We start from the raw sequence: 72,089 nt of genomic DNA, 5'->3' as shown, positions 1-72,089 counted from the left end.
CCTCTTAAGGAAATTATTTCCCTCTAGTACTTGAGGTTTAAAGAAATAGATTCTCTTAGGATGGAACAATTTTATTCACTAGTGTTATTTATACAAAAAACAATAGTGCCAGTGAGCCACTCAACTGGAGCAAAGTACACAAATATTTAATTTGTATAGAAGAAGAAAAAAACTTTAGAATTTTTGTTGTTTTAAAATGAGAGGGAGCCCCTCTATATATAGAGAACAAAGGGTAGTTTGAACAAATGTTTATTGTGCCTTATTGGAAAAGTCACAACTCTTCGAAAAGGGCACAACCTTTCATAAAAGATGAAATTCTTCGATGTCACGACCCAGACCGTCGTGATTGGCACCCACACTAACCCTCCGGTGGGAGAACCATTACTACAACCCAACTAAGCAACTTAACGAAAAACTAAGAATTTAAAGATACAAAAAGAAGGATTAAATGATGGATAGAAACGGAGTTCCCATAAACTCCAAGGGTTTTAAATAAACAATTAAACAAACTATTGCGGAAGTCAACCCCTAGAACCTGAAAGTCATTGTACCAAAAATGTACAAATCAACCCCAAAACTAAACATATGAATAATTCTAACTATAGAGTCTGAGTCCGAAAAGAATGGACTAAACAATAGAGGACCCATGGCAGCCTAGAAGAACTGGCTCACCCTTGAATCCGGTCTCGATCAGTGATCTCCTAACTGAGGTTTGTCAGTAGCCTCCTGAAGATGCCCTGTACTCAACAAAGAATGAGCAAGTGCAGTATCAAGGCACAACCAGGAGCAACATAAAATTTCAGTAAGCGAAATACAAGCAGGTAATTTTAACATAGTAAACACAAATATATAGAATACATAGTTCACTTAGCATTTCAGGAGCAACATAAAATTTCCCAATATCAATGACATGTAGACATGAACATAATAATCACAAGTGGTTCTCTCATGGAAACCCATACCCAAATTGTTAGTGTGTCGGAACGTGACACCTAATCCAATGTATGTGTCGAAACGTGACACCCGGTCCAATATGTGTGTCAGAATGTGAACTTGATACAATGTATATGACAATCTTGCTCGAGTAGTTGTGATTGTGGAATTCCAGTGATTGTATGCCTTAATCTGGATTAAAATTTGAAATGGGTTGCGTTTAGGTACTATGGGTCATAATACCTTGATTGTACTAGTGCGTACTTTGATTTTGTCTTTAGGGGTTACAAGGTTGAATTAGAGAAGATGGGTTTGGAAATAGGTACGTTGAGCTATTTGGAGAGTTGGGTCGAGCTCGCTGAACCACTCGGCGGTTCGCCTAAGTCCCCATCTTGCCTTTAATTTAATGATAAATGTGCTATTAATTTTGTAACTTTTGGCAAGAAGTTGAAGGTCGCCAAAGACTTTCGGCGACTCGCCGAAAGTCTTGTTTTACCCTTGTTAACTCCCCTGGATCTCTGTGCACTATAGCTTTCAGCGGACTAACTCTAGATCACTGAATGATATCGGCGACTCACCGAAAGAGTCGGTGAAGCTTATTGTAACGTCCCGTACGAAGCTAGTAAGACCTAGCTAAGGCTTGACTGAATCTATTAGGTTGACCTAGAGCATCACATGTTAGTTTATGGTTGGAAACATGTTTAAATGATGAAAAATGGCTAGTGAAGTTAGTTTGGTGACTTTAGAGGTCAAACGTCAAGAAACGACCATGACGTCCGGAAACTAGTCTTTGGTGGTAGTGTCTTGTCGGGGTGTTTGGTGTGTTGTTTGAGGTCTAAAACCCATAGGAGTGACTCTTATTCACAGATGGACATGTTTAGGGTCCAAACGACCGGGTACGACCCCCCAAGGACCACCCAAGGGGTCCTTAAGGAGGACCCAACCTTTGGCCAAAAGCTGTCAAAAAACAGCTTGACCTACGCCCCGTAGGTAGGTCTCGTGGGTTGAGACTTAGTCTCCCCACCAAGAACTCCCCAATCCCCCTCTCTGAACCAAATGACGAGAGCACAGCACGGGCCGTAACTCCACTTACGGTCCGTAGGTGGGTGACCGTAGATGCTGCCAATTTCCAGCCTTCTAGTCTTAAGTTGGTGATTAGGGATTAAGTTAGTTAATTGACTAAGGTCTTAATGGGTTGTTTAGCTAGTTGATTACTCACCTTTATAAGCTAGCAAGACCTTAAGCTAAGTCATGAAATCATTTAGAACCAAGACCATCAAAAACAGTCCCCTAAAAAGAGTTTTAGTTTTAAGTTAGGAGTGAGGGTCAACTTTAGATGGTCATATCTCATAGCTCAAAACGAATTAGGTGGACCATTACCTATCCAATGAAAGGTCTATGAGTTTCCTTTCCAACGCCACCGAGTTTGCCCTATTACGATCTTGGAGTAAAAGGTTATTCTCGAAATAGTGAAGCACTGTCAGAACTACGAAGGCCAAACGACGGTCCGTGACTCCACCTACGGACCGTAGGTGGAGGGCGTAGATGCTGCCAGTTTTATGAAGTTTTAAGTTAAGTTGGGGGTTAATGTTTTAATTAGTTATTAAGTAGGGGTTAAGGGAGGTCGGTTAGGTGGTTAATTAATGGACTATATAAGCTTATAGGACCCTAAACTAATCCATTAATTCACCACATGTCAAGACCCAAAACATAACCCAATTATTTTCCCTCCCAAAATTCTCTCTCAAAACTCTCACAACTCAAGACTCCATTGAAGAACTTGGAAGGAGCTTAGCAAGGGCTTGTAGATGGGAGGTTTCACACGAAATTCATAGGGTTTAACTAAGGTATGGTTGCTCTTCACTCTTGGGATCCCTTTCCCCAAGATGTCCCTGCAAAGATGGTTTTCAAAGTCCCCAAATTGTAGATTTCAATCCAAATTCGTGGGTCTCTTTCTAAAGTCGATTCCATTGATCTATAATGGTTATTATGATTATATATGAATGTTTGTGGATGAATTCATGGTAACACTTCTGGTTTTGAACAATTCCCACAAGACCCATGATTTCCCTTTTTCTCAATTTAAACCCTAGCTTGTGTTGAATGATGATTGAAGGATGAAAATCTAGTATGTTATTATGAAATGTCACGACCCAAGCCTAGGGCCTAGACGTGACATGGCGAATGAGGAACCGAAGGAACCCCAAACAAGCTCTCAAACTTGTCATCACACTTCATCGGTCGCGGAAGTACATTCAACATTTATTTAACGGGAAATAGGGACTAAGGGCAAACCATTTCAAAATGAACATCATAGAACAAGAGTCAAGCTCATTTACAAAATACTTGTCCAACGCACACTCTGCATACACAGATAGACGGGGCCATGACATACTACCGGCTCCCTCATAGTCAAAATACAATTGCAAGCTAAAGTCTCAAAACATAAGAGTAAGAAACATAACATAGCCCTCGAATCATTGAGGACTCACCAACAACTCGGATAAGCACCGTACTAGCCACGTGAATGGAGAGAAGGATCAAAAGTAGCTCCGGTCCCTACATGTGACATCATGTAGGCAAAATATGCGTTAGTACTTGGAATGTACTAAGTATGCGGGGTGCAACACAACAATAGACAAGGACACAATCGAAATATAAGAAAAGTTTCATAGGCATTATGAATAACATATGAGGATGCATGATCCAAGTGAAGTCAAAACATGTTTAAGTAAATTATACTAATTAGTAGATATCATATGTGTATGCATGATCCAACCAATCATAACCCCAATTTAGGATGGGGGATGCCGTTCACACCCGGACACCCTGGTGGCAAGGTATAAACCCTCACATGGTTGATGTTGGTCACACCCAAGCATCCTAGGTGGTGAGATTAAACCTTCACATGGTTGATGTTGGTCACACCCAAGCATCTAGGTGGTGAGATATAAACCTCTCACATGGTTGATGTTGGTCACACCCCAAGCATCCTAGGTGGTGAGATATAAACCTTCACATGGTTGACGTTGGTCACACCCCAAGCATCCTAGGTGGTGAGATATAAACCTCTCACATGGTTGACGTTGGTCACAACCCAAGCATCCTAGGTGGGTGAGATATAAACTCTCACATGGTTGTCCGATTCTTTCCCCCGAACCGGGCATGGTCATGCAACACTTTATATAGAAAATTCTCATTAGACTCTAATGCAATCTCACGTATGGAATGAACATATACACAAGCTTAGTTTGTCATCAACACATCTCTGGATTCCATACATCTCATAACTCAAGCTTTAAAGCATCGATTCATCAATTCTCCATAGTTGGACATTTGTCAAACACCTTTAAGCATGTAATGGAATCAAAGAGCATGGAAAATAGGGTAGTAATTATGCAGCCAAACCAGTGAACAACCTACAACAACACCTTTATAACACCCACAATACCACATGAAAATCTCCACATCCATTCAAATTAGGTTCAAGTTCTAGAGTCACAACATGCTCAAAACAATCACTTTTCATGTTTAAAATTCAATGTGCAGGAAATTATTACAAAGAACAAGACTAATTATGAATCTTAACTTAAACATGAATTAGTGAGTAGAATAGAGTCTAGGCACTATGGGTGGAAGGACCCATGAGTTCAACACCACATACCTTGAGTTTTATGAAGGTCTTGAGAGTGTCTTCAATGGAATCTTGGAACTTGGAGCAAGAGTCTCTCAATCTTGAGGAAGGTTTTGGATTAGGGTTCTTGAGAGACTTGAGAGAAAATGTGTCTAAGTATGGGAGAGGTGTTTTGAGAAATGTTTAGAGATGGGAATTGAACTAATGGTATATAGGAAATAACATATGCCCTTTGGAAAAATGGTCCAACACTTAGAAAAAAAATGAGGCGGGTGAACAGTAAAAATGCTCACTGGAATTGTCTTTTCTGCCGGACAGATTTTACGAAAATTGGCATAACTTCTTCGTCCGAACTCCGAATGAGGTGAAACGAAGTGCGTTTGGTAGCTAACTCAAAGGGCTTTCCATGGATATGTTATTGGCCCCCAATAATTGTGTGCTAGGAGATATGACCCTCCAAAGTAGACCCTCGAAAAAGGCTTCACTTGGAAATTTCGGATTTTGATACGGTTGCTCTAAAATTTGGGTTAGACCCATTCCCACTCAATTTGACCCCCTAAACAAGAATATGAAGTCGGATTTTCGAAAAACGAAATGGATTTTTTTTTTTTTTTATATATAGCTAAACAAGTTTCCGGTAACTTCCGAAGCACATTTTTAAAACTTTTTGGGTCATTTCAATATCTCCCCTTGTGAACATTCGTCCCCGAATGTGGAAGAGACGTACAAGGCAAGACTTAGTAAGAACATATCAGCCCAACATGAATGCAAAATTTTATTTAAACATCATTCAAGATTTTAAAACTTAGTGTAAAGCATCCATAACTCATCAATTTAAACATATATGCACATTAATGATTCAGGGGCTGAAATGTAAGACTCAATGGAGTACAAAGGACTTGATTTAATACCTTAGGCTTGAGTGGAGTTGAATAGATAAGGATAACGTCTTTGCATGTCCGCTTCAGCCTCCCAAGTAGCACTCTCCACTTGTTGATTTCTCCAAAGCACCTTAACGGACGTCACTTCTTTGTTCCTCAACCTTTTAACTTGTCTATCTAAGATCTGAACCGGGACTTCTTCATACGTCAAATTATCTTCTACACACCCAAACCTCAAGAGGTACAATAGCGTTAGGATCACCAACACATTTCCTCAACATCGATAAATGGAATACCGGATGAACTAATTCCATCTCCTTGGGTAACCCCAACTCATAGGCTACTTTACCAACCCTTCTTATTATCTCATAAGGACCGACATACCTAGGACTTAATTTTCCCCTTCTTACCAAAACGAACCACACCTTTCATTGGAGAAACTTTCAAATAAACCCAATCACCCACTTTGAATTCAAGATCCCGTCTCCTCACATCGGCATAAGACTTTTGACGACTTTGGGTTGTTTTCAACTCTCCCTAATCATCCTTACCTTCTCAAGAGCATCCATGACCAAATCGGACCCAACAAGGCCACCTCTCCAACTTCAAACCACCCAACGGTGACCTACACCGTCTACCATAAAGTGCTCAAAAGGAGCCATACCGATACTAGAATGATAACTATTGTTGTATGCAAATTCAATCAAAGAGATGATTATCCCAACTACTTTCAACTCCAATACACAAGCTCTAAGCATATCCTCCATGGTTTGAATTGTTCTTTCGGCTTGGCCATCCGTTTGAGGATGGAAGCCGTGCTAAGCTTTACCTTTGTACCAAACCCCTTTGGAATGACTTCCAAAAGTGAGAAGTGAATTGGGCACCACGATCTGAGATGATAGACAAAGGAATCCCATGCACCTTACCAATTCATGGAATGTACAACTTGGCATACTCTTCAGCCCCGTAAGTAGTTTTAACCGGTAGGAAATGAGCCGACTTTGTCATCCGATCAACCACCACCCAAACCGAATCAAAGCCTCTTCTAGCCTTGGGTAAGCCCACTACAAAATCCATGTTGATTTCTTCCCACTTCCAAGTAGGTATCTCAATGTCTTGAGTTAGGCCACCCGGCCTTTGATGTTCGGCCTTGACTTGTTGACAACTATGGCAACCCGAAACAAATTTTGCAATGTCCTTCTTCATACCGCCCCACCAATACACATCCCTCAAGTCTCTATACATCTTTGTTGACCCCGGATGAATAGAATAAAAAGAATTATGAGCCTCATCAAGGATTCTTTCCCTCACACCACCATCCACACAAGGAACACATAATCTACCTTGGTACCTAAGGGCACCATCTCCCCCTTGGGAGAAAACCTCCACCTTACCACTACTCACCGAAGCCTTTAATTCTACCAAAGAAGGATCAAGATCTTGCTTGACTATCACCTCATCAACCAAGGAATTGAACCATCAACAACAACTACTCCTCCACTATCCACCCCTTCTAACCTAACTCCCAATTTGGCCAACCGATGGACCTCCTTAGCCAACTCTTTACTACCTTCCTCCACATGAGCCAAGCTACCCATGGACACTCTACTCAATGCATCCGCCACCACATTAGCTTTCCCCGGATGATAGTGAACACTCATATCATAATCCTTAAGGAATTCTAACCACCTCCTTTGTCTCAAGTTAAGATCTTTTTGCGTGAACACATATTGGAGATTCTTATGGTCGGTGAAGATATCAACATGCACCCCATACAAATAATGACGCCAAATCTTTAAAGCAAAAACCACGGCGGCCAATTCAAGATCATGGGTTGGGTAATTTTTTTCATGAACCTTAAGTTGCCTAGAAGCATAGGCTATAACCTTACCACTTTGCATCAACACACAACCCAAACCAATACGGGAAGCATCACAATAAACAACAAAACCTTCTAACCCATCCGGAAGTGACAAAATAGGAGCGGACACAAGCCTTTCTTTCAAAGTTTGGAAGCTTTCCTCACACTCATCCGACCACACAAATTTAGCCTTCTTTTGAGTCAACTTAGTCATAGGAGAAGCAAGAGAAGAAAACCCTTCCACAAATCTCCTATAATAACCCGCTAAACCCAAGAAACTCCTTATATCCGACGGGGTCAAAGGTCTAGGCCAATTCCTAATAACATCGGTCTTCTTAGGATCCACCTTAATACCATCCCCCGACACCACATGGCCTAGGAAAGCAACTTCCTTCAACCAAAACTCACACTTTTCATATTTAGCGTACAACTTCTCTTCCCTCAATCTTTGGAGTACAACCCTCAAGTGACCCTTGTGCTCTTCCTCACCCCGAGAATAGATCAAGATGTCATCTATAAACACCACCACAAAAGAATCAAGGTAGGGTTTGAAAACCCTATTCATCAAATCCATAAAGAGAGCCGGAGCATTAGTCAACCCGAAAGACATCACCACAAACTCATAGTGCCCATACCTAGTACGAAAGGCCGTCTTGAAAATATCACACTCCCTCACCTTCACTTGATGATACCCTGACCGAAGATCAATCTTAGAGAAGTGACTAGCCCCATGCAATTGGTCAAATAAATCGTCAATCCTTGGAAGAGGATACCTATTCTTGACGGTGACCCTATTAAGTTGTCGATAATCAATACACATTCTAAGAGACCCATCTTTCTTCTTCACAAACAAAACCGGAGCACCCCAGGGAGAATGACTAGGTCTAATAAACCCCTTCTCTAACAAATCTTTTAATTGCTCTTTCAACTCCGCCGGGGCCATACGGTAAGGGGGGATAGAAATAGGTTGAGTATCGGGAAGGAGGTCTATACCAAGATCTATCTCCCTTTCGGGAGGGACACCGGGAAGGTCTTCTGGGAAGACATCTAGAAACTCATTAACAACCGGAATAGACTCAATAGGAGGGACTTTAGACTCCACATCATTGACTCTCACAATATGGTACAAGCACCCTTTGGAAATCAACCTATGGGCTTTAATGCAAGAAATGAATTTCCCCTTCACCACAACATCCCGGCTCTCCCACTCAAGGACGGGTTCATTAGGAAATCGGAACTTGACTTTACGAGTCCTACAATCAATAGAAGCATAATATGCATGCAACCAATCCATCCCAAGAATAACATCAAAATCCACCATGTTCAACTCAACAAGATCGCAAGGCAACAACTTATTCAATATGCAAACCGGACAATTTCTATACACTTTTCTAGCAACAATAGAGACACCAATGGGAGTAGATACTTCATATGACTCATGCAACAATTCCGACTCGACATGAAATTTTCTAGCAACTAAGGGGGTAACAAAGGAAAGGGTGGCACCCGGATCAATCAAAGTATAAACATCAAGATCAAAGATTTGCAACATACCGGTCACCACATCCGGGGTCTCATTAACACCTTGTCTACCATGCAAAGCATAAAATCGATTGTCCCTTGGGGCACCACTTTGAGAAGCACCTCTACCCAAAGGAGTAGTGTTAGCACTTCGGACCTTGTTGCGGATCTTGGGACACTCAAACCTCTTATGACCCACTTCTCCACATTCAAAGCAAGCACCCGAACCCTTCATGCAAGGACCACCATGCTTCCTCCCACACTTAGGGCATACATCCATAGAACCCACTTCACCTCCCCCTTGAGGTCTAGGAACATTGATAGCAAATCCCCGGTTGACATGAGGGTTTCCTCGGCCTTGATGAAATCTAGCACCCTTAGGGAACCTATTCTCCAATCGGGCCCTCTTGGCCTCGTGCCCCCTTTCTTCCTCAATTTCTCCTCCTCCATTTGCTCGGCATAAGTCATCAACCGAGACAAATCCATATCTCCAATGAGCATAGCGGACCGACACTCCTCACTAACCAAGTCGGATACACCCATCACAAATTTGTTCATCCTCGACCTAGAGTCGGCCACCAAGTGAGGTGCATACTTGGAGAGTTGGACAAATTTGAGGGCATACTCCCTCACACTCATAGCTCCTTGCTTCAAGTTCATGAACTCCACCAACTTTGCCTCCCTAAGCTCAAGAGGGAAGAACCTATTAAGGAAAGCAAGTTTAAACTCCTCCCACAACACCACATAGCCATTACCTTTCTCACCCTTCCATTGATCAAACCAAATTTGAGCAACCCCCTTGAGTTGGTAGGCCGCCAATTCCGCCTTCTCACAAGCACCAACATCCATAATGGTCAAGATTTTGCATACCTCATCGATGAACTCTTGCGGGTCCTCATCCACCTTTGAACCATGGAAGACCGGAGGGTTCATCCTCATGAAATCTCTCACCCTTTCCCCCGGGGTGGTAGTTCGAGGAGCTTGGGCTCCTTGTTGCACTTGGTTAGCTACCACTTGTGCAAGCATGGTGAGTGCATCACGGAGCTCACCATTGGTGGGTGGCTCTTCCGGTGATCGGGCCCGTCTTCCCCTCATGTTTGGCATGATGATCTAGCAATCCAAAGAACAAGCGTTAGGGAGGAATCACCTTATCGCACTCTAAGCACGACATAGAACATGAAGAAGGGAAACCTTTCCTAAAACGTTTTGTAGCCTCCCATTCATAGTCGTGGCGCGCTTCACAACCATGATTAGGACTCTACTCAACGCGGTGTGTTGGACTCCGAGGATTTAACAACCTAGTGCTCTGATACCAAGCTTGTCACGACCCAAGCCTAGGGCCTAGACGTGACATGGCGAATGAGGAACCCGAAGGAACCCCAAACAAGCCTCTCAAACTTGTCATCACACTTCATCGGTCGCGGAAGTACATTCAACATTAATTAACGGGAAATAGGGACTAAGGGCAAACCATTTCAAAATGACATCATAGAACAAGAGTCAAGCTCATTTACAAAATACTTGTCCAACGCACACCTCTACATACATAGATAGGACGGGGCCATGACATACTACCGGCTCCCCTCATAGTCAAAATACAATTGCAAGCTAAAGTCTCAAAACATAGGAGTAGGAAACATAACATAGCCCTCGAATCATTGAGGACTCACCAACAACTCGGATAAGCACCGTACTAGCCACGTGAATGGAGAGAAGGATCAAGAGTAGCTCCGGTCCCTACATGGTGACATCATGTAGGCAAAATATGCGTTAGTACTTGGAATGTACTAAGTATGCGGGGTGCAACACAACAATAGACAAGGACACAATCGAAATACAAGAAATAGTTTCATAGGCATTATGAATAACAATATGAGGATGCATGATCAAAGTGAAGTCAAAACATGTTTAAGTAAATCTATACTAATAGTAGATATCATATGTGTATGCATGATCCAACCAATCTATAACCCCAACTTAGGATGGGGGATGCCGTTCACACCCGGACACCCTGGTGGCAAGGTATAAACCCCTCACATGGTTGATGTTGGTCACACCCCAAGCATCCTAGGTGGTGAGATATAAACCTCTCACATGGTTGATGTTGGTCACACCCCAAGCATCCTAGGTGGTGAGATATAAACCTCTCACATGGTTGATGTTGGTCACACCCCAAGCATCCTAGGTGGTGAGATATAAACCTCTCACATGGTTGATGTTGGTCACACCCCAAGCATCCTAGGTGGTGAGATATAAACCTCTCACATGGTTGTCCGGTTCTTTTCCCCCGGACCGGGCATGGTCATGCAACACTTTATATAGGAAATTCTCATTAGGCTCTAATGCAATCTCACGTATGGAATGAACATATACACAAGCTTAGTTTGTCATCAACACATCTCTGGATTCCATACATCTCATAACTCAAGCTTTAAAGCATCGATTCATCAATTCTCCATAGTTGGACATTTTGTCAAACACCTTGAAGGCATGTAATGGAATCAAAGAGCATGGAAAATAGGGTAGTAATTATGCAGCCAAACCAGTGAACAACCTACAACAACACCTTTAACACCCACAATACCACATGAAAATCTCCACATCCATTCCAAATTTAGGTTCAAGTTCTAGAGTCACAACATGCTCAAAACAATCACTTTTCATGTTTAAAATTCAATGTGCAGGAAATTATTACAAAGAACAAGACTAATTTATGAATCTTAACTTAAACCATGAATTAGTGAGTAGAATAGAGTCTAGGCACTATGGGTGGAAGGACCCATGAGTTCAACACCACATACCTTGAGTTTTATGAAGGTCTTGAGAGTGTCTTCAATGGAAGCTTGGAACTTGGAGCAAGAGTCTCTTCAATCTTGAGGAAGGTTTTGGATTAGGGTTCTTGAGAGAACTTGAGAGAAAATGTGTCTAAGTATGGGAGAGGTGTTTTGGAAATGTTTTAGAGATGGGAATTGAACTAATGGTATATAGGAAATAACATATGCCCTTTGGAAAAATGGTCCAACACTTAGAAAAAAAAATGAGGCGGGTGAACAGTAAAAATCACTGGAAATTGTCTTTTCTGCCGGACAGATTTTACAAAAATTGGCATAACTTCTTCGTCCGAACTCCGAATGAGGTGAAACGAAGTGCGTTAGGTAGCTAACTCAAAGGGCTTTCCATGGATATATTATTGGCCCCCAATAATTTGTGTGCTAGGAGATATGACCCTCCAAAGTAGACCCTCGAAAAAGGCTTCACTTGGAAATTTCGGATTTTGATACGGTTGCTCTAAAATTTGGGTTAGACCCATTTCCCACTCAATTTGACCCCCTAAACAAGAATATGAAGTCGGATTTTCGAAAAACGAAATGGATTTTTTTTTTTTTTATATATAGCTAAACAAGTTTCCGGTAACTTCCGAAGCACATTTTTAAGAACTTTTGGGTCATTTCATTAAACTCATTATTGTGTTATGAGGTTATCCTATATGATGTATGAATATCAAGAAAATAGGGTTGAATCTTGAAGAAAGCCTTGATGGCTATGAATGAAGGTTTTCAATTGGTAAGTAGCCTTCTATTGAATTGTTGATCCACTTGTGGGGGAGATGTTTACTTGTTATATATCCTTTGAATGAATGGTTTGATCCACTTATGGTGGAGGTGCTTACTTGTTAGTATGAATTGTAGTGTTGAGACAAGGTCCCTCTTCCCTACAACCCTAGATATGAATGAGATGTTATGTATATGGTATGGTCTATATGTTGAATTTTATGAGGTTCTCTTATGGAAGAACCCTACCCACATAATCCCCAAATGATACATGTCATGAATGATGTACTTGAATGATGAATATTAGATATATGACTTACATGATTTAAGATCCTTAAATGCAATATATGGGAATTGTGCACGAGTTGGGATATTATGTATATGTTATGATATGATTGCTATATGAATGAAAGGCAGTTCTCATGATTATAGTATAATGTAAAATGAAAGGTTTACTCACTTTCTAAATGTGTCTAATGTGAAATGATTGTTACTCACTTATGAACACATATAAGCTATTATGGTAAGATGTCTACATAAGAGTCTAGTAAAGGCTAATGTGAACTTATGTGATGACTAAGGATGATTACAAAAGGGAATTAGATGCTTAGCATCGAAAGGGCATGTAAATGAGATGGGGGTCTCACGTTTAGGAAGTCCGGCTCCCCACATGGGTTCCTCACATTTAGCAAGTCTGGATTACCCACGGTATGTGTTGTCTCGTGAGATGGAAACCCCCACGTTTAGTAAGTTAGGGTTTCTAGAAGCAATCTCCTTGACCCTTAACTATGTGCCCAGATAGGACTCTAGCTTAGTGGATCCACCTAGATAGCTATGTACGAATGGTTACACCTTAGGCAAGTGTTAACCCTCTCTTTTCGGTGTGGGAGTAGAACACCGGATTCCATGTAGCTCTCATGGTCTATGTCGGTTATTGCAATATTTCCCTAATGTAAAAGTAAAAGTGAAAGTAAAAGTAAATGAAGGTGTGAACTCTTACTAGGGCTTTCTTACAGTTTCTACATAGTGTAAGAGAGGTATGGGACTTCTCTTGCACATTGCACTTGTGGGATCCTAAGGGATGGTTGTAGTAGTGTTCTTTATGATTATGATGATTATGACTTATGTATGTGAAGCTATGTTATGTATGATCATTATTAATATGGTTTACCTATGATATGGACTATTTGAATTATGACTAAGATGCATGATATGAACTAATGTTTGTGAATGTCACTTTACTATGTATATGACCAATGGATAAGACTAATGTATGATAGGTATGAGTATGTGATCCAAAGGCAATACTTAGTGTAGGTAGGACTATGGACCCTACATATGCATTGCACAAGTAGAACCTAGGGTTACTTATGTTGTTATTATATATGATGTAATGATCTTAATGATTCAATATGCATGAGTAGTATGTCTTGTAATGAGTAATATTGTATTAGGATTATGTTTAGAGACTATGCTTATGGTGATGTTATTATCCATTGTGCTTTGATGAACTATATGTGAATTGCTTGGACTTGTGATTCTCCAACTCTTTCAAGATGATGTTCAAAATGTGCATAAAGCATGGTTTCAACTAAATGTCCCTTTTAAGCATGTTTTAATGGTTTTTATGCATGGCTTTCCATACATAGTACGTGTGTTGTACTAACCCATATTTCATCTACATTTTTACAAAGTGTAGGGTTTGGTGATGTGATGTCTTATGCTTGGAAGTTAGGTTTCTAAGGAGCTTGGGAATGAAGACTTGGGGAGTCCTCATAGTTTCGAGGATGAACCTACCTCGTACTCTTATGTCATTATGTCTCTATGTTTTATGTCTTTAGACTTGTGTAAGGGCCGTGTCCCTAGTAATTATTATGTTAGGGCGTGTCCCTAAGTGTTATGAAAGAGTTGTTATTCTAAATGTTATAGATGATTTGAGACATAGTGTCATAGACTCTCTCTTATTTTATGAAGACTTCGATTGTAAAGAAAAGTTTTAAATTTTCTGCTATTTTCATGTGCTTTAATTGTTCATGATATGCTAAGGGCTTGTATAAGACCTCCGAGAGGTCGAGTACGCCGTGTTACGACTAGGGGGTGGTCTCGGGTCGTTACAAACTTGGTATCAAAGCATAAGATTATGGAATGGTCTTAGGATGTCTCAAACCGCGTCTAGTAGAGTCTTGTTCATCGGTGTGAGTCGCGACACATCTATGAGCGAGAGGCTATAGGACGTTAGGAAACTTCACTTCTTCATTCTCTAAGTCGTGCCATAGATCTATAAGCTCTCTCTCTTATTCCTTGTCTTATGGTGTTTAGAGTAGGACCACTTGAAGGGTTCTTTCTAGGAGCGAGTGGTTGTGATGCCAATTATGGCTATGTGACTTGTGAACTTTGATGTAATAGATTGTGAAGTTGTATTTAGTATGATTAATGCTTCATAATTGCCTTTGTGTTGGTTAGAAGAACTTGTGTAGGCTTACTTCCAAGGGGGGATATAGTGTGCCTACCTAGCAAGGTAATTGTGAGGTCATGTTTGGTTTATGTTGTGTTTTAAAAGTTGACTTTGAGGTTGCATGTACCACCTAGTTGAGGTAAGGAAGAAGAGTGTAGGTGTTGACCAACTTCAAAGGGTTAGTTGTCTTCTAAGATTGATCTTAAGTATGGTCATTTGAGTAAGGTACTTAGATAATACCTAGGCATAGTTGGTTGGTAGATCCCACCAAAAGTGATGATGAGGGTTGAAATAGTCTAGTGTTGTCTTGATCCAACTTTAGTGAAAGAGAAAGGTTTCTTGGTCAAAACTCTTCTAAGTTCCTCTAAGGTTTAACCATGGAAGGATGTCTACCCCTAAGTCTCAAAGAGTGAGTGGTAGTAGATCTTAAGGGTTCCGGTATGTGAACAACTTAGAACCGGAGTGGTAGACTTATATGAGACCTTGAGTGATATCCTAGTGAAGGCCTTAGAAAGGGAATGCTACTAGGGGTTGACTTTGGAATACTTTTTGGATGAAGGTATCGGTATGATTGGTAATTTCATGTGAGAGTAACTGCTATGTTGAGTTTCGGTATTACCGTATCTTGTATGATGCCTTATGAGGCTTTGAGGCTTAGAGTTCTCCGGATGAATTAATAGAGTCTTTTACAGATTTTACCTCGGTTAATGGTTTAAAGGTTAGTAAGAAGGGTATATGGAAGATGTCCCTTTTACCTTGTTCCCTAGAAATACTCTTGTTGACTTGGTGGAACTTGGCAAGTTAGACCTTGATGTAACTCTTAGTATTGATGGGTTGCATACTTGGTGTGTTTTATTGATGATAGGGCTCGGATAGTTAGAAGAACATGGGACTCTTAAGTATGTATTAAGTTTTCACCTTTTGAGTAAGATGACATTTGAGTGCAATTTCTTCCTATTTTAGATTTGGTACTTATTGTGTCATATGAGGGTGGTATTTCTAGATGATGAGGACCATAGACTTTTTGCAAAGAGGGCAAAATGTGAGTTTTGTTATGTCTTTAGGAGTGCTTTGAAAGAAGTTTTTCATGAGGGTGGTAGTGAGGGCTTCCTCCTAAGGAGGGGATGGTGTGCTTAGAAATCATGACTTGTTGAAATCCCAACATCCTCATCTCTTTCTTCCATTCTCATTCTAGCTTGAGACCAAGAGTTCCTAGATGGGCTTATGTTATGTTTTAGGAGTCATGTGTGACTTAGGTGTTCTCATGATTTCCTCATGATAAATATGTTCTTGTGGACGTCATGTTTTAAGGTAAAATGAGTTTTCATGTCTCATATTCCTTATGTTGATAGGCAATTAGAGTAAGAAACCTATGTGATTCATGAGGTGAATGGTTTAAATGTGCTTTTGAGAAGTAATGGCATAGTTGGCCCTAAGATGATATGATAAGCATGATTTGAGTTGGAGAAGGAAATTCCTCCAATGAAATGGAATGTGTCTAAGTTGCATGCATATTGAGTTCGTAGAGGTAGTCCTATTTTCTCATGTTGCATGATGTGTGGTTTTAGATGGAGAATTTTTCTCCTAAGTTATGCATTGGGTGTAATATGACATACTTGACTTCATGATTTGAATTAAATGAACATGCTTGAATGTGTTCTTATGAAATGGAATGTTAGCTCCTTATGTGGAAACTTGCCTAAAGAGTGGAGGAGGTAGTTCCTCCCATATTTATGTGAATTAATGAGGTATGTGCATTTCCAAAAAAAAAAAAAAAACTTGTGTTTTTTAATACAGATGAGTTGTATGAGTTGTTTCCCTCATGTTGTAGTGCATTGGTTATAAGTGATCTATTGTACTTCATGAAAATAAGATATGAGCATGTCTTAGTAAGGAGTTGAGAAGTTCCTCCTTGAAAGAGTGCTATTGAACATGGAAACTTGCATATGTGGTTAATGATGTATGGACCATGTAATGACTAGGAGAAGGTAGTTCCTCCTATGAACATGAGAAATGTTGATGTTGGTGTGTTATGAATATGAGAAGGTAGTTCATCCTGGAACATATGATAATGTCATGCATATAGATTGATAGATGTAGTTCCTATTTCCTTATATTTGCATTGACTATGTTAAAATTGGAGTTTAAGTTCCTCCTTTGAATGATGCTTGTTGTGTGTGGTGTATTTTTGAGTTGTACATCACTTTGATGATTACATGATTGTTGGGCTGCTAGTTTGAGTTTTGATTCCTTAAGATGTTTAAGTGTCATTCGGGGACGAATGTTCCCAAGGAGGGGATATTGTAACGCCCCGTACGAAGCTAGTAAGACCTAGCTAAGGCTTGACTGAATCTATTGGGTTGACCTAGAGCATCACATGTTAGTTTATGGTTGGAAACATGTTTAAATGATGAAAAATGGCTAGTGAAGTTAGTTTGGTGACTTTAGAGGTCAAACGTCAAGAAACGACCATGACATCCGGAAACTAGTCTTTGGTGGTAGTGTCTTGTCGGGGTGTTTGGTGTGTTGTTTGAGGTCTAAAACCCATAGGAGTGACTCTTATTCATAGATGGACATGTTTAGGGTCCAAACGACCGGGTACGACCCCCCCAAGGACCACCCAAGGGGTCCTTAAGGAGGACCCAACCTTTGGCCAAAAGCTGTCAAAAAACAGCTTGACCTACGAAAGGCAGTGACGGGCCGTCACTTGACCTACGTTCCATAGGTAGGTCTCGTGGGTTGAGACTTAGTCTCCCCACCAAGAACTCCCCAATCCCCCTCTCTGAACCAAATGACGAGAGCACAGCACGGGCCATAACTCCACTTACGGTCCGTAGTTGGGTGGCCGTAGGTGCTGCCAATTTCCAGCCTTCTAGTCTTAAGTTGGTGATTAAGGATTAAGTTAGTTAATTGACTAAGGTCTTAATGGGTTGTTTAGCTAGTTGATTACTCACCTTTATAAGCTAGCAAGACCTTAAGCTAAGTCATGAAATCATTTAGAACCAAGACCCTCAAAACAATCCCCTAAAAAAAGTTTTTAGTTTTAAGTTAGGAGTGAGGGTCAACTTTAGATGGTCATATCTCATAGCTCAAAACGAATTAGGTATACCATTACCTATCCAATGAAAGGTCTATGAGTCCTCTTTCCAACGCCACCGAGTTTTCCCTATTCCGATCTTGGAGTAAAAAGTTATTCCCGAAATAGTGAAGCACTGTCAGAACTACGAAGGCCAAACGACGGTCCGTGACTCCACCTACGGTCCGTAGGTGGAGGGCGTAGATGCTGCCAGTTTTATGAAGTTTTAAGTTAAGTTGGGGGTTAATGTTTTAATTAGTTATTAAGTAGGGGTTAAGGGAGGTCGGTTAGATGGTTAATTAATGGACTATATAAGCTTATAGGACCCTAAACTAATCCATTAATTCACCACAAGTCAAGACCCCAAAACATAACCCAATTCTTTTCCCTCCCAAAATTCTCTCTCAAAACTCTCTCAACTCAAGACTCCATTGAAGAACTTAGATGGAGCTTAGCAAGGGCTTGTAGATGGGAGGTTTCACACGAAATTCATAGGGTTTAACTAAGGTATGGTTGCTCTTCACTCTTGGGATCCCTTTCCCCAAGAGGTCCTTGCAAAGATGGTTTTCAAAGTCCCCCAAATTGTAGATTTCAATCCAAATTCGTGGGTCTCTTTCTAAAGTCGATTCCATTGATCTATAATGGTTATTTATGATTATATATGAATGTTTGTGGATGAATTCAGGTAACACTTATGGTTTTTGAACAATTCCCCACAAGACCCATGATTTCCCTTTTCTTTCTCAATTTTAAACCCTAGCTTGTGTTGAATGATGATTGAAGGATGAAAATCTAGTATGTTATTATGAAACTCATTATTGTATTATGAGGTTATCCGATATGATGTATGAATATCAAGAAAATAGGGTTGAATCTTGAAGAAAGCCTTGATGGCTATGAATGAAGGTTTTCAATTGGTAAGTAGCCTTCTATTGAATTGTTGATCCACTTGTGGGGGAGATGTTTACTTATTATATATCCTTTGAATGAATGGTTTGATCCACTTATGGTGGAGGTGCTTACTTGTTAGTATGAATTGTAGTGTTGAGACAAGGTCCCTCTTCCCTACAACCCTAGATATGAATGAGATGTTATGTACATGGTATGGTCTATATGTTGAATTTTATGAGGTTCTCTTGTGGAAGGACCCTACCCACATAATCCCCAAATGATACATGCCATGAATGATGTACTTGAATGATGAATATTAGATATGTGACTTACATGATTTAAGATCCTTAAATGCAATATATGGGAATTGTGCATGAGTTGGGATATTATGTATATGTTATGCTATGATTGCTATATGAATGAAAGGTAGTTCTCATGATTATAGTATAATGTAAAATGAAAGGTTTACTCACTTGCTAAGTGTTTCTAATGTGAAAGGATTGTTACTCACTTATGAACACATATGAGCTATTATGGTAAGATGTTTTCATAAAAGTCTAGTAAAGGCTAATGTGAACTTATGTGATGACTAAGGATGATTACAAAAGGGAATTAGATGCTTAGCACCGAAAGGGCATGTAAATGAGATGGGGGTCTCACGTTTAGTAAGTCCGGCTCCCCACATGGGTTTCCTCACATTTAGCAAGTCCGGATTACCCACGGTATGTGTTGTCTCATGAGATGGAAACCCCCACGTTTAGTAAGTTAGGGTTTCTAGAAGCAATCTCCTTGACCCTTAACTATGTGCCCAGATAGGACTCTAGCTTAGTGGATCCACCTAGATAGCTTTGTACGAATGGTTACACCTTAGGCAAGTGTTAACCCTCTCTTTTCGGTGTGGGAGTAGAACACCGGATTCCATGTAGCTCTCATGGTCTATGTCGGTTATTGCAATATTTCCCTAATGTAAAAGTAAAAGTGAAAGTAAAAGTAAATGAAGGTGTGAACTCTTACTAGGGTTTTCTTACGGGTTTCTACATAGTGTAAGAGAGGGTATGGGACTTCTCTTGCACATTGCACTTGTGGGATCCTAAGGGATGGTTGTAGTAGTGTTCTCTTATGATTATGATGATTATGACTTATGTATGTTGAAGCTATGTTATGTATGATCATTATGAATATGGTTTACCTATGATATGGACTATTTGAATTATGACTAAGATGCACTATATGAACTAATGTTTGTGAATGTCACTTTACTATGTATATGACCAATAGATAAGACTAATGTATGATAAGTATGAGTATGGTGATCCAAAGGCAATACTTAGTGTAGGTAGGACTATGGACCCTACCTATGCATTACACAAGTAGAACCTAGGGTTACTTATGTTGTTATTATATTATGATGTAATGATCTTAATGATTCAATATGCATGAGTAGTATGTCTTGTAATGAGTAATATTGTATTAAGATTATGTTTAGAGACTATGCTTATGGTGATGTTATTATCCTTTGTGCTTTGATGAACTATATGTGAATTGCTTGTGACTTGTGATTCTCCAACTCTTTCAAGATGATGTCCAAAATGTGCATAAAGCATGGTTTCAACTAAATGTCCCCTTTTAAGCATGTTTTAATGGTTTTTATGCATGGTTTCCATACTTAGTACGTGTGTTGTACTAACCCATATTTCATCTACATTTTTACAAAGTGTAGGGTTTGGTGATGTGATGTCTTATGCTTGGAAGTTAGGTTTCTAAGGAGCTTGGGAATGAAGACTTGGGGAGTCCTCATAGTTTCGAGGATGAACCTATCTCGTACTCTTATGTCATTATGTCTCTATGTTTTATGTCTTTTGACTTGTGTAAGGGCCGTGTCCCTAGTAATTATTATGTTAGGGCTGTGTCCCTAAGTTGTTATGAAAGAGTTGTTATTCTAAATGTTATAGATGATTTGAGACATAGTGTCATAGACTCTCTCTTATTTTATGAAGACTTCGATTGTAAAGAAAAGTTTTAAATTTTCTGCTATTTTCATGTGCTTTATTGTTCATGATATGCTAAGGGCTTGTATAAGAGAAGTCGAGTACGCCGTGTTACGACTAGGGGGTGGTCTCGGGTCGTTACAATTATGGATCCCTAACGATGTCTTTTGGGTTGACCACTTCCCCAACAACATTCATGGACATAATGACGTGTGTGTTCACGCCGTATCTAGACTCATTCATCATTGTTTTCATTGATAACATTCTAGTATACGCACAGAGTAGGGAGTAGTGATTTCAAAAACATTTTTGGGATGAGTCTCGGGGTGAGTCCCAAGGTGGAGAGTACCAAAAATACTCCTGGGCACATATTGAAGGCATAGATCCATAGGTTTAAGTCATATAATTTGGGTTGAATCCCTGAACGTAAAAATGTAAGTCATGGGCATTAAAATGTAGGCCCCAATCATTAATTTTTATTTTTATTTTTTTTGGGGGGGGGGAGGGGGGGGGTTAAACCATTTTTGCATTAGATCATTTTTTTTACTGGTGTAATAGTATTTAAATTTGATGTTATAATATTTTTTTCATATTTCATAGTGAGTTTTTATAAAATATATAAATAAACTCTCATAGAATATGACATAGCTATAAATAATTTTTTAGATAATTGTGTCTGAAATTGATAGGATGGAGCTTTCATAGCAGTATGTTCCTGAGACAACTCTATTCATTCTTTGTCATTACTCTTACATTATTTATCCTTCTTCTTCATTAAAATATAAAATAATAATCAATGCAAATATTAATTGAGTGTGGGAAAGACTAGCAATGTGAAGATGGATGATGATTTCATTTTTAAGATTATTTTGGCTATTATAAAATTTGTGTTGTTAGTTATTACATTTCTCAAATATAATTATCATACTTTTTTCTATATTATTGGTTATTAATATCTTTCCCATATAATAATTATAATATATTTTTTCTATAATATTGATTATTTATTAAAATCTATTTGTAAATTATTGAAAGTTTTACTTTTGCTTATTTTCTTAATAATAAAATTATAAAATTGAATATGCATGAGATGCACGTCCCATAGATCCATGGCACTTACGACCCATGTCTCGGGGCTTACGTCTCGCCCAATACCGCATAAAACGCATCACCTCACGTCGACGCATTTGAAAACACTATAGGGAGGAACACGAGTAGCATTTGAGGATTGTGCTCCAGACTTTGAGATATCAATGGTTTTATGCCAAATTCTAAAAGTATGAATTCTGGTTTGAGTCTATAGCATTCTTGGGGCACGTGGTGTCCAAGGATGTCATTATGGCTTAATTCTAACTTCCTCTTAACGTTGTCAAAATTAAGGGATGATCTTCCGTGATCAACACTCTTTCTTTCAGCTCTGATAACCGTTTGGGCATGAACGATAGGTATATTTGTATATATTATCACAACCTAATCCATCGTTATTCAAAAGGCACTTTGTGCGAAGTATCGAAATCTTTTGGAATATGTTGTCAATTTAAAACTGGGGTGACACAACCAAATCACAGAATTTGAAGGTTGATTCAGGCTGACACCATTCCGCCATAGTGGAAATATTCTATGGTGGTGGGTCAGCTGCTACAGATGGGTTGGCGGGGGTAGAACTAGGAAAATGCAATTTCTTTTAATTGACCTCTCCTCTTTTAGTGGTAAAATAGGTTAGGGCTATCCCAAAAACCCTTCTAGGCCAATTTAAGCTTGAGGACAATAGATGGGAGGGATTTCAGTGCAAGGAAGGTCAATACCCATGAAATTCTGATCTACGTTCCATAGGAATCGACTCTTTGTCATGACCCAAAACTATCCTCTAAACATAACATGGCGAATAGAATCTCGAGAGATCCTAAACAAGTCACTTAGCATTAGCATGACTATAAGATATCAACATAATAGAAATAAAGAGATAAACAAAATATAAGTCTTAAAACTTCAACTCAACATGATACCAAAATAGAGTACAAAGACTGTAAATGCGGAATTCTACTAAGTCTAACAGCAAGCCTCTAATATCATAGGTGTGACTAGGACAAGCCCTAGCTCACGAAATAAGTTTGAAAACTGAAAAGACTAAAATAGACAAGAAACTCATAATGTGTGATCATGACCTTAAATCACGAGGCTCACCACAATCTAAGCATAGTTGAATCAATCAACAAGCCACGGTCGGATGGAGGAACATCATATTCAATATTATAAAACAATATAGGCACAAGAGATACATGTGTCAGTACTTGACATGTACTGAATATGAGGAACATGCATAAACATAAACATAAATATGCGTAGTTTGAAGACGTGATGATGCATGACCAAGTAAAACCATATCGAATCTTGATAAGCTAAAATTATAAATCGTAGGACAAGGTCAATGCAACATTTGAAAATCATGACATAAACTTATATCATAGTCTTTGAGGAAGTCTTAAACCATTTGAGAAAAAAAATCTTTTGTGGGACGTTTACCGTTAATCGATATAGACCAAGTGAGCTATAAAATGAACTTTGGTGTCTTACTCTCACACCGAAAAGAGATTGTCATACTTGCAAAGGTAAGGACCATGTTCTCAAGCTTAGGTGGATCCATTAGCTATGTCTAATTGGGACAAGGTCCTACGGGGGAACGTAGTTATGGGACAAGGGCATTTCTACTAGAGACCTAGACTCTACTAACAGAAGAGTCTCCATCCCAAAGTCCTCTCGGTACTAAGTAAACTCCCAATGGAAATAAGCATAATCATAATACATGGAAGGGTAAATATTTAGTAATACCAATCCAATCATGAACTTCATATAATAGAATATCTCCTTTCAAAATCATAATTTCATTACATAATCATAAAGACACTTATCTCAAGCATCAAAATAATGATCATCTATCATAATGAGAATACTTCACTTTGGAGCTACCTTTTCATAAAACATGGTGATACTTTATCTAAAAGCATCCTTGATTCATAAATTCCTTCATTTATGATGCATGTATAATCTCAAAGCATAGTTTATAATCATAAAGTAGTCTACAGTATGGGTTCATATGAAAATCATTGAAAACATAAAAATGTGATCAAATCATGCATAATAAGATCAAATATAATAAATTTAGTCATAAACAAGTGAACCCATGAGAAATCATGCAAAACCCTAGAATTTGTGTTGGAATCAAAGAGGTGATAAATAGAGAAATCATTGGAACTCAATGGATGAAAAAAGTATCCATTGATAAACTTCTCACATACCTTGATGAACCCAAGCTTTGGAATTGGGTCAGGATACTTGAAAGCTTGAAGAACCCTAATTAATCCACTTGAGAGAATCATTGGAGAGATTTTGGAGAGAAAACCTTGAGAGCTTTTGGGGTTTTGAGTGAATGAGAGGGAATGGGTAAAATTTGAAGAGTAAATTCAGTTAGAGGACCTTAGAATGTTCAAAAAACGACGTAGTTTAGGTGTAAAAAGAGTAGGAAAAGACCAAAATAACCCTGAACATAAAAATGTCGAAGGGTACCTATGGACCCATGTACAGTCTGTACAAGGAGATACAGACCGTCTTGGTCATCCGTAGGTCAAGATACTGGAGACTAGATCCAAACCAACGACTACAGACCAATTTTCACGGTCTATGGAACACCCTACGACCCATAGGTCCTTACGTACAACCCATGTCACCCAATAATATCACAAAGTCTAAACACCTACGAACCACACTTTCTACAGGTCATACCACTGCCTACGGACCATCCTATTGGTCTATGGGAAACTTTCAGAGACTCAACATTTAGAATTTTCCAAGACTCATTCCACGACCACCCTTCTATGGACTGTAGAACCCTGTACGGTTTGTAGGTGGCTTCATTCAAAAAGGTACCAACACAATTCCCTTTCCAACTAACTTATCAATTTTTGAGGTGTTACAATATCTTCCCATTAGGAACAATCATCCTCGAATGGGACTCAAGCTAGCATGAATAGAGTAGGGCAAGAGATCAATCAACCCAACATGAATGCAAATAACATCAAAAACATAAAACTAAGGAGTAATCAACCCCAAGCTAAAACATGAATTTTAAAACATATTTCCTGAACATACATTGTAACACCCCGAAAATTCTATGACTTAAGTTAGAGCCTCACCTTACGAATAATGACTTAAAATATAGTCAAAATGATGTTTATAAACCTAAACTAATGTAATTGACTTGGTTTGGAAGAGTAAAAGTCTTAACGTCAAGAAAACGACCACGACGTCCAAAAACTAGAGAAGAATGTGTTCTAGTGTGTCCTTAGGTTTGGGCAGGTTTGGGAGTGTCGTATGATGGTAAAATCTTGTAAAAAGGTTTAAATTAGCTAAGTTATGCTCATAGGGTCAAAAACGTCCGGGTACGACCCCCCCAAGGACCCCTTAGGGGTCCTTGAGGAGGACCCAAACATGGACCCAAAAGCTGGCAAAACTGCAGCAAATGACGAGACCAAGACTCACGGCCCGTAGACTGATCGACGGACCGTAAGTCATGGCCGTGAGCCTATACTTAGTCGTGGGAGACTTGACCCCCCAAAAGGGAGCCTCAGTACCAAACGACGGATGACCAGCACGGTCCGTAACTCCACCTACAGTCCGTAGGTGGAGGGTCGTAAGTCCTGGCAGTTGTTAAGTTTTTAGTTCTAGTTTAGGGGTCTTAGTTTTAGTTAGTTATTTAATTAAGGGTTAAGATGGGTGGTTAGTTAACTAATTACCATTCTAAACCTAACTATAAGACCCTAACCCTAAGACTTTAACTCACACAACTAAACCCACAAGTCAAACTCATTCTTTCTCAAAACCCTCTCAACTAAGAACCCCATTGAAGAAGAAGACCAAGGTTCATCTAGGGTAGCAAGGTTTAGATTTTTCCCCATCAGTTCTCAAGGAATAGTACTAAGGTATGGTTACTTATCACTCTTGGGATTCCTTTCCCCAAGAGGTCCCTTCAAGATGAATTTCAAAATCTCCAATTTCTAGGTTTTCAATCCAAAAACGTGGGTCTTCTTTCTAAAGTGAAATTGATGTTATAAACTGAATTTCATTGATGTTATATGAACAATTATGAATGAATTTATGTTGTATTTGTGGTTTCTTGAAGAATTCCCCATGAGACCCATGTTTCTCCTTCTTTCCTAATTCTAACCCTAGTTTGTGTTAGATATTGATTGAAGGCTATGAATTGAAGGTGATGCTATATAATTCATGTTTTTATGATGATTCTACCCTAGGTTATGTATAATTTCTATGGAATTAGGGTTGAGTCTTTGAATAAAGCCTTGAAGGCTATGAATGGAATATGTCAATTGATTATATTGATGTTGATGATGTTATTACTTCATGAATTACCTTGTATTATGTATTGGTTATGAACTAATTGGTGATTGAAGTATGAATGTCCTAGGAAGGGCAAGAAAGTATGAAGGTTGGTTCTTCTTTGAACTTAAGTATGGAAGGTGAATTACTTAGATTGTAATGATGTTATACCTAATGTGTTGTTGTGGTGTTGATGACCTAGTTTCCTCATCCTTAACCCTCTACACTTGAATTAGCTACGAAATATGTATGTATGTTATGGTATGATTGCTATATGATTGAAAGGTAGTTCTCATGATTATAGTGTAATGTGAAGTGAAAGGGTTACTCACTTACTAAGTGTTTCTAAAGTGAAAGGATTGTTACTCACTTATGAACACATATGAGCTATTATGGTAATATGTTTTCATAAAAGTCTAGTAAAGGGTAATGTGAACTTATGTGATGACTAAAGATGATTACAAAAGGGAATTAGATGCTTAGCACCGAAAGGGCATGTAAATGAAATGGTGGTCTCACGTTCAGTAAGTCCGGCTACCCACATGGGTTTCCTCACGTTTAGCAAGTCCGGATTACCCACGGTATGTGTTGTCTCATGAGATGGAAATCACCACGTTTAGTAAGTTAGGATTTCTAGGAGCAATCTCCTTGACCCTTAACTATGTGCCCACATAGGACTTTAGCTTAGTGGATCCACCTAGATAGCTATGTACGAATGGTTACACCTTAGGCAAGTGTTAACCCTCTCTTTTCGGTGTGGCTGTAGAACACCGGATTCCATGTAGCTCTCATGGTCTATGTCGGTTATGGCAATATCTCCCTAATGTAAAAGTAAATGAAGGTATGAAAGGTGTGAACTATTACTAGGACTTTCTTGAGAATTTCTATATAGTGTAAGGGAGGGTATAGGACTTCTCTTGCACATGGCACTTGTGGGATCCTAAGAGATGGTTGTAGTAGTGTTCTCTTATGATTATGATGATTATGACTTATGTATGTTAAAGCTATGTTAGGTATAATCATTATGAATATGGTAGGTTATGATGAAATATGACCTTATGAATGTATGCATGAAGTAGGTTACTTAATGTGATACTTGGCTTTGAGTAGGGTTATGGGATTCTATTCTTTGCATTGCACTAGTATTGCTTGGGTTGTCTACATGTTGAGATGATATCATGTTGGGTGGTGCCATGATGCTTACTTTGTGTGCATATTGGATTTACTTGTTAAAAAGCATGTTTTGGCTAAATGTCCTTTTATGCATGTTTCAAGTGGTTTTTTTTATGCATAGTAGCCATACTTAGTACGTGTGTAGTACTAACCCATATTTTTCCCTTTTCCCCACACATATAGGTTCGGGCCGTTGAAGATTCATGCTTACTTTTCAAGGCACTTGGAGTTGCTTCCCCAAGTTGGTGAGTCCTCAAGTTTGAGGACGAGACCATATGATCTAGCTTCTATGTTAAGTCCTTTGATTATGTTGAAAGACATTGTTGTACTTTCCTATTCTAGGCTTCTAATTGATGTAAGGGCTAAGTCCCATTTTCGATACTTTTATGTCTAGATGGTACATTGTGACGAAGTTAGATTCTATTTCCATATATGAAGTGAAGTTGAACTTCCAAAGTAAAAGTTTTAAATTTTCCGTAATTAACATGAGAATATCTAAAATTCATGAATTTTAAAGACTAAACATGAGGAACTACTACCTCAAGCTAGATTTGAAAAGGACGAAAAGAGATGGGGGGGGGGGGGGTACTTGGACATCATGTTGGCTTCGACCTCCCAAGTAGCACCCTCAACTAATTGATTTCTCCAAAGAAATTTCATCGAAGCAACTTCCTTATTTCTCAATTTCCAAACTTGATGATCCAAAATCTCGTTTGGAATCCCTTCATAAGAAAGACTTTCCTTAACACCAACACTTTCCAAAGGCACAACCAAAGTAGGATCACTAATACACTTTTTCAATAACAAAACATAAAACACTGGATGCATCGATGCCAATTCAGAAGGCAAATCCAACTCATAGGCTACCTTGTTGAAACGTCTCAAAATCTGGTATGTGCCTACATAATGGGGACTAAGCTTCCCATTCTTTCCAAATCTTATCACACGCTTCATAGGTGATATTTTCAAGTATACCCTGTCATCAATATCAAATTCAAGTTCTCTTCTTCTAACATTTGCATAAGACTTTTGTCGACTTTGAGCCATTTTCAACCTCTCTCTGATAAGTCAAACCTTTTCCATAGCCTCATGCACCAACTCGGTCCCTATTAAAGTGACCTTACCAACTTCGAACCAAACAATAGGAGACATACACCTCCTACCATAAAGAGCCTCAAATGGAGTCATTTGAATACTTGAGTGGTAACTATTCTTATAAGAAAACTCAATCAAAGGCAAATGATCATCCCAATTACCCTTGAAGCCAATCACACAAGCTCTCAACATAACTTTCAAAGTCTGAATAGTACGCTCGGCTTGACCATCGGTCTGAGGATAAAATGTTGTATTATGCTTAACTTGGGTATCAATGCCTTTTTGAATAGATCTCCAAAACTGAGAAGTAAATTGGGTAGCTCTGTTGAAAATAATAGATAAAGGCACTCCATGCACCTTCACCATCTCTCAGATATACAACTTAGCAGTGTTCTCATCTAAGTAAGAAGTCTTTACAAGTATAAAATGTATCGATTTTTCATCAAAATATCCACGATGGACCAAATCTAATCATGTTTCCACCGAGTGTGGAATAATCTCTTAATGAAATCCATAATCAAATCATCCCACTTCTAAGTAGAAATGCTAATGTCTTAAGCCAAACCTCTCAATTTTAGATGCTCAAATTTTACTTGTTGATAATTAGGACACTTAGCCACAAATCCCACAATATCCCTTTTCATCCCATTCCACCAATAGATCTCCTAAAATCATGGTACATCTTGGTGGCTCCCGGGTGAATGGAAAACTAAGAATTGTGAGTTTTTGATAAGATCTATTGCCTCAACTCATCAACATTAAAAACATACAACTGGCCTTGGTAACGAAGTACACTATCTCCCACTTGAGAGAAAGCCTCAATGGCTTTTTCAAAAGTCGCTCTCTTAAACTCAACCATAGTCTAGTCAAGCTCTTGGTACCACCATCCTCGGAGTCAACCAAGCGAACACCCATATGAGATAGTCGATGAAAATCATGAACTAACTCTTTTTTACCATCCTCAATGTGAGCAACACTACTCATCAACAATCGGCTAAGAGCATCAACAACCGCATTTGCCTTGCCCAGATGATAAAGAATGTTCATATCATAATCTTTCAACAACTCAAGCCACCTCCTCTGGCAAAGATTTAAATATTTAACTTAAACACATATTGCAAACTCTTATGATCGATAAACACATCCACATGAACATTATAGAGATAATGTCTCCAAATCTTCAAAGCAAAGAGCACCGCTGATAACTCCAAATCAAGAGTCAAATAGTACTTCTCATGAAAATTCAGTTGTCTCAAAGCATATGCAATTACTTTCCCATTTTGCATCAAAACACTATCAAGACCAATCTGCAAAGCATCACAATAAACTACAAATTTATCGTATCCTTTCGATAAAGTCAAAACTGAGTCGAAGTGAGTCGATTCTTTAACTTTTGGTAACTCTTCTCACAAGCTTCTAACCATTGAAATTTCACCTTTTTTCTAAGTTAGCGTAGTCACAGGTGAAGCAATAGAGGAAAATCCTTTCACAAACCTTCTATAATAATCAGCCAAATCTAAAAAACTATGAATATCTGAAGGGGAAAGAGGTTTAGGCCAGTTCTTAACTACCTCAATCTTCTTAGGATCAAATTGAATACTTTAACCGGAAATAATATTGCCATGAAAGCAACAGACCTCAACCAAAACTCACATTTGCTAAACTTAGCAAACAATTGATTATCCTTGAGGATTTGCAAATTGATTCTTAGGTGATCAACATGTTCATCCTCACTCCAAGAATAAATCAAAATATCATAAATAAACACGATCATGAACATATCAATATATTGCTTGAACACTTTATTTATAAGATCCATGAAAGTCGTGGGGGCATTAGTCAAACCAAAGGACATCACCACAAACTCATAGTGACCAAACCGAGTTCAAAAAAGTCATCTTCAGAATGTAACCTTCCCTTACCCTTAATTGATGATAACCTAATTGAAGGTCAATCTTTAAGAAGAAACTAGCACCTTGAAGTTGATCAAACAAGTTATCTATCCTCAAGAATAGGACTTATTCTTTACCATGACCTTCTTCAAATTCCAATAGTCAATGCACATACGAAGTGAACCATCCTTTATAGGAACAAACAACACTGGAGCACCCCCTGGTGAGATACTTGGTCTAATAAAACCCTTATCCAAAAATCTTTCAACTACTTTTTAAATTTCTTAAGTTCTTCTAGATCCACACGGTAAGGATGAATAGAGATAGGTTGCGTATCTGGAAGAATGTCAATTCCAAAGTCTATCTTCCTTTTGGGAGAAACACTGGGAAAATCATCAGAAAGCACTTCTGGAAACTCATTAATAACAGAAACTGACTCAAGAGTAAGAGTTTCAGAATCTGTATCCCTAACCCAAACAAGACGATAGATAAAACCTTTAGAAATCATCTTCCTAGCCTTGAGGCACGAGATAAACTTACCTATAGGCACTTAAATTCCACCATTCCATTCTAATATAGATTCATTCAAAACCTGGAATGTGACTAGGGGTGTGCATCGATCGGTTCGGTTTGGTTTTATGTATTATCGGTTCGGTTTTTTGGTTTTTTGGTTTTTAAATATGTTGAACCAATAACCAAACCAATAAGATATTTTTTATCGGTTTTCGGTTTAACCAATAAGAAAATATTTATAAAACAAATATATGACTTTTCTAATAAATTTGATGCGAAAACACAATAATGTAACTTTGCAAATGCTCATAAAATAGAAACAATAATAACAAAGATGAAAAGAACTATACAAGCGTAACACAAAGAGAAATTATGAGGAATATGGTTCTTACTTTAGATTTTAACGTTATAATGTGAAATTGTGAACTCAAAGCCATTGTGAAGTGTGAATTGAAGGCTAAAGGACAAAGATAGTAACTACTAAGGTATTAAGATTAATATATAATATTTAAGTACAAGTAAAAGTAGTAAATTACTAGTCTTAATGGGTTATCAGTTTACCCAATAACCCAATATTAAAAACCAATACCGAACCGATAACCCAATATTTTTTTTATAAAACCATTAAAAAACCATTAACCCAATATCCCAATAACAATAAACCAATAACACTTTTATCGATTCGGTTTATCGATCGGTTCGGTTTTTGCACACTCCTAAATGTGACCACTCAGGTTTGATAATCAATGGATGCATAACAAGAATGAAGTCAATCCCTTCTAAGAATGAAGTCAATCCCTTCTAAGAATGACATCAAAATATATCATGTCTAACTCTTCAAGATCCACTAGGGTGACTTCATTGGAAACTAAAATTGGAAATTTCTATAAACTAGTCTAGCAACAATAGAATCACCAACAAGAGTAGAGACTAAGAAAGATTCTAAGAAGATGTTGGGAATAGAATCAAACTCCATAGTCACATAAGGAGTCACAAAAAACAATGTAGCACCTGGGTCAACCAATGCATATACATCAAACTACAAGATTTGCAACATACCAGTCACCACATCCGGAGAACCCTCATGATCTTGTCGAGTCTGAAGAGCATAAAACATGTTCTGACATTGAGCTCTACCAGAACTAGAAGAAGCACCCTACTAAGTTCGTCGACCAGAAGAAGCACTAGGATGAACCTAACGACCATCTCTACCCTTACCAACAAGTGAAGGGCAATCTCTTAATATGTTACCACTCTTACCACAACCATAACAACTATCGGTATCGGAAAAGCATCTCCATGGATGACTCTTGCCACACTTTTAGCAAGCAGGGAAACACCATCCACTAGAACCACCTTCTAGAGGCTTAAGGCAAAACACCCTATCCTTGTTGAACTTTTGAACCGAAGCACTACATGGATTCATACCTGAGAACTTTTGCCAAAACAGAAAATGTCCATTTCCACCAGACCTCGAGTGAGTGAAATCACCACTATCAATTATTTCCCTTTTAGACTTTATAGACTTCTCTTTAAGCTTTTCCTCCTCAATATGTTGAGCATGGGACATCAACCTTGAGATTTCCATCTCCTTGATCTACATGGCGGTTCTACATTTTTTGACCACCATTTCAGAAATACCCAAAACAAACTCACTCATTCGTACCCTAGAAATTGCAACAATAGGCGGAGCATACTTAGACAACTGAGTGAAGTTCAAAGATTATTTATTCACACTCATATTATCTTGACTTAGGTTTATGAACTCTTGCACTTTATCCTCCCTCGTCTCAAGGGAAACAAATCGATCAAGAAATACCCCTTTGAACTTGTCCCAATCCAAGGGACCCGCATCCAATGCCCTTTCATCCTTCTATTGAGCAAACCATATCTTAGCAACCCATTTCAATTGATAAGCGGCCAAATCCGCCTTTTTCACTAGAGTCACTCCCATGATGTCCACAATTTTTTGGATCCCCTCAACAAACTCTTATGGATCCTTATCGTCTTTTTAACCATGGAATTTTGGAGGATTCATCCTTGTGAAGTCTCTTACCCTTGTAGCCTTCATACTCACATTTGAATTCGCAGGAGCTACAACCTCCCTATTAGCTTATATGGTTATGGCTCGGACAAACACTTGGAAAGCAACCCTAAACTCTGAGACACTTGCTCAGCCAAAAGGTCAATCGGAGCTTGAGAAGCTTTGGGTTCCACATTATCATTGACATTCCTTATCAATGGAGCTCTTCTTAGAGACATGAATTCAAAACACATAGAACAAGAGTTAAGAGAAAAACTCTTATAGAGTTCAACTCTATTGCACAACTTTAGAGTGATGAAAGAAGTGAAGTTTCTTAAACATCTCATATCCTCATATTCATAAATATGGCGTTCTTCACACTTATGAATAAGACTCAACTAAACGTGGCTTATCAGACTCTTTGGACTCTTTTATAAACCTGATGCTCTAAATACCAAGTTTATCATGACCCAAACTATCCCCTAGACATGAAATGGCGAATAGGATATCGAGAGATACTAAACAAGCCACTTAGCATAAGCATGATGCTAAGATGTCAACATAATAGAAATAAAGAGATAAGGGGAATATAAGTCTCAATACTTCTACTCAACATGATACCAAAATATAGTACAAAGACTATAAATGTGGAATTCTCAAAGACTGTAAATGTGGAATCCTCCTAAGTCAAACAACAAGATTATAATATCTTGGATGTGACTAGGACAAGCCCTTGCTCATGAAATAAGTCTAAAAATTTAAAAGACTGAAAACTAGATAAGAAACTCATAATGTGTGATCATGTCCTTGAACCATGAGGACTTACCATAAGCTAGCAAAGTTGAATCAATCCACTAGCCACGGCCGGATGGAGGAATGTCATATTCTATATTATGAAACAATATAGGCACGAGATATATGCATCACTACTTGGAATATACTGAATATGATGAACATGCATAAACATAAACATGCTATCTTTGAAGACGTGATGATGCATGGTCAATTAAAAGCATATCAAATCTTGATAATCTAAACTCATAAATCGTAGGACAAGATCAATGCAACATTTGTAGAGCATAACATAAACTTAAATCATAGTATTTGAGGAAGTCTTAAACCATTTGAGAAAAACATAATCTTTTGTGGATGTTAACTATTAACCTACATAAACCATATAAGCTATAACATAGAATCTAGTGTCTTACTCCCACACCAAAAAGAGATTGTCCTACTTGCCAAGGTAAGAACCATGTTCTCAAGCTTAGGTGGATCCACTAGCTATGTCCATCGGGATAAGGTCCTATGGGGGAACGTAGTTATGGGACAAGGGGATAGCTACTAAAGACCCGACCTCTACTAATGGGAGAACCTACATCCTAAAGTCATCTCGGTACTAAGTAAACTCCCAACGAAAATAAGCATAAACATATCAGAATCAGAATACTTGGAAGGGTAAGAATCTAATAATACCAATCCAATCATAAACTTCATATCACGGAATAGCTCCTTTCAAAATCATGTTCTCATAACAAAAATCATAGAGACACTTATCTCAAGAATCTATCATAATGAGAATAGCTCACTTTGAAGTAACCTTTTCATAAAACATAGTGATACTTTATCTAAAAGTATCCTTGATTCATAAATTTATCAATTTCATGATGCATGCATAATCTCAAAATATAGTTATATTCATAAAGTAGTCATATAACATGGATTCGTATGATATTGAAAACATGAAATTGTGATAAAATCATGCATGATAAGATCAAATATAATGAATTTAGTCATAAACAAGTGAACCCATGAGAAATTATGCAAATCCCTAGAATTTGGGTTGAAATCATAGAAGAGGAAACTAGAGAAATCCTTGGGACTCAATGGATGAAAAAGGATCCATTGATTAACTTCTCACATACCTTAATGAACCCTAGCTTTGAAATTGGGTGAGGAGACTTGAAAACTTGAAGAACCATAATCCATTTGAGAGAATCCTTGGAAAATTATATTGTTTCCAAAAATAAAGATTAAAATTCTATATTTAGTTGGATGTTTCTTAAAATTTAATACATTATTATTATTATTATTATTAGTTCAATTTTTTTTATCTGAAAAGATAGAACCTATAGATTATAGGTTATATTTTATTTTAAAATGTTTATTTTAAAATTCAAATAAGAAAAAAAATCTGATAAAAACTTAAAATATTAAACAATATTTAAATAAGAAGTTTTAAAAGAAACTTTCATACGTGGGTTTTTAAATAGATAATTTTAATTTAAAAGTTTTCAATTTGCTTAGAAGTAGGAGTGTAATGGGAAGTTTTAAAACTCCCTATTTAATTGGATAACTACTTCTTCTTTTTCAAAATAAAGATTAAAACACCATATTTAGTTGGATGTTTTTTTAAAAAATTTACTTTATTATTATTATAGATTATTATTATTATTATTATTATTATTATTATTATTATTATTATTATTATTATTATTATTATTATTATCATCATCATTATTATTATTATTATTTTATCATTAAAGATAGAACATAATAAGTTGTATTTTCTAAAAAAATAATTATTTTTAAATGCAAATAAGAAAAAAAATTGATATAAAACTTCAAAATATTAAATATTATTTAAGATGATAAATTTTAAAAGAAGCTTTCATTCGTGGGTTTATATATTGAGGATATGGAATTGGATGTTAATTTTAAATAATAAAATTGAATTAATTTTTAAATGTAAAAAAACTGCCATTTAGAATTCAAATTTGAAAATTCTGGAAACTGTATAACTGTTATTATGTTAAATTTTTTAATAATATTATCTTTTATAGCTGTTATTATGTTACATTTTAAATAATATTATCCTTTTTTATTATATCATTTTTTTCTCTTTCAAATAAAAAAAAGGCTCAAATATTTTTTAACTGATAGCTTGAATTATTTTTCTCATAAAGAATGCAAGAATGAATGGGGAAATCTCAAAATCACTTGTTTATCCAAAAAAAAAAAACAGATTGATAAAGAGCTTCTCAATTTCGTTGTTGCATTTCTTTTCGATTGTTATTGTAAGTAAAAATTCATTTTGTATTAATCATTTTGATATTATAATTCTTTTAACACAGAAATATTGATTTATTGATAATTTCTAACTTATACTTATTATTATAAGATAATATACTAAAGTTTATTTGAGAGAATTTTATTCAAAATTATTCAAAATCATGCATAACATACTCATATTACCCTCTTGTTAGAATAATAATAAAGATATAAGAAAAGTTAATCATTACATTAAAACAAACTATAACTAAGAAAAGTCCTATGATCATGATAATATGCTAACCAAAAAACCAAAAAAATTTAATCACTTGAATATCAAATTGTAGGCATGTTATTCAAATTTTAAATTTTTATCTTTGATTTTTTCGAAAAGTCATATATCAATTATATGATATTTTCTCTCTCTCTCTCTCTCTCTCTCTCTCTCTCTCTCTCTCTCTCTCTCTCTCTCTCTATATATATATATATATATATATATATATATATATATATATATATATATATATATATAAGTACTATATAATGCTTCAGCTGAATGATATTTTCATAAATATTTATCAATTCCGGATAATACGTTGAATGGATAAAGATATATAAGAAAGATAATTCTATAACTTTTAATTTTTATTACAATGAAATGCATTAAGAAGATGGGTATAATAGTTGTGTCAAAGAATTGTTGCATATGTATCATTTATCAAAAAATTTAAAAATTATTTTTTTATTTTATTCAGAATTAAAAGATAGTCACAATATTCTGAACAAATCCTGCAAAACGAAAAAAACTTAATATCATTAAAAATTATAAACAACAAAAAAAAAAGAAAAATATAATCAACAAAAGCGAACAATTTGCAATAATTACTTCAATAACTCAATATTTACATATAATCTCGTGTTCTTTCTTGCAATCAACATATTCACTCGTCTATATGTAAAACTTATAAACTACTACTTAGTGGGTATTGTTTCAATTTAGAATCCAAAACTGTGTCATCTAAAGAGTCCAAATAAAACTAAAAGTATTATGCAATTTTATTCACAATTAAAGTTAGTAGAATGAGAAATCTTAAGTAAGAAAAATATGAATCCATCACTAAAATTTATGAGAGAATTTATCACTAAAATCAAAATTAAAAAGCAAATAAATAATTTTATCAATTAAACTTACATGGCTAGTGTCCCTAATGATAGCCTATTGTAGCGGCATAACAATTATAGAAGAACTCACAATTTCCAAATTTTTATGTCATGGCAACTGATTTTGATTTCAAGAGAAAAAAGGAGTACAAAAGGCTATTACTTATACTTATGAGATAAAACCGCTTCAAGTATGGTTATGTATATTTTTTATTTTTTTTAGAAAAACTTGGGAAGTTATACATTTTTTATAAAATAAAAAACCGTCTTTACAGTTTTTTTTTTTAAAATAAAACAGTAATTTATAATAATGTAATTAATAATAATTTTTAATTATTTTTAAAACCTCATTTTTTGTGGTGTTGATACGTAGGCGCTATCACTTCTCCTATTATATAGATATATATATATATATATAGATATATCGATATATAGATTTGATTTTTCTATTGTTTTGCTTTTGTCCTTTATATGTTTTGTTTTCTTTTCATTTGGGTCAATTTGGGCATGTATTTCTTGTAAACATTTTGTTCATTTCTTAATAAATAGGCTCAATGACCTTTTTTTTATTAAAAATTTATATATGTCAAATTTCAGCAATAACACACATAAATATGATTTAAAAGAAAAAAAAAACGTAAGTTTATAACCTTATTCAATAATGAATTCTACTTTAGTTTAAAATATTAGAATACTAGTAAAATTATGCTAATGAAAAAAAATAAGCATAAAAAATAATGTTTTTTAGATAATACAAAAATTACATGAAATGACAATTGAGAATGAGAAATAAAATATAAATAATATAAAACAAAAATTATAATTTTAGAATAATAAAGAAAAACAAAAAATAAATATAGAAATAAAAGTAAAATATTAAAAAGTAGTAATGTGTAATCAAGCATGCAATTACCAATAATTTATAACCCAATATCCCATGCCTATTACATTCAATTATTCTTTGACCAAGTAATTATATGGCCAACCTCCAATTACCGTTTCCAAATAGGAGTAGGCGGCGGAAGCACAAATTCAGCCATTTGGCGGTAATCTTTGGTGAAAATTCGAATTATTTGGCGCTAAAACCCTAATCTCCATTTCAATCTTTACCGCTCCCCACTTTCATCATTTCACAAATAAGATCCACTTTTTTGTTCTTCACACATCCAGTATCCCCTCATCTCCATTTCTCAGTCCCATTTTGATCCAACTGATTCATGGAAAGCGATGACGATTATCAGTCCTTTTACATGCCGAAGGACGTTTCGCCGGACGTCCGCCGTCCGAGGTTCAAACGTTTAAAGAAAGCTCTAGCAGCCTCCAAAAATCAACATCGTCCCCCAATAGACGGCGTCTTTGACTTTCCTAAGGTTGATTTTTCCAAATTGGAAGCTTTAGAAGAAGATTCTGTTGATTCAACTGAACCTGAACCTGTCTCATCACAGGGCACCGAGGATGAGATAAGAGTTGGATCTGTTTCTGAGGAAAAGGGCGGTGATAGTAGGGAAGCCCAACAAGATTCTGCTGATTCTACTGAACTCCTATCACTACAAAACAGCGAAATTGAGATCAGATTAGAGCCTGTTTCTGATGAGAAGCATAGTGAGGACTTTGATGACAAGGATGTTCTCGTTTCTGGTCAGCAGTGCCAAGAGGTTAAAAGATCTCTAGAATTTGGTGAGGACGATGATCAGTCTCATGGCAAAGAACATAAACAAAGTAGAGAAATTGGGGAAGATTTGGTATCTGGTGATGTGACAAAAGAGATTCATGAAGAAATTGGGGATATGAATATGGAGAAATTGGGATTACAACTAGATGAAGGAGATGACAAAAAGAAAAATAAGAAGAAGAGATCTAAAGGTGACATTGGTAGAGAAGTGAAGTCTAAAGAACTGGCTTCGAACAAAAGAAGAGAAGAAAAGGTTTGTTGAGCAGATAAAATATCTGATACTCAATCGTCTATCTTGAGGCATAGTTGTTGTGGTTTATTTATGTATACACAACTTTGTAATTTGTGCTAATGCTTGCATGTGCATATGTTAGTTTGACATTCTTGGATTTACTTGTTGACATACAGGAAAATAAAGCATTTTGTCGGCAGCTTCATGTTGATACTCAGCGATTATTGCGAGGTCTGTATATACTGTTTTTAGTACTTCCTCTGTCCAATTTTGATTGGATGCGAAAGTTTAATTTTTCATTTGTATTATGTTAGTGATAGTTGAATAAACTATGAAAGTATGATTGAAATGTTGATTCGATGAAGAAAACTTATACTAAAGTTGAAAGATTGGAATAGTTTAATAAATTTGGATTTTTGGAACTTGCTAAAGTTGTATGGAAATAGAATGGTGTCAACCATTTTGAAGCTTCTTAAAATAGTGTCATATAAATTGTGATAGAGGGAGTAGATCTTCTTTCTAATGGAAAATGTGTGCTTGTACCAACTGTGTCAGACATCATGGAACTCACATGTTATTTTTCCTAACTTGATCAGAAAGTAAGGATGCAACATTTAAGCCTATACCAGTTGTACATAAGCCAATATCCTCGGTGCTGGAGAAGATTCGGAAAAGGAAGCTTGAAATCTCGAAAAAGTCGGTAGTAGTTGACATTTAAGCAAATATGTGTCTTATTAAAAAATCTTTTTAGGTTGTGGTTTCTCACTTCTTATCTATACATTTCTATGTTATTTTGCTAGCAGGACCGCGATGCTAATAAGCAACGATTCCATTCACATGTTTAGTGCTTTGAGAGAGGTTACAATGGAAGTAGACGCAAAGAGTGCATATTCTGAAGAGCAGAGAGTTGACAAACTGGAAATAGAGACGGAAGGGAAAGTGGATGCACATGGCACAGAAATGGGTAGGACTACAGAAAACTCCAATATTGATGGAATTTCAGTACCTCCAATAAAGAGAAGCTGTGAAATTGTTCTTGATGAAATGGTAAGTGAAATTGCTGCATTGAGTTCAGCTTTGTGTCTGGTCTGGATGTCGTTCCTTTTCACAATTGAGTTGAAGGTAGTATCTGTAAAAGAATTTTACTTGGACTTCAAATAGTGTCTTGAGAACTGGTTAAGGCCTTTACTTTTCAATCATTTGGATAAGCATGTTTTATTTATTTAACTTTTGTGAGCTGTTTGTAACTTTTGTTGAAATGTAACATCGAATTAGTTTTTGTCTAGTTCCTTCTTTGGCTGAAGTAGGTGCTGGACATTGTTAGTGGAAGAAACTGTTTTCTAGGCATGACTCAGGGAAAGAGACCAACTTTAACCAGATTTTTTTAAAACCAAATCTAGTTTTGACTAAGCGTACATGAGACCCGTGCCTTTTAAACTCTAATGCCATAATTGTGCTATGAATTGACATGGAGTCCGTACCTTTTCAACCTCATCCAGGTTAAAGATTGTCAATATGCTGCCTGAAGTCTGCAATCTATATTGATGGTATTTGGAACTGTGGTAGAACCTAGAAACATTAGAGATTGGCATTTGAAACTGAATAAGATTATGAATTGCTAAGTGCTGCTGCTATTATCTCACTGCAGGCTTTGGATGAAAGGCCCAATGCTGTATTTAGAGCTCCCGTTGATGACACTCAGGTAGTTTCTTATCTTTTCTATTAAAAAGGGAGCTATTATTAGTAACACCAGGTTTGCAAATAGCCAAAGAAAATCTGAATGCTGGAGCTTTTTCAATTTGTCAGGATCTATTTGATGATTCTGAACCAACTGGCAGTAAGGATGTGATACTTGATGACCTGGTCTCTAGTCCTTCAGAAGAAGTAATGGCACCGTCTCTCCTTGCTTTGAACTTGAAGTTTGATTCTGTCCCTCCAGATGAAAGGTAATTGGTTCTGGAAAGTATCTATGCATGCAAATCTAATTTTACTGCAACCTAGGCTGGAAAAGCTCCTATTTTCTCTTTTGCAAAGAATCATATATCCACAAACAGAAAAGTCTATTTGATTGTTGTTATTATTTTATGCTAAAACAAGTCAGCATCCTTATTGCAATTTACTTCAGAAAATAAAAATATTTCCCTTTTAAAAGTTCATCAGATGAGGAGGATAATGACAAGGAGAATATTAGTCCGTATATAAAAGGTGGCGGCGGCAGCAATTCTCCAAAGGGAGACCCTGTTAAAGCATTTGTTGATGATGAAGCGGAGGAAGAAGATGACAGTGATAATGACCTAATCCGGTTTGGTGATAATGAAGACGATGATGATATTGATGATTCTGCTGAACTCCATGATATTATTGCCATTGATTACAAAGAAAAGAAAATTGATAATGAAAAGCGGAATGAACTTCATCAAAAGTGGCTTGAGCAGCAGGATGCAGCTGGAACTGAAAATTTGCTGCAACGGTTAAAATGTGGTGTAGAACAAAAAGAGACGATGTCGGTTGATGATGAACTAGAAAGCGAAGAGTGTGAAAAAGAGGTCAATGGCATCACTGACATGGATGCAGTACCTAAGAGTTCTACTCGGTTGAGTACGAAAAAAGCAAAGCAAATAATAGTTCAGATGTTTGTGGATAAAGATGATATATTCTTATCTGATGAAGACGAGGAAACTGAAAAGAGGGTTGTCAAGCAGCGCATACTTTATAACTCTGTGAGTTTGCAATGTTAGATTTGACACACTGACACATCACATTAACCTTTTGTGTTATATTCTTTGCTTTAACAAACACTTTCTTTCATTTTGTTTGATAACTTACTCAGCTTTACTAAACACGAAACAGGAGGTTACAACTGTAGCGTCGCCTATTGAGGATGAAAGTTCCAGTGAGATATTTGAACTTATAAAGAAACTTAATACTATGCCGGATAAGAGAAAACCAAAAGCATCCTGTAGGTGTTATCCCAACATTTATAAATACTTGTTTAAGTATGATTTTTTTAAAAGAATGGTGAAGTACTTTTTTATTATGTTTTAATTGTCAGCATTATTTCCTTACCTTTCATTGCTGTTGCAACTTTGCAGCGTTCTTTGATACAGTGCTAGGGGATCAAAAGAAAAAAAGCTCTTTGAAGGTAAAATTTGTCTTAGTGGGTGTTTGGATTGGCTTATTTCAAGTACCCTCTTTTTTTTTTTTTTTGAGATGTTTGGAAAGACGAAATGTACTTTTAAGCTATGTTGCTCGGACTCTTCAAAATTTCATCGAGTGTGTGTTGGATCCATCAAAAGTAGTGCATTTTTGAAGGATCCGACCCAAGTGCGGCAATATTTTTAGAGAGTCGGAGCAACATAGCTTTTAAGCACTTCTTTTAAGACTGAAAAAGTACAAATAAGCTAAAAGCCAAAAGTTGGATAGTCTCAACTTATGACTTTTAGCTTTGTAAGATACTTAAAAAAAACATGTCCAAACACCCCTTAATTTACTTTTGTAACTAGGAACATGAAACTTAGGTTGGGTGTAATTTATCCATGAATAAAAAGATATCCAGAAACATTCACTTAAACTTTTAGGATCACATTTGATTGGAGTCTACTCTATTTTAAGAAACTAGCTTATTTTTGTATCCATTTGCTGATTTGGGATTCAAGAAGTGATTAACTATGGACCTCAATGTCATTCTATACTTACCAGATAATAGCATGTTGGTGCAGCTGTATCTGGGGAATATATTTTCATTTATTTTGGATCCTAGCACAACTGCACAAGTACCATTTGGTACACTAAGGCCTTGCAATTGGGCACCAGTTCTCTTCCCCCAGTTATATTCAAGTTCTATGGTCCAACTATTGCATAGCTCTTTTTCTTTTTCCTCATTATTTCTTTTTATCTCTATTCCTTGTTTAGACATTGTATGACTAATACTTAGTGTACATCTGCTGATTGTTTTACTCTGTAGTCCTCTTTTCTTGGACGAGTTACAAATCATCTTCCATCATCCCATAAACAAAGTTCAACTGTAGTTCGTTCTTTCATCTTTGGACGGGATGACAGCAATATCCGAAGCTCAATGTCAATGTCAGAGGATTCTTCAGATATGGTAAATCTTCATGAAAGTTTCAAATTTGTGCATCTGATGTTTTGCGATCACCCATATAGTAACTATTTTGTAGTTTTGTAATGCTTCTAACTATGATCTTTTTTATTTCTTTTTATTTTCATCAAATGATTGGGGAATGAGACCTGACTTGCCTGTTGTTGTGCTGCTCATGTTCCTCCATTATTATTATTCACATTTGATAAGCCCCTCCCTTCTACCCATCTCTCTGCTCCTCAACCACTATCATCATATAATCCAACTCTAGCATATGCTATATTTTTCCTTGTCTATATACAGTGAGAATCTTGGTAGATCACAATTTCCAGTGGGATAAGTATGCCTATCTGGAGGATATTTGACTTTTCTCCTAGTAATAAGTAGAAAGTCCCCAGAAGTTAAGAAACAAGATATGAGAAAAGGTTAGCATTAATTGAAAATGTATATTCAATAGTCTAAATAACTTAATACTATAAGAAATCATAGCATGGCTTGCTTTTGTATGGTTCTTATTCACTTAATACTATAAAATGGATATTGGTTTGCAAAGATATTCAATGATTTTACTCATGTTCTTTGTTTCAGGTGGTGAAAGAAAACCTTCCAAACAGAAATAGTACAACTAAGTTTGGAAGCTTCCAAGCCAAATCAAGTAGTCAAGGTAAAAATGCTGCTGCAGGAACATCAGCTGCTGCTCCCTTATTTGAGATATTAAAGCGATCTTCAGCACCATCTAATGTCTGTTCTCGAGATGTTTTGCTTGACCTTCCTAAACCTCTCCTTGCTGATCTTAGAGTTTCAAAGAGGTCCAAGGCAGAAGAGAAAATATAGTTCACTAGATAGTTGATTTTGTTTGTGTTTTTTCTTTTATCTTCTCTTTCTCCAGAAATCACGGAAGAGTGTTGGGAGTCATCTGAAAACAGTGAGGGGTGCCAGTCGACATTTTCTTTTTGTCTGAATAATACTTATTTGAGAAGTGCGGCACCAAAACTGTACTTTTTCAAAGCCAAAATTTAACGCACTCCAATTACTACATTAAAAAAAGAAAGAAAAAGGAAAAAAACTCAAATATGTCATTGAATTTTGAGAAAAAGTTTATACATATTATTTGTTAAAAATTTTACTCATTTATGTCATTTTTGTTTAAGAATGAATTTGGTTTTGCAAAATCAATTCTTACAAGTGGTCAATTATGATTAGGCCATGTTATTAATAAAATCATTTTTCTAAAGAAAAAGATTCAAATATGTCACCAAACTTTGAGAAAAAGTTTATATATGTCATCTATTAAAAGTTTGGTTCATTTATGTTATTTCAATTAACAAATAATGAAATGGATTAATCTTGTCGAATGAAAATGACATATATGAACTGAACTTTAAAAGAAGGCAAAAGGCATAAATTCCCCCCTAAACATATACCCAAAAGTCATTTATACACTTTAACTAATGGGGTGACCTATTACACACTTTAAGTACATGAAAATATATTTATTTCCCCCTTCCGTCACCCAACCCAGGACATTATGCCTAGAGTGAGAGCCACTCGCCTCCTAGTTAAGCCACGTAATAAAAGACCCCAATCCGATTCATTTGACCCAAACCCGATTCTTTTCACCCAAATCCATTTTATTTTACCCTAGTCCATTTATTTCACCCACCCGTTTCCTTTCTCTAAGAACACCAAAACCTAATCGAAAAAATTCATCTATAAATCCTAATTTTAGCTAAAGATTTCTTCGATTTTGTGGTGTTTTTGAAGCATCCTTGTAGTTTTAACCATCTAATCAAGTTTTCACTATTTTAGCTAAAGATTTCTTCGATTTTGTGGTGTTTTTGAAGCATCCTTGTAGTTTTAACCATCTAATCAAGTTTTCATTGTTATATTTGAAGAACATTGGTGTGTTGTCGATCGAGGCGTTCATCGTTTGGTGGAACCAAATCGGTGGTTACTAGGGTTTAGTGGGTACAACCGAGGCGTTCATCGTTCATAGTTTGTTGTTGTCTCCATATCTGAAAGGTCAGTCAAACATTTCTAGGGTTACTTCATAGTTCATACTTTTTAGCTTAGGGTTATTTCGTCTTTACTTTTTTTTCAAGTTTACTGTATGTCGTCTTTCATTCACATGATTCTCCTTTGTTGTTGTATGAATTTTGTTGTTGTATATGTTTTGTCGTTGTTGTTGAGGGTCAACTGATAACATTATTTTCAGGTTAAAATGTCTTTTGAATTGATTACTTTGAGATTTTATCACGGTAGTGTTATTAAGATTGGAAAAAGGGGATACAAGGGGAAACCATATCATGGTGGAGGAGTTTATGAGTTTTAGATGTTGATACAGATATGTTATCTTATTTTGAATTGAGGGATTGTCTAAAAGAGTTGGGGTATGAACCTGGACAATATGTGTTGTATGTGAAACTTTCTAGAAGTACTGCTATGTTAGAAATTAAATCTGACTATGATACTACTTCAATTGCTGAGTGTTTGAGTCATGGAGATATTTTGGATTGTTTTGTGTGTCACTTTGTTGCTGATCCAGTTTTGGTCCCACCTTTATTGGAATATGGGGAAAGTGAAGTAGGTGAGGGAGCATCTCAAAACAGTGGGCCTAATGCATCTTTTGATGTTGAATTAGAACCAACACATGAGGCCCAAGAAAATGCCTCAAACTTTGCCTCAAACCCTGCCCTTGCTTATGCCCCTGCCCCTGTCAATTCAAATACATTTTCTCATGTACACTCTTTCACTACTCCAAATACTCCTCCTCCTACTCATCAAACTCCAACCCCTATCCATCCTTCTACTGATCCAACTCTTGACCATGTTCATCCTTTCTCTGATCCAATTCTTGACCCTGTCCATCCTTCTAATGAACAAGATTTAGATAGAGAATCATTGAATGGGGGGGGGGGGGATTTAATGGGAGTGATGTAGATGATGAACTAAGAAGTTTTAGGGAGGAAAAGAGTAAAAGAAAGAGAAGGAAAAGGGGAGAAAGAGCTCTATTGCCTGATCATGTCAAGTTAGGAACCAAAAAAAAAAAAAGCCCAGATGCTGGGTATGATGAATCTACAGGTGGTAATAGAAACAACTTAGAAGGCAGGCTAGCTGGTGATGAGCCTTATTATCCCTAAGATGAAGCTGCCAGTTTTGAAACAGATCCAGATGCTTTCAGTGATGATAAAGAAGAGGTTCAACAAAGAGAGAGTTAAGCCAAGAAGGAGAAAGAAGGTGAATAGAGTTGTATTTGATGCATCTTCTCAGAAAGTAGAGTGGGAATTGGGTCTTATATTTGAAAGTGTTAATGAGTTTAGATCTGTTGTTACCGAATATGCTGTTGCTAAACATGTTGCAATTGAAATGTATATTAATGAACCAACAAGGGTAAGGGTTAGGTGTACAGTTGGTTGTCCTTGGGTTTTATTTGCTAGCTTTGATTCTAGGACAAATAATTTTGTTGTAAAGACATACAATCCAGTTCACAAATGTGATCCTACTAATAGGAACAAGCTTTGTAATAGCAAATTCTTATCTAGTCACTACAGTGAAAGGATAAAGGAACAACCTGACATTAGAATCTTTGAGTTTCAAGGGCTTATTAAAAAAGAATTGAATTTATATGTTGGAAGAACAGTGTGTAGGAGAGCAAGAAACAAAGTATTACAGGAGTTAATGGGTGACTATGTTCTTGAGTTTGGGAGGATTTTGGACTACAAAGATGAGTTGCTAAGAACTAATCCAGGTAGTACATGTGTAGTCAAGCTTCATGAAGAAACATTTGAAAATGGTAGAAAAATGTTTCAAGGCCTCTACATATGTTTTGATGCAATGAAGAAGTCCTTCTTGGCTGGTTGTAAGAGGTGCGTTGGTTTGGATGGTTGTTTTCTAAAGGGAGTATCTAAAGGTCAATTATTGGTTGTTGTTTGTAAAGATGGGAACAATCAAATGCTGCCACTGGCTTGGGTAGTAGTTGAAGTTGAAAATAAGTTTACTTGGGCTTGGTTTGTCAAACTTCTAAAGGAAGATCTTTAGTTGAGAGATGGTACAGACCTCACAATCATATCAGATATGCAAAAGGTTAGAATATTTATTGATTTTTTTGATTTATTTCATGTCTTGAATGCCATTTATTTATGAATGTCTTAGTTTCTTAGTTTCCTGTCTTGAATTTTCTTATAGGGTCTTGAAATTGCCATAACTGATCATTTGCCAAATATTGAGCATAGAATGTGTGCTAGACACATCCTTGCTAACTGGTCAAAGAGATGGAGAGGTCTTGAGAGAAAGAAATGTTTCTGGAAGTGTGCAAGGTCTACTTTTGAGGCTGAGTTAAAAGATAACATTAGTTTTAGTTATATGAAAATGTTGGGCAATAACATAGTTGATCACTTGTTGTATTATAATCCTGAAAGATGGAGCAAGCTTTACTTCAATTTTACCTAAATGTGATGTTGTAGACAATAACATGGCTGAATGTTTCAATTCATGGATATTAGCAGCAAGACATAAGACTATAATTACAATGCTTGAAGAAATTAGGATGAAAATGAGGAAAAGAATAGGGCAGATGAGAGAGTTTTGCAATACTTGGATCTGTGACATTTCTCCAATGGCAATGAAGGTTCTACAAGATAACACAGCTAAGTCTATGAAATGCTGCATTGAATGGAATTCAAATATAGGGTATGAGGTACTTCATGGACCATACAGACATGTAGTAGATATTCAAAGGCAAATATGTAGTTGTAGAGCATGGATGTTGAAAGGCATACCATGTCCTCATGCAATAGCTGCTCTTCACCATAGGAAATTGGACCCAATCAACTACATTTCTCATTGGTATAACAAAGAAACATACATGAAGACATACAACTACTTCATTCAACTAGTTATGAATCTAAAAATGTGGCCAGAATCACAAAACATCTTTGTGATACCACCTCCTGTTAGGAAGATGCCAGGAAGGACTGGCAAGAAAAGAAAGAAAGAGCAAGGTGAAACCAGTAAAACTGGAAAATTATCCAAAAGAGGGATTAAAATGTCATGCAACACTTGTCATAACAAGGGTCGCAATAAAAGAAAGTGTCCTCTTGGTGCACCTGTTTCTGGCACAAGCTTTACTGTTGGACCAAGTTCAAGACCTCCTTCTGGCCCTGCTGCACCAAGTTCAAGACCTTCTTCTGGCCCTGCTGCTGCACCAACATCAACACAAACTGTTGGCCCTGCTGCTGCACCAACATCAACACAAACTGTTGGCCCAAGAGCAACACCTAATGCTCCAACTGGAAGAGGAAGGGGTAGACCAAAGGGTTCAATAGAAAAAGTGATATAGTTTCCTTTATTTACTTCATGTATAAGTTTTAAATAAGTTGTTTTACTAAATATTTTGTTATTTTTTAGGGTAGTGTTGCTAGCAGAACAAGAATAGTTGGACTGGGTGTACTACACACACAAAGTGGTGCTACTATTATTAATATAAGTTCCCTATTTCTATACTTAAATATCATTTATTATTTTTTCTTTAATCACAAATTACGATTATTTATATTCATTTGAACAGCCTGGAATGCCTAGTGAAAGATTTAGAAATGTGAAGTCTTCAGCAATTGTCACTGGAGATCTTGGACATAAACCACTATGTGGTGTGAAATGGAAGGGAAAACAAGCTATGACCTCAAGCCAACTTGAAGAGATGAGGGGAAGAAAACAAATGGAGACTAGGTCTAAGGCTGCACATTTGAGCCAAGAGAGCTCTAATGCAATCTAACTTGTTTTGGTAGATTTTTGTTGGTAATGCAATGTAGACATTATGTTTTGTTGGGTGATAGACAATGCAATGCACTTTATCCCTATTTAGTACCCTTATACTTAAGACAATGAATTGTAGTTGTGACTGCATTTTGATTTGTGGTGTTTGATTATGTAACTGCTTTGACAGATATTAACTTCTATTTTGATTAATGATTATGCAGTTATGAATGTCTGTTTATGTAACAATATTGCTTCTCTTTTAGTTGATGGTTTCTGTGTTTATGGAGGGTAATTAGTGACTACTTTAGTAGTGGCTACACAAACGTATAGTTTAGACAGTTGAGCAGATAGTTGTACACACTAAATGTATAGTTTATGACCAAATACAAAATCAAATACTTGCAACAATAAATGAGACAAATTAAGATAAGAGAAGCTTTGTAAATTCTTTTCATTACACAAAAGCCTTACAAGTTCAACACAATATTGCAAATTTTTGGTACAAGAAGAGATCATGACAATTTCCTTGAATGTCCTTCTCCTTCCAGAAACAATACTCTTTGAAATACTAAACTTACACCTAAAATACAAACACACAACAAAGCAATCCAAAGTTGTTTTTCCCTTTTCTTGGACTTGGCCAATTTGTTTTTCCATTTCTTTTCAGCTGCTTTCATCTTCTTCAAATCATCATCAAAATTGTCCATTTTTGACTCTTTCTTGTTCATAACTATTTTACTTTCCATAGATTTGGTCGACTTAGTAGGCTTGTTGATTTCATTATCCGAAGTTTCAACTTTTTGAGAAGATTCAACACTATGTTCAAGCTCCGCAATTCTTCCCAACAACTTGGGAATCACAAATTTGGATCTTGGATCAATATAATCATCTTTCCAAAGACAAAAATCGCATGATCTATCATTCTTAAAAAATAAAATGAATCATTCTATGGCTCTTGAAACAACAAAACGAATTATTCAACTCTTAAAAAAGATTAACTTACCCCATAGTAAGGACAACCCCAATATCTTCTACTAGGATTTCTCGGGGTCCAAGAGGTCAGCAAAGGCAAAACAAATCGTGTTTGCATCGCACCTCTTCCAATTCATGATCTTCCTCTTGTAAACAGAGCCTAGTCAAGCTTATTCGAGCCATTGTAGCACCTTAATAAGAATTACCGCAAATCAAACAACTAAAAATTCAAAATACGAAATAGATAGAAACAAATCAAAATGAAAAAGAGAGAAATGAATCAAAATGGAAAAGAGATGAATGAATAATAATGAAAAAGAGTTACCTTTGATTCAAAAGAAGGAATTTTGAACTATGTTTGAATTTAGGATTCTTGATTCAGATTTTTGGGTGAAAATTTAGGGTTTTTGTTCATTAGGGTCGGGTGGGTGGGTTATATGAAGAGAATGGGAATATAACCGTTGGGTTGGGTTTTTTTAATTAAAAAAATAAATAAAAATGACTTTATTAGCGTGTTGACCCGCTCAACTATGTGGAGCGAAACGCGCCCTGGGTTGAGTGACGGAAGGGGAAAATAAATATACTTTTATGTACTTAAGGTGTGTAATAGGTCGCCCCATTAGTTAAAGTGTGTAAATGACTTTTGGATACAAGTTTAGGGGGCAATTTATGCCTTTTGCCTTAAAAGAATGACATATGTGAATCTTGTCTCAAAGTTTGATAACATATTTGAGTTTTTTCCCTTTAAAAATAATAATTTAAATAGTTCTAATATTGATCAGTCAAAATTTATTTCTCTTCAATTAGCAGACAAACAACTTTTTCCACCTGACTACTACATGTTGTTTTTTTGGAAGAAAAATTTCTCATTCATTTAGAACAATACATTAAAATACATCTCTCGAATACTCCTTTTAGAGTGGTTACCATGAATAGAATCACACCTAGAAAAAAAGAGCAACTTATATGAATGACTATGGTTTAAGGGTCAATCGAGTTCGGTAGTGTCACAATCCAAAATCTCAAATCATGATGAAATCTACTAATATTCACTAATAGGTAAGTCAACTCTATAGCCCATAACCAAAAGCAATATAGAAAATAAGAAACAAACATCAAAATAAATGAAAGAGAGACAATAAATATATACAAAACATCCCCAAGACCTAGTATCAGTCGCTAGTTGAGCCAAATAATTTTAAAGTACAAGATAAACACATTACTATATTATAGAAGACTCTAGGAATGACTACCATTGTGCCAATAAGATCACTACTAATGTCCAATATATTTATAAAATATATAAGTGGGCCCCACCATCTTCCACTTAAATACTACATATTATATATTATTAATTACTATACTATAAATCACTACTAATATCCAATATATTTATCAAACTATATAAGTGGGCCCCACCACCTTCCACTTAAATACTACATATTATATATTAATTACTATACTATAAATGGCTTAAATACTCCATATTATCTATTACAATAATTAACAATTATTTGACACTTTAAATTCTATCAATGCCATATAAATTAGGATAAAAAACCTAAGATATAATACTTAAATATATTTAAAAATAATATAAGTAATACTATACATTACAATAATTAACAACTTAATTATTTAAAACTTATATAAAACATTTAATTGACTCTCTAAATTCTATTGGTACCACATAAAATGGATTATATAATAAACATATATTGTTTGAAATTGACGAAAAAGAAACAATGAATTACAATAATTAATAAAAAAATAGTCCACTCCAAAAAATCTATCAATTAACAACATATATTCTTTGAAATTGACGAAAAAGAAACTATAAATTACAATAATTAACAAAATAAATCTCTCGACTCCAACAAATCTATCAATTAATGCCACATAAATTGGGACATGACAAATAACATATATTATTAAAAAATTAGGTTCAAAATGTACTAAAAAATACAATAATTAACAACTTAATATATTAAAGAGACATAAAAAAGGGTTAATATTTGAAATTCTGCATCTGCCACATAAATTAGAACAAACAGAGTAATAAATATTATTTTCAAAATTATGTTAAAAAAAAGTACTACAAATCACAATAGCTAACAATTTAAAATATTTTTAAAATCATATAAAAATTTCAATAACTTCTCAAATTCCATAATATGACATAAATTTAAAAAAATGTGTTATAAATCATAATAAATAGTACAATATTTAAACTACTTTAAAAGCATTATAAATTGTAATAAATAATACAACAATTTAAATTACTTAAAATTTAACGACTTGATTTTTCTTTTAAAATGTATTAAAATTTTGGTTAATTGTCAAAACTTTACATGTGCCACATAAATTGGGACATGGACAGTCACACATATTTTTTTTAAAAAATTACATTAAAAGTATTCTATCAATTAACAACATATATTGTTTTAAATTGACGAAAAAGAAACTATAAATTACAATAATTAACAAAATAAATCTCTCGACTCCAACAAATCTATCAATTAATGCCACATAAATTGGGACATGGCAAATAACATATATTATTAAAAAATTAGGTTCAAAATGCACTATAAAATACAATAATTAACAACTTAATATATTAAAGAGACATATAAAAAATGGTTAATATTTGAAATTTTGTCTGTGCCACATAAATTAGAACCAACAAAGTAATAAATATTATTTTCAAAATTATGTAAAAAAAAATACTACAAATCACAATAGCTAACAATTTAAAATATTTTTAAAATCATATAAAAATTTCAATAACTTCTCAAATTCCATAATATAGCACTTAAATACTACATATTATATATTAATTACTATACTATAAATGACTTAAATACTCCATATTATCTATTACAATAATTAACAATTATTTGACACTTTCAATTCTATCAATGCCGTATAAATTAGGATAAAAAACCTAACATATAATATTTAAATATATTTAAAAATAATATAAGTAATACTATACATTACAATAATTAACAGCTTAATTATTTAAAACTTATACAAAATTTAATTGACTCTCTAAATTCTATTGGTACCACATAAAATGGATTATATGATAAACATATATTGTTTGAAATTGACGAAAAAGAAACAATAAATTACAATAATTAATAAAATAAATAGTCGACGAAATTGACGAAAAACAAATTATAAATTACAATAATTAACAAAATAAATCTCTCGACTCCAACAAATCTATCAATTAATGCCACATAAATTGGACATGGCAAATAACATATATTATTAAAAAATTAGGTTCAAAATGTACTAAAAAATACAATAATTAACAACTTAATATATTAAAGAGACATATAAAAAAGGGTTAATATTTGAAATCATGCATCTGCCACATAAATTAGAACAAATAGAGTAATAAATATTATTTTCAAAATTATGTTAAAAAAAAGTACTACAAATCACAATAGCTAACAATTTAAAATATTTTTAAAATCATATAAAAATTTCAATAACTTTTCAAATTCCATAATATGACATAAATTAAAAAAAAACTGTTATAAATCATAATAAATAGTACAATATTTAAACTACTTTTAAAGCATTATAAATTGTAATAAATAATACAACAATTTAAATTACTTAAAATTTAACGACTTAAAAATATTTTTTTAAATGTATTAAAATTTTGGTTAATTGTCAAAACTTTACATGTGCCACATAATTTGGGACATGGACAGTCACACATATTTTTTTTTAAAAAAATTACATTAAAAGTATTCTATCAATTAACAACATATATTGTTTGAAATTGACGGAAAAAAAACTATAAATTACAATAATTAACAAAATAAATCTCTCGACTCCAACAAATCTATCAATTAAATGCCACATAAATTGGGACATGGCAAATAACATATATTATTAAAAAATTAGGTTCAAAATGTACTATAAAATACAATAATTAACAACTTAATATATTAAAGAGACATATAAAAAAGGGTTAATATTTAAAATTCTGCATGTGCCACATAAATTAGAACAAACAGAGTAATAAATATTATTTTCAAAATTATGTTAAAAAAAAGTACTACAAATCACAATAACTAAAAATTTAAAATATTTTTAAAATCATATAAAAATTTCAATAACTTTTCAAATTCCATAATATGACATAAATTAAAATAAAAAATATATATATATTGAGCCCCGTGCTGGCACGGGGTCCTATATCTAGTATATATAGATGCATCTCCAAATGCAATATAAAGACTAGTCCTAGTCAATATAGAGGGATATTAGCAACTCAGAACGTTAGGAGCTCACCCCAGTTTCAGAATCCAAAAGCTTCTTCGCATGAGACACATCAATGGTGAGAATTTGCACTATTATCAATAGGGTGCAGAAGTATAGTATGAGCACCAACAAAAGGTACTTAGTAGGCATAGACCAACTGATCTCCAAAGGTAAAACAAGCATAAATAACATGTAAGTAAGAAATGTACAGTACAAGCAGTTAGAGAAGATGTATCATACAATAAAAGTGAACAGAGACAAAGGAATAGAATAAAAGAAGCAAGTAATTGAGACAAGGGAACGTACCTAGAGGCGCTAGCCCAACAACCAAATAACTACAAGAGTCCACTACAGTAGTCAACTAACCGGAGATATAACAATGGTAACCACCGCTATACATCACAACAATCAAGAGACCAATCCAACCCAACCAATCAAAAAGCACCAATATAGAGACAAGTCGAAGTCATTCATATAACCAATTATCAAACCGACACAAGATACACAATTATATTCAAACAATAACCTAATCGCACCCCAAAGGCCCGAAAGGTACACAACTGTTGACACCCAATTTTGACCCTCCACGATTTGATTAATTTTTAAGCTTCTTAAATTCTAAACAATTGGAAATAATTGTTTTGAAAAATCTAAAATTGTTTTGAGGCTTGGTTTTGTTTTGTTTTTAGAAGCAATTATACATTTCTATATTTATATACAAATAAGTTTTGAGTACGACTTTGAGGTTTTATAAATATTTTAAAACTTGTCTCAAAAAAATAATGTTTAACTTAATACTTATCTTATTTTCCCTAAACTAATCAAAATTTTAATTAGTGTGGCAATTAGCGTTATTTTCGATAATTAGTTAATTACTTCACATTTGTAAAAATCAAGAAGCTTATTAATTGATTAGATACATATCTACTTCCTTTGAAATCAAATTGGACCTCAACTTTTCAATTCAAATAAAGAGAAGACCCAATTTCTTGGCCCATTTTCAAAGACCCGGCCCAACTCTCTAATTCTCATACAACCCATCAGCTATACATACAACAGAAAACAAACCGACCCGACCCCGTATCTTTTTCTTCACAGCAAGAACAACGACTCCAATTACTGCAAACCAGAACGAGTCAGCGAAACCCAGAAGCAGTCCAACCAGTCGCGACCCATCGTGAGTGCAGTCGCGTGTCCTCTTCTCTCCTCTCTTTCTTATCCTTTTCGTACAAAGAAGTTGGAGAATCCTTAGGTGTCGAAATCATGTGGCTCGTTCGTCCTTGCTCGAAATCAAGCGGCCCTTGTCAATTTTTCTGTTGAGAGTGGTACATTACAGCTCACACCTTATCCTCTAAGAAATTTCAAAATTTGCAGCAGTCCCACATCGTTTTCCCCCTCAATTTCAACCTAGAAGCTGCCCTATAAATACCCTTTTTGCTCACTGTTCAAGGGAGATTTTTTGGAGACCAAAAGAGTGCCCTAAAAGTTTTTTTTTGGGAATTCTTGGTTCCATAGTTTAAAATTTTGTGGCTTCTTGTGGTTGTTCGTGTTTAAAGAGGTGGTGAAATCGCTTCTGTCAAACTCGTCGTCCGGTTCGCTGCCCACAATCAGGTAATCTTCTCTTTATTTCGGTATTTATGTTGGCTCTTAATTATGTCTTGTTCATTGAAATTGTGTTTGGCATTAGCTGTTTAAGTAGATTTCCAGTAGCTTAAAATTAGTAAAATTGCTTATCGTTGAACTTGATTAATATATTTTTATACCTTCCGGATAGGACCAATAAGTGTTGAATAGAGTTAGAGTTATGCTTTTGTGCTCAGGCATTTTATTTGTCAGGTTGATATGTGTGACTGTTTTGTTCGTCCGATTTGGAAAATCTTTTAAAGTGTTGCTATTCCTGATGGAGTTTTAATATCTTTTTGCGTCATGGATACGTTTATCTAGTATTAATGTTGCTTGAAAGAGGATTATTGTTGGTTTAGTTTAGTTACCTCTCCGTTTTCTATATTCAAATTTGCTCGTCTCGATTTTCTAACCAACTATGATGTCCATTTTTTTATTTATTATTTGTTTTTCTTTTCAGAAGTTGCCTTTGTTCCAATTTCTCATGTTCTTTCCTATTTTGATTAGTATGAGTATGCTGTATCTTTTCCCTACTGTTATTCTCTTCAAATTCATATTAAGTTTTTGTTTGTATGACATTTTGCTATTGTATATTTAGCTTGCTAAAAAGTGCGACTTTTGTTATGATCATCTAAAGTGTTTTACTTGTTACTTTTCTTTCAAAGGATTGTGATATTTTGATTGTTTTTTTTTAGTTTGCTTTCATTTGTGTGAAGTCTAAATGTCTGAATCAGCCTGTTAGTTATTTGTATTCCCAGAATTCTGTTTCTAGCAAAGTCGTTCCTTTTCTTTGATTGTTCATAGCTTGTCATAGTTTCTTGAGATAGCTTTCTCCTATTTAGTACACATTCGTTGATCACTTGAGAGTTATATATGATTGCTATCTAATATGTTCTCATGATGTATGAATTCATATTTCAAATCTAGCTTTTCGTCTTACTTTCTCTATGCTGAAATGCCTTAAAATAGCTATGTATGTGTTTGATAGTTTTGTTTCACTTAGCGGGTTACTCTAATTTTTTTTATTTTTTTTATTTTTTAAAGTTTTCTTAAGTTTTTTTTATGGCTAATACTTAATTGTCCCCGTCCTTATCTATCTTTGATCTTCTTTTCGCTTAAGTGTGCAACGGGAATCTATGATTATGTTGTTTCATGGTTTGAATGTGAAAAAAATGTGTTACAATTGAAAATTAATTGCCTTCTTTGTTTCTGCTGGCTTCCTATTTTGTTGGGCAGATTTGAGTTGAATTATTAAAAGTTGTTGGAGTTTGTTTACATGTTAAGTTAGTATCAACCCTCTTCTTGATTATATACTAATTCTTGTTCTTTGTTTTCCTCGCATGAATTCTCCTCATTTGAGTCCGATTTGGACTTCCATTCTCTTGCATTTGATCCCCTTCGAGTCAACCTCTTTCAAGTCGCAAAAAAAGAGCTAATATTGTTGGGTTAAAACCCAAATCAATAGCAGCAACTAAGTTGCAGCAGTCCCAAAGGGACTAAAAATGAAATTTTTTGGACTTTAATAAGTCCAATTAGCAGCAGTAGCAGCAGCCCCCAAAGGGCTAAAAAATTGAAGTTCTGGACTTAAAATCCCGTATAATAAAAATCAGCAACAACAATAGTATTCCAAAGGGCTGGAAATCTGAAAAATTGGACTTGAAAAGCCTCAATTTGAGTGCAGTTGTGGCGGCAGAACCAGAAAGGGGCCAAAGTTCCCCTTTTATCCAGTTCTTTATTTTATTTAGTTATCTACTCTATTTGTGAATATATGTTGATGATCGCTAACTTTTAAACACTTTTATTTTGTTAATTTAGATGAATCCTTGGGGAAGTTTTCTATTTTGTTATTCATTTTGAGTTAAGTATTTAATTTTTTTTCAAATTCTTTTAAGTAATCTTAGCTTTAAGACTAATTTGAAAATTATTCATATGTTTTCATAGTTAGTATTTAGCTTTCAAATCCACGCTTAAGTTATTGTGTTGATTTTTTGACTCAAAAACTTGACTCGGATAAAATGTTAAATTAAAATTATTATTTTGATACTTTAACATTTGATTTGTTTCATACTTGGAATAAGATGAGGGTATAAGTATCAAAAGACTTTTGTTATTTTAAAACAATGTTTTGTTTTACAAGTAATCTTAAGTTCCCTTTAAAAATTAGCCAAACTTTTCAATCCGTCGGTCAACCATGCGTTAGTGGATTCTCTAAGATGCCTAAACCCTTACCCGACTCTGGTTTTATTTAAAATATTTTCTTTAAAAAACCCCCTTTTAAACGTTTTCTTAATTTTCCTAAAATCAAGTGGCGACTTCCAAATTTATAAATTTTTTCCAAAAACATGTACAAAATTACCACAAAGTTGCGAAATGGCTTCGAAACCTTGGTTTTCGAAATCGTGTCGTAACAACAACAACAAACATAACACAACCGACTTCCCATAAGACCGGTGGGTGCAAACATAGTCAATTTACTAGTGATAGTCGATGTATATGAATGCAAGTTATGCAATAGAAACTAAAGGTGCCAATAGTACAAAGTGCCACATAACCAGTATATACACCTGCCTCCTGCCTCGTGGCATGCTAGGTAGGACCGACGTGGATAACCCTCCTCATGTTCAATGTGTCACATGGACAGAGGAATCCATAGGGAACTTGGAAAGTCTATATATACTGTGTTGTCCTGATCCATGACTTTCATAACCTATCCATCACAGTACCAGATCTGCTTCGTCATGGTACTAGAGATATGTAACCAAATCTATTTAAAAAGGGTTGGAGATATTTTCGACCGATTAAGTAAAAAAAAGTGAGCATATCCTCGATGTCTCTTTTATCTCAACAAAAATCAATTTATCAAAGTGGTATATGTGGTATGACTCATGTCAAAATTAGTTTTAAAGAGTACAAGAGTAGAATCAACTTCTTCAAATATAGTAGTGGAAACCAATGCGTTTACTGAGATCGTACCATAAAACACATGAAAAATGGGTATTTATGCATCACATGAAAAATTTGAAGATTTTGGTCTTGAAGATAAGGATGACATACCCTGGAAGCCAAGAGAGTTGAAGTCTAGAATCCAACAAAGACACAAACAAGCATAATTTATTGGATCAAGACAAATCAACTTTCTTGGTGATGGTCTGACTATAGTAGGTGACAATGCACAAAAATGCCTACATGGAAAGGGAATGCATATGAAACTAGAAAAGTGTTGGAGCAATTAAAAAAGGAAAAGGTATGAAAGTTGGACAATTTAGTAACTTATTTTAGAGTGTGATGCTTAAATATCATACTTGTAATCATTTTGGTCTTTTATCAGATGGACAAGCGATCCAACAAGGAAAAGAAACAAAAAAAAGGAGAGACATCGAACACTAATTGATGAAGAAGATGTTGATGACTTTCCCTTGACAACTCCACAACCTAGTGGAGATTGTGCGTCAAATGAAGTTTTTGAATATTTTGGTCTTGAAGATGAGGATGACATACCTTGGAAGCCAATAGGTGTTTCAGAGTTGAAGTCTAAAGTCCAACAAAGAAAGAAACAAGCATAACCTACTGGATCAAGACAAATCAACTTCCTTGGTGATGGTCCAACTGCACCAAGTGACTTGTATGCACCAAAAGTGCTTACATGGAAGGGAAATGCATCTACTATTGGAAGACTGTTAGAGCAATTAAGAGTGGAAATACTTAAGACAAAACAGGGCAATGACAAGGCACAACAGTGACAAGTTTAGTAGTGAAGACAATATTTTGTTATTTTGTTGCATATTTTTGGGATTGTAATGTCATGAACAAACTTGTTTATGTATTAATTTTTTTTTGTATATGAACCAACTTTTGTTGGGATATGTATTGAACTTACTTCTTTATGTTCGAATCAATTTTTTGTCAATTTATATGAAGTGTTCATCTATATATATATGTAATGTTTAGAATAAGTTTCTTTTCAATATTTGATCTTGCGGTTTTGTTCCAGTTTTATTACTGTGTAAAAGAAAGATAAAGAGTGATTAGTACAAATATTAACATTACTTCAACAATAAAACATTACTTCATATTAAAATAGTTTGACGTCAATACATCAGTCCTTAGGACATTCATTACAACACCAAAAAGAAGAATAAAAGTCATTACTTCATCAACATCACAAAAGACACTAAACACTATCAACTGAATTCACTAAACACTAACAACTGATTTCGAACACTAAACACTAACAACTGAGTTCACTTTGTCATCAACACAACTACAAATCCAACAAAAAAAACATGAGATTATAATTTTGTATTTTATCTGGCGATACTTGTCTTCAAATAGCCCAACTTTTTTCACTTCCAAATCATTAGTTGCCTTCAATGTAGCAGTTTTTTTCCGACAAATGACCTCCTTCAATCTTCAAATTCTCCATTTTAATCTTCGAATTATCCATTTCAATCTTGACATCTTTCAAGGACAATTCTAAATTACGTAGGTAAGCTATTTCGAAAAAAGCTTGGTCTTCCCATTCCCAATATCCACATAAAAAATTGCCATAACAACCAAAAATATGATAATAACACTAATTAAGAACAAAAAAAATTGAATAATAGGAAGAAATCAGTTCTTATACTTACATCCGGACAAAGACATCTGGAAAATCTTTTTCTCGAATTAGATGTAGTACTCAAAATTAGTGTTTTGACCACCAAACCACAAACACATTTTCTTTGAGACGGATAACTATTTTATGAGATTAGGAAAACTATCGGAGGAGAGGGGAAGGGTGGGGATGGTGGAAGAACAATCAGAGGGGAGGAAAATCAGTAAGGGAAATGGGTAAGGAAAGTGAAGAACAGTCGGAGGGGATATTTATCTTTTGCGAGAGTGGGTAAAGGGGAATGAGTTAATGTTTATTGGGTTAAAAGTTATAGGGGTCGGGGTATGGGTTTAAAATGGAAAATTGGTCGTTTTTTAAGATTCGGGTTAATTTAAGTCGATTTGGGAATTTCCGTCCACATAGGAGCACAAGTGATAAGATGAGTAACGACATGGGCAAGAATAACTGCATTTTAACGGTACATGCATAGTCAACTAATGAATCAATTTTTTTTTTCTTTGATGACAAGGGAAACCCGCAGCCGCTACCCTTTGGGTGCACACAGGGTAAAACCCCCGCTCCTATGCAATAGCTCGCAAACCATGAATGAATCAAAATTGAGAGGTATTTTTGACCCTTTTCCCTTTTATCTCCAATTTCAATTCGTTATAAGACTCTTTATTTGCATTAGTGTGATTTATGTTCTCATATCGAATATATGAATTACTATCTATTTTATATTTTTTTGGATTTATCTATCCATTTCTAACTTATTTTTGTTATTTTGAAATTTTATAAAAGTTAAATAACAATATGTTAAAATTATTGAGATTAAGTGGGTCAAATTGAACGGTTCATGATTCCCGATTTTAACCCATTTGAGCCAAAAATAAATTTGGGCGGGTCATGACCCAACCAATTTTTTCAATCCATTTTAATATCTCCAATTTCAAGTCAACCCACCCATTTGACACCCGTGGAGGAGTAGTAGGGGATTAATTTCTAAAATAGTGGACATTATTACTCAGTGACATTTAACACTTAACAGTTAAATAATTAGGTTCCTTCACTAATAACACAAATAGACAATATTGTTACCAAATGGTAGATAATAAGAAAATGACAAGTTTGATAAATGGAGAATTAGGATATGAAAATCCGTAGCAAGTGAAGACAAGAGTGAAACTATGCACTCCTCTTTTAATAATGATTACAAATGCACAAGCTACTACCGTAAATTTAAAATTTCAATTTTTTCTTCAAGATTTCCCATCGTAACTGTAGAGTGGAGGGAATGTATGTAGTTGACTATCATACCAAGACTAATTGATCAATCAAATAAAAGGGCAAGTAATAGTTGACTCTCATACCATACTTATAATTTACCAAGTATAAACACCAACTATACGAGTCAATAGAAACTATATACATCCATAGTAAAAGACGCAAAATATTTCACTCAAGGTCCCAGAAACACATTTTTGAAGCTCCATCCTAATAAAGAGTTGTTTTGTGCTTCAGTACATATTACTACTTTCTTTGTTACTGTGAGTTTATAGTGCTCATAATGTACAAGAGAATAAAGAGTCAGTCAGCACTAGTTACTCTGTAGCAAGCATTTATTTAGAGACAAGCCTGAGCATTTCTCCAGCACATACGAAATCAAGAAATCTTGCTAAAGAGTATTTGAGCACCATATTGAGGTTGTAAGGTCATAGCCTGAGTCGGAGCATGAACGTATGATGGGGAAATGCAAAAAGAATATTGCTGAATGATCATTGACAGGACCACTTTAGCCTCAACAAGAGCTAAGTTTTGGCCCACACAGATTCTGGGGCCTAAACCAAATGGGAAAAACGAAGCTAAATGTTTCCGTGACTCAGCAAATCTCAACGGGTTGAATTCATGGGCATCATCTCCCCAGATCTCCTTGTCGTGATGGACAGCAGTCATAGCCAAATAGAACTGTGTATTCACTGGTATGTCAAGGTTTCCTAACTTGACATTCTTTGATGCTTGCCTCATCAACATCACAGCTGGCGGGTAAAGTCGAAGTGTTTCATTCAATATCATGCTCACCTGCCAATCGGACATAAAGTACACCTCATCATCTTATTGCGAGAAAAAATAGGGATACTATGCACCATCTTTGAAAGTATCATGAATGCATAATGAGGTTGTTCATCAGTATAGCATGCTCGTCCTTTACATCATACTTGGGGACATAAGTACTATCATGAGACTGTTAAGCAGAGTTGCCAGAAAAAAGAAAAATAAGAATCTGCAATAACAGCTGAACTTACAATCTTGAGATCAGCTATATTCTCTGCAGAAGGAATCCCATTTCTGCAAGCACGAACAACTTCTTCCCGAGCCTTGCTCTGCCATTCTTGATGCAATGCCAACAGAAGAAAAGCCCATGTCAGAAAATTAGCAGTTGTCTCCTTTCCTGCAAAGTAGAATGTCTTGCATTCATCTACAACCTCCTCTATATCCAGTGTCTCCTGTTTGTCATCCTGATTCTTGATTGGATGCATTAACAAAGAAAGCAAGCTTTTCGAATTGTTTGCTGTTCTGCTGCAATTGTTTAACAACATCCTAATTGCATCTCTAGTTTCCTTCTCCAGTCTTTTCCTCAATCTGTTCTTCTTGGTGGGCAAAAATCTGTATCCAGGAGAAAGAAATGGCATCATTTACAGTGAAAATAATGAAGCAAGTAGTTGCTCTAGGATGATGAAACCATATTTTCAAAGAAGGGTACTAATAAGACTCCACCATTTCAACTCAACAAAGACAGTGAGTTGGCTTAGACATGAATGCTTAGTGTCATCTCATGTGCCAATCAGGGGCGGCTCTAATAAATTGGTGGCCTAAAGCAAAATCCGAATGGAGGCCTTAAATTCGAATATATATTTTTTATGAAATTTATTATAGCCAATTATTTAATCTTTCTTGAGACATAGTATTCATAATTTATCAAACTTCTATTATTTCCTTGCTCTTTTATGAAAAAATTATATTTTCTACAAATTATACGCGATATTTAAAAAAAAAAATATGTATAACTTATTGTATTTTTAAAAAATGAGGCCCCTCAAATTTTGGGGCCTAAGGCAGTTGCCTTTTTTTCAAAGCTGTAGAGCCGCCACTGGTGCCAATTGGCAATTAGAGCTTTACTAATATTCTTTATGGAAATGCTGCAATCTCTAAATGCCTAGCAATATAGTGGTAAATATTGTGTTTTTATTGGTAACAATATAGTGGTAAACATCACTTTGCATAAGACAATTGCAGATGTCAAAGGGTCATTTTAAATGGAGTTCAGATGAAAAGGTTATAGTGGACATATTGAATAGCAAAAACAGTCGATCTGGTGGTATTAAAAGTACACATTGGACAATTTACAAAAGCATATCTTATCTTTTCACTTGTTTTGTTGGAAATCACGACAATTCTTGTAGCTTTAAGCATGCATATGGAACTATCCTTAGGGATATTTCACCCTATATAGGTATATCACAAGGATTCAACAAACTCGCAGAAGAACTAACAAAGATTTTTCTCATATCGAAGAGGAACTTTTTATCAAATAGTGGAAAATCCAACAATATAACAAGAAGAAAAGGAGTGTTTTCTCAATTGGTTGTCTTTCTCCAAAGATAGAATGTACATAATGGGAGAAAAATCTGACCATAATAGGATAAAGAAATAATGGTCCATTAATTCACGTAATGAGCCAGAGGTTACAATTTTGAAATAATGGCTCACTTAATTCTACAGAATGAATCTGGATACATTTTGGTTAAGGAATTTGTACAGTTTCTTGTAGGCCCAAAATATAGAAGTGGTTTCTGCTAAACGGGATTTAGATTAGGTCTCGCGCACAGTGGAGGGGACAAATCCACGAATTTATCTTCGGGCAAAGCCCACAAAGAGAGCTCTTCCTAGTTCATATGGGACACTTCTTTTTTAGAACCCCTTCTTATTTTCTATCATGTTTTTCCCTCTTGCTTTTACATGGTATCTATCTATAGAACAGAAATGATACCTACTCTGAAAAATTGGTTGGCAATTCGTTATTATCAGCAAGAGCGCACTGAACACAAGTTGACAGTGATTTTGACATTCTCATAGGCATCTCAGGTACAGATATTATTCTATCACCAAGCACATGCAGTTTCTAATTAAGAAGTCATAAATATGGTTACACTTAAGATAAAGAAATCAACAGTAAAAAATGAGATGCATTTGCATTTGTTTTCTCCCAACCTTTACATAGCACAATTCATACAAGGAAAAAGTGGTAAGGGGATTGTAACATAAAAGAAATGATACATATAAGTTTGGTATTCAACAAAATCATTGAAAGGTGAGATGCATCATACTATCGATAACGAAATGCACCTGAATCCAGGAATGTAGACACTTCGTATGGCCTCTAAAACAAGGCTCACTTGCTGGTCTTGTAATTCAAAAATACGCTTTCCCTCCTCAAAACTACTTCCAAAAGCGGTCCTAGAAATGATGTCTGCTGAAAGTTTGTGAAATTCTTTGTGTACATCCATCTCAAACTGGTCTCTTGCACTTGTTACGTCTTTCCACTTGTCCAACAACTTTGTTGTACTATCAACCATCTCAGAAATCCAACCCTGAGAAAATGGACACATGCCAATTGATCAATAAACCAAACCCTAAGACACATAGAAGAATCATTTAGCTACAATATTTACACAATGCATTGCACTCATATATATCACAATTCACAAAACCCCCTTCCTGAGACTAGCTAAATATTGTAATTGGTGTGATTGGATGTAAATTATAATTAGTAGAGTGTGAAAGTCATGGAGGATCACAAAGGCAACATTTTAGTCCAGTATGACGCGGATCCTTGTATCAATCTCAACTAGACATAGAAGCGGAGCTAGGATTAAGAGTAATTCCCTTTAAAAAAAGAGAGGCGGGTTCGAACCCACAATTCTAGTATGAAAAACATTTCCTTCCTTAGCAGTGACTCATCAATCAATTTTATCCATGAACCCCTATCTAGTTCCGCCTCTGAGTCCAGACATAATCCTTTTTGGTCAAGTCCATATATATTAGAGTAATTAATTAGAAATAGAGTATGTACCTTTACTATCTCCATGTTAAAGGCGTGGTTGCTGATCCTTCTGTGAATAGCCCATTTGTGACCATCTAACCCAACAAGCCCATCTCCAAGCAGAAGTTTTGACAAAGGGTTATGTTTGATTTTCTCAAAGGAAGTGGTATTAAGCAATATCTCCTTTATGAGATTGGGATCAGCAATTGCAACCCTAGGTTTAGGACCAAACCAGTAAAGAAAATTCTTTCCATAAATCGTTGACCAATTATAATAGTGTGGCATGACACGGGAAACTACTGTTTCATGATTATGAGTGAAACAGCTGGACTTTGATTCAGCTTCTGCTATCATCAATCTTCTAATCTTTGCTGTGTTGTTCAAAATTGGGCTGTAACCTGGTCCATTTATGCCTTGTTTCTTCAACACATGTTGCACTTTTAAAGGGACCCATATGATTTGTATACCACTTTCAACAACAAGATCAACACTATTGCCAGTGCCACCAACAGCATCATTGCATTTGCCACCATCAAAATCCCTTCATCACCCACTGCCTCTGTCTCTGCACCATTTATATTACAATTATTATTCTACTTTGTCATTTAAAATGGTTTTGATTTTAATAAACCTCGTTCACACCATTTTTCTTCTTACACACTTCAACTAACATTTATATCATTTAAACAACTCTACGCTCTCATTTTAAAACTTTACCCAATTTGACAGGTTACATGTTTTTCACACAAAACAAGGCCTTGAAAAGCCATGTTTTTTCAAATTTACTTGTATCGAAAAATCACTTACACGCTTAATCTATCATGATGACCTATTACACACATTTACTATTTAAAAGTGAATTTATTTACCCCTTAAGACTGATTTGACAAAAAAAATAAAATTAAAATAAAAACTATACGCGTAAGTTAGAAATAAAAATAAAAATAATAATTAAAATCAACTTTTAACCCCTTACCCTAATCCACCCCACCCCTACCCCCACACCTCTTCTTCAAACCTCCTCTTCTTCACACCTATTCTTCTTTTTCACATCTCTTCTTCATTCTTTATACATCACAATCTCAAAGCACAACTTTTCTTTTCGATTAGCAATTAGGTTTATTCTCATAGATTTGTTAGTGAATAATTGTATTTTGTGATAATTTTTACTAAAGAAAGAATCTAAAAAGAATTTTGGATAAACCTAAATAAATCCTTAAGTTATGTTTAGGTGTTTTTGGTTGATTGTTTCTATCTTTTCTATTTTTTGACTTTGTTAAAGGAATTTTGTTTGTTAATCAATTTTTGGGTTTGGTTGTAATTGCAGCTTTATAGGTATGGTGGTTCTAGGTAATGGGTAAAAAAAGAGGAAATTGAAGGTGGTGAAGAAGATTAATCAATTTTTTAATTTGGTGAAGATGACAACTTTATGAGTGTGGTGGTGTTGGGTAACAATTTTGAAAAAAAAGAGTGGAAATCGAAGATGATGTAGAAGAAACAAAATTATATTGGAAATGGTGATATTTAGTGGTGGATGGTGAAGAAGAAGAAGAATTGAAGGTGATATGGAGGTGGTGAAGAACAAAGAATCAATAGTGAATAAGGTAGCCGGTTATGGTTTTTTCCATGAGATAAGAGATGAAGTGGGTGAGATTTTGTGATGAAGAAGGTATAATTATTATAGAATTTTAATAATTGATTAGAGATTAAGTAGTGTAAAATATTGTTGACAAAAGAAAACTAATTAATAGAGAAAAGAAAGCCAAAAAAATTATAAGAAATTATAATTTCTGACATGGCGCTAACGTAACGCTGATGTGACGGCGAGTGTATTACACCACACCCTATGAGAGTGTTACACGTCTCAGGGTGGCATTAAATTCACTTTTGAATAGTAAAAGTGTGTAATAGGTCATTATAATAGTTTAAGCGTGTAAGTACTTTTCAATATAAGTTCAGGGGGAATTTATGCCTTTTCCCAGTAAACTTATAAAGTGTCATGTCATGTTGTTCTTTCTAAACTGTTATGTCATGTTGTTCTTTCTAAAATATTTGTCTCATTATTATGACCATCTTGATCATTTGATGCTCTTCTGCTTAAAAAAGTTTTATCGAACCAATTAATCTATCACGCTTTAGGCGTGCCACAAATTATATGCTTCAAATATCTTTCATTGGAGCATTTATAACTGGATTAGAATAAGGATCAACAAATGCGTCTGTCAATTGACTTAAATTATCTTTTGAACGAGGATCATACCAATGATAATTCATTATATATAACTTATTTTCAAGTTGTTTATCATCTCTCCCCCTAATGTTAAAAAATCTAATATTTACCCTAACCTAATTTGGGGACTCATCTTTGTGTGTGACGTTGTGGTGGAACAATTGAATCAGATATCACACATTTAAATTTCTAGATGATAATTATTTGGCACCTGATCCTAAACAAATTGTGATTGGGGATTGGCTTTTCTAATAACCAATGATTTAGATATAATCTGAGCCATATAATTTATGTAAAATTCACTTGGATATAAGCCAACATCATCAATATAATTTTATAATTTGAAATGTGCTCTTGATTTAACAATTCGAGCAAACAACCTTACAAAAATCAAATTACAAATTGATAACAAAGTACATGTGACCTAACATAGATGCATTTATTAGAAATCATATTAAAAATGATATAATAGTATATGGTCCACATGACAGCTAAATGAGCTCATATTCACTTTTTCATACGTTTTAGAAAACATCATGGGATACAATCTCAATCTTAGCTGGTATGATCAATTTATCATGAGAACACAAAGTATATAGAAATTCACGAAGAACTTTCTATTTCTTCATATATAACCACATGAATTCTCAACTGTTTTTTCATGATATTTGAACTGGGATGATCAATTGTCTCTGACAACAAATATTTATTTCACTAAACTTCTAGTTTACTTTTGCCTGTGATTCCACCATTATGCTCATATTTATGTACCACAAACAACATAAAAAAAAAGGGTAACTTTTCACATAAATATTTGTAACCCGCTCTAATTGTAATAATATGAAGATATTAAATTGTAACACCTCGCTAAATGAAAGAGTTAGAATTAGAAAGAGTCATTTTTGGAAAGAATGAAAAAATTGGAAAATTTGTTTAAGTCATTTTTGGGTCAACTTCAAGACATCATAACTCCTAGATCAAGATGATTTAGGTGTGATACAAGATACCGCAGGAAAGATCTTTGAATTATCTTTCCAACGCCGCTGAGTTTGCTCGATTTCGAGTTCGTATGACGGAGATATGACCATTCAAAGTTGGGCTATCTAGATAAGGAAAGTCAAAACCGAATTTTAGATGGGTATTATGGTATTTTCACTACCCAATTATTTAATTTCGTTTTTGGTAATTAAGTTTGGGTTGAAACTAATTTGGTTCAGTTTACGTTTCATCAAAAAGAGTTAGGGTCTTGAGAGAAGAGAAAAGAAGAGGAGAAAAGAGGAGAAGAGACAAGAAATCATCAAGTTCTTGAAGCTAAGATCGTGGATTTCGTCAAGGGGTGATCCCTATGAGGTATGTGAGATAACATAGTGTTGGGTTAGTTCACCCACGCGCCAATCATGATTCAATTCAGCATAATTGTGTTCTTAAAAGAAAAGATTATGAGTTCTTGATGAAATTTGTTTAAGTTTCGTTTGAATCTTGATTATGAGTTTTGGAGGAGTTCTTGGGAGCTATTTGGGGAGATGTAAGGTTGTTTTGGAGTGGGTACTTGTATACTTTGGTTGTGTCGCATTTGGGAAAGAAACTAATTGAATCTATAGGGTTTAGTGTTGAAAAACGAGCAAGAAAATTCGTCAAAAACCTAGGGAGGGGGCTGAGGCACCGCGCCACTCAGAGCGCCCCAAATGAATCTCTGAAGTTTGGGCTCTGGGGCGCCGCGCCAGCCAGTGCGCCCCAAACCCAGCTTCTTAAGTTTGCCCTCTGGCTCCCCGGGCCACTCAGAGCGCTAGGGACGCCAAGTCCTCTACTCTTTCCCACTTTTTTCCGTTTGAGTTCCCTAGCAACGTACCTAAGTTTTCTAGTTGATTTCTACACTCTAAGGTACGTCTAAACATCATGAAACCATCCATAAAAATGAGATCATGAGCCTTGAATCCATAATTCAACTCAAGGAGAGTAAAGAGTCAAGTCAAGAGAAGTTCATAAAATTTTTCCAAAAGTCTTTTACAAACGTTTTAACTTTGTTTTAAAACTTGAGTTTTGAGTTGAGTAAAGAGTAAAAAGTGAAGTTCATTTCTTCAAAAAAAGTATATCGGGACTATGTATTCCCAAAGAGTAAATGTTTTCACATTTAAACAAGAGAGGAAACACCGATTTCGAAGAGAGCCTTTGAGCTAGTTTTTGAGTAATTACCTCAAACCACATAAATAGTTTTGTTTTTAAAACAAATGAGCTGAGTATTTTGGGAGTAGTATTGAGCACCGATGTGGGGACGAGTTCATAACAACTCAATGTCTCCATAAACCAATGGCCATAGTGGGTAGAAAAAGGGTCATACTTTTTAGATGATTCCTTAGTGCTTTTTAGCATAGACTAGTGGATCCACTTAGTTGAGGCGTTCTATATCCCGGCAAGTTATAGGACTGTTTTGGCTGCATGGGAGAGATGGTGTATCATCACTTTAGCTCATAGTGATGGTTGTCGGTTAGAGAAACTTCCACATAATTATATTACTTTATTATATGAGTAAATTGAGTTATTATTTACTGTTTAAATGCCTTAGATAAACTGCATTTTACTGTTGTTTTATTCTACATTTGAGTTGAGTATCCATGAGTTAAGTAAAGCTAAGGTAAGTATTCTCTTCAGATTCTTTTCAAGCTTAAGTCGTGTTTAGTTTTCCCCTCGCATGCTCGTACATTCAATGTACTGATTCCTTTTGGCCTACATCATTTTATGATGCAGATACATGTAACCAGGGTTAGCATCCAGCGCCTCGTTGATCCAATTGAGCACTCAGAGTTTGAGCCTCTTTATTTTCCGGAGGACCCCTTTAGTACTTCAGTTGTTAGGATGATCGGGGGTCTTGTCCCGACATCCCTCTTTGTTTTAGAGGATTCATAGACGGATAGTTATAGTTCTTTAGTCTTTCCATTTTCAGTTGTTTATGTTAAGACTTGAGTTGCCATTTTGGCTAGTTTAATATTTCTTTAAGTTATTGCATGGGTTATCCTTTGAGACCGTTTCTTGTTATTTAAGTCTTTCGCTATAAGTTAAGCCAAACTAAGGGTTCTGTTGGGGCCAACAATGGTTCTTGAGTGCCAGTCCCACCCATGGTGTCGGCTCGGGGCGTGACATAAATCTTCTCATATTTTATGGTCTCGATATAATTTACTTTTTTCTCTTTGAAAATTTCTTTGAAACTTTGAAAGTTTTTTTTGAGACTTGCTAAAATTTCAATAACATGAGCAATTTTATTTCTTTGGGTAATAGCAAATTAGCTCAGCACAACTCACAATTAACTTTGGATATTACTACATGTTTCATAACACTGTCTGTGTGGTGAACATCTCCTTAGGAGAAATTTATATTATTATTGTCATGGTCAAAATCATTACAGATAAAATTTATTTCTTTATTTACTTTTGTCATTATTATCTTCTCCCTTTTTATTCATTGCCTGATAAAATATTTTTGACGTACAAAAGTGTTGTTCATCTTTTAAAACCCAACAACAAGTACATAACCAATGATAAATTTGTGCAACCAAGAATTATTTCTTTCTTTTGTCCTTTTGGTAGTTTATAACAAAACATATATACCACAATATTTGTGATGTACTAAAAGTACTTGATCAATGACCATTTATATCAAAATATTTTTTTTTCATTTCTCTCAAACCTCTCATAGAGGAGAGTTATGACATTTATCCATCATTTCAAAGCACATCATTATTCATAAATTTCATCATGTCTTGATACATCCACTTTCAAGAATAGTCGAGCATTCATGATGTTTATTACAAGTCACATTCTCTTCAAGGAATCAACTATAATCATATATATTTTCTTCATAATTTTACATTAGAAATTTATTGCCATGGTTTGAAATTTATTATAGTTATATGATAAACCTCAAAATCACTTTAAAAAGGTCAGTACACCACTACTTTATATTTCTTTATTTTGATGGATGATTTATAAATTCAATTAGGTCACACAACAACTGCGTGCCCAATACCTTTTATACCAAATTTGATGATAACATTTACCTTTACTCTTTGAAGGACCATTTTGAGAACTCATAATGTTCTTTCTTTTATAATTATCACAATGATGATTGGTATTTTTTTTCTTCACGTCCATATCCATATGTTCAACCACAAAATTATCTTGTCATCTTTGAGACTTTTAATCTATTCCTATCACATTCACTTCAAAAAATAAAGCATATTCAGTGAGACGGGTTTCACAATTTTTATCAAGAGCATATCAGTTTTCTTAGTCATCATTATATCATCAATATATTGTGTTGTGACTTTAATTTAATATCTTATTCATATAAAGTTTTATTAGAAAAAATACAATGAGACTTGAATCCAAAAATTTATCATCATGGTGCATCGAGACTTTAACTGATGGCTTACCCTTTTGGTGCGATG

The 72,089-nt window shown here is 35.2% G+C and overlaps 3 protein-coding genes across 3 annotated transcripts; 2 read left to right on the top strand and 1 right to left on the bottom strand.

Moving 5' to 3' along the window:
• The first annotated feature begins 38,108 nt into the window (after positions 1-38,108).
• LOC125823354 (uncharacterized) lies at positions 38,109-44,130 on the top strand. The gene is made up of 11 exons (XM_049502739.1): positions 38,109-39,012; positions 39,168-39,222; positions 39,588-39,687; positions 39,792-40,038; positions 40,640-40,693; positions 40,798-40,937; positions 41,144-41,711; positions 41,842-41,950; positions 42,084-42,133; positions 42,956-43,096; positions 43,679-44,130. The coding sequence occupies exons 1-11, from the start codon at positions 38,305-38,307 to the stop codon at positions 43,922-43,924; spliced, it is 2,418 nt and encodes an 805-aa protein (XP_049358696.1). The 5' UTR covers positions 38,109-38,304; the 3' UTR covers positions 43,925-44,130.
• Positions 44,131-46,231: 2,101 nt separating this feature from the next.
• LOC125823362 (uncharacterized) lies at positions 46,232-47,128 on the top strand. Its single transcript, XM_049502747.1, has one exon. It carries the CDS (start codon positions 46,232-46,234, stop codon positions 47,126-47,128), a length of 897 nt encoding a protein of 298 aa, XP_049358704.1.
• A 14,732-nt stretch (positions 47,129-61,860) lies between these two features.
• LOC125823356 (cytochrome P450 734A1) lies at positions 61,861-65,954 on the bottom strand. The gene is given in 5 exon segments (XM_049502742.1): positions 61,861-62,396; positions 62,621-62,981; positions 64,722-64,966; positions 65,449-65,876; positions 65,879-65,954. Coding segments are annotated over 5 exon segments (1,524 nt in total). The 5' UTR covers positions 65,952-65,954; the 3' UTR covers positions 61,861-61,979.
• Positions 65,955-72,089: the final 6,135 nt, after the last annotated feature.

Source organism: Solanum verrucosum, unplaced genomic scaffold (genome assembly GCF_900185275.1).
Source record: "Solanum verrucosum unplaced genomic scaffold, falcon-dt-bn FXZP01000095.1, whole genome shotgun sequence".
NCBI classification, from domain to species: Eukaryota; Viridiplantae; Streptophyta; class Magnoliopsida; order Solanales; family Solanaceae; genus Solanum; species Solanum verrucosum.
This window is presented reverse-complemented; position numbering and strand designations above follow the sequence as displayed.

What these genes read in the sequence shown, in the direction of transcription:
- LOC125823354 (XM_049502739.1), top strand. Translation starts at nt 38,305, where the DNA reads ATGGAAAGCGATGACGATTATCAGTCCTTTTACATGCCGAAGGACGTT. An exon ending in ACAAAAGAAGAGAAGAAAAG is followed by an intron (nt 39,013 to 39,167) that starts GTTTGTTGAGCA and finishes GTTGACATACAG; the next exon opens with GAAAATAAAGCATTTTGTCG. An exon ending in CTCCCGTTGATGACACTCAG is followed by an intron (nt 40,694 to 40,797) that starts GTAGTTTCTTAT and finishes TCAATTTGTCAG; the next exon opens with GATCTATTTGATGATTCTGA.
- LOC125823362 (XM_049502747.1), top strand. Translation starts at nt 46,232, where the DNA reads ATGAAGCTGCCAGTTTTGAAACAGATCCAGATGCTTTCAGTGATGATA.